A 71058-nucleotide genomic window follows, 5' to 3' on the forward strand; every position below is an offset into this window, starting at 1 on the left:
ACTCTCAGGAAAGCTCCTGATCTTTCCAGCAATCCCAGGCTTACCTTCTTTGGGAAGTGCCCTCCGGAGCTGTGCCCAGGCTGGTCTGGAGCTGGGAGCAGCCCTGCCCCACCCAGCCCCTCTCAGCAGCAGCCCCTGCCCTGCTCAGGGCGGCTCCTTCCCCCCAGAGCTTCTGCCCAGCGCTGGGAGCAGCTGCCAGGGCTGGCTGAGAGCTGTCCCTGGCAGGCAGCAGAGTCCCTGCCCCAGCACAGCGTCCTGGGCTGCAGGACCCTGCTCTGCAGGACAGCCCTGGGCACCCCTGGCTGCAGCCCCGGCTGCTCAGCCCTGCAGCAGAGCCTGGCAACAGAAGCTGCCTTGGGCTGTGCCTGGGCTGGGGCAGCAGGGAAAGCCAGCCCTGCCCTAGGGCCACAGCCCTGCCCTGGAGCAGCCCTGAGAGTCCTCCTGAAAGGTCCTAAAAGCTCTGGGCTGTGCCAGCTCCAGGAGATCCCTGCAGGAACTGCGGTTTCTCTTCCCACAGCCAGGGAATGACTGCTTCAAACCTGGGCTGATTCCTGCTCTAGTGAGCCCTGAGTGAGCTCTGCTCTGTGCTCCCAGCCCTGGCTGAGTTTAACCCCTCTGTGCCTCTGTGCTGTGCCCGGGCTGGCTGCAGGCAGTGCCCCAGCCCTGCTGGGCTGTGCACAGGAGCTGCTCCTGCCCAGAGCTGTCTCTCTGCAGCGCTGCCCTTGCCAGGAGCCGCCTCTGTGCCGGGAGCCTCTCTGCAGGTTTTTCAAAGGATTTCAGGTTTTTCTTTTGTCTTGGAGTCTCTGAGAGGTTTGTGCAATCATGGCCTCCAATTATCTGCTGTAATTAATCCCTGGAGAGGCTTTGTCAGTAACAACACTCAGTGGGGCTCATTAATACTTCAAGGTACTTCAGTTTTTTAAGGTACTTGGTGTTGCCCTTTTGACACAGACTCTGTGAGAGGTTTGTGCAATCATGGCCCCAATTATCTGCTTTAATGAGTCCCTGGAGAGCTTTGTACTGACACTCAGTGGGGCTCATTAATGCCTTGAGATACTCAAGGTTTTTAAGGTACTTTGGATTTTTCTTTCCACACCGAGTCTCTGAGAGGTTTTTCAGCCATCCTAGCCTCCAATTCTGTCCTCCAAGGAGTCCATGAGGAGCCTGTGTTGGGGATGGACCTCAGTGGGACCCATGCATGCCTTGAGACACTTTGAGGGAAACTTGGATGCTCAATATGAGTGTTTAGCAAGCTTCATTTATTGAAGAGAGCATCAAACTTTTATGCACAACAAGCAATAAGCACATACATATTTTGCAAGCTAAGCAATCTATTGGCTATACTACAATATCAGCTCTTCCTCATACCTTAGGGATTACATCTTTCTTTTCTCATGTCTCTCTCACTGCTTGTTATTGTACCACAGCTATGCTCAAGGAAACAGTTTTTTGCAGGTGCAGAGACCCAGATTAGCTGCATCCTCCCGATTCTTGGTCCAGAATGTGGCCCCTGTCACGTAGCCATTCCTCCACAATTCCCCTGTTTTATTTTTGCACAAGCAATGTTTGATTAAATGCAGCAGAAATCATCCTTTGCACTATATTTTGTAAGCATATGCAAAAGCAAGGCAAAACTAATACTACCAATAAAACTATAATGCCTACTATAATGCCAGCCTTAACCAGAGATCGTAGCCATGATCCCAGGCCTAAAGATTTGAGCCATCCATCAATACCAAATCCCAATTCTACCTGTAGGGTTCCGGTTAACCTCTGCAACTCAGAGAGCTGGAAATGGATGGACTGCGAATGGTCAGAAAGATTCATGCAACACATGCCTTCAAATTCTTCATAACCATGGCCTTGTGCAAGCAAAAGAAAATCAATTGCAGCTCTATTTTGAAGCGTTGCATGGCGAATAGAATCAACATCAAGCAAAAGGCTAGAAAGCGCCATAGAAGTGGCATTGGTTTGCTTCGCAGGCCAGCATCCCAACTTATTTAGGGTGGCATGGGTGCCTGCTGCTGCAACCTCTGGAGCCAGAAAGCTACCGACTGAGCTATCCGGGCTGCAGGGCTCCCATACTATGCATCTGATCATCGACGGCACGTAGATCATGCACAAGCCCATATTTGCCAGATTTCCTCTTGATCACAAAAACAGGAATATTCCAAGGACTAACAGATAACCAGAGATGTCCTTGGTCAAACTGCTCCTGCACCAGTGCCTGAATGAGACTTTCCCCTTTTAAAGGCCATTGTTCAACCCACACCGGGTCCTCTGTTTTCCACCGGAGTGGGATCGGGAAAGTCCATGCAATGGCCGTCCCTATAAAGGGAGATCTGTTGTAAGGACCATTCCCAACTGCGCCAACACATCACGGCCCAGCAAGGCATGGACACCCTCAGGGAGTGGTATTACAGAAACTGTACAGGTGACAGTCTTTTCCTCTATAATAATTTTCAGCAGAGGGGATTTCCATGCAAGCGTGAGTCCTCCTACTCCTGCGACTGTGGCATTTGCCGCCTGGGTGGGCCACTGGGGTGGCCATTTCTGCATCCCTATGATGCTGACGTCTGCACCGGTGTCTAGGAGCGCAACCAGGGTGATGGTTTGACCCTGATACTGGACGTCAATATGTTTTTTAGGACGATGCTTTAAGTCCACTGTTAACAATGCCATTGTTCCTGTGGAACCAAAACTACCTTCACCACATTGCTGCTTGCCAAGTGGTACAGTCCCTCCAGTTAATTGAGGCAAGGGGATTAATTGAGCAATTCGCAATCCAGCTGGAATAAACAATGGTGGGAATAGTGTTTGTGCCATTATTTGTATTTCACCTGTATAATCAGCATCAATTAGTCCAACAAGAATAGTAAGTCCCGACATGCTGGCGGACGAGCGTCCAATCAACAAAGCTCCCACGGTTTGTCCACTGGCTGTAACAGGGCCCTTAATCCCTGTTGGGATACGCTGCGGTTTGCAGTCTGTTAAGGTGCAGTCTGTTGAGGTTGCCAGGTCCAACCCAAGGCTTCTGCTGGTTGTGGGGCAGAGGGAGGAGGCGCTTGTGCTGGGAAGGTGCTTGGACTCTGGGCCGCCACTTGTTCATTGATGCTTGCCAGGGGGCAAGGGCAGCCAACACCTGACTCTGCGTCACCTGCACCTGCTCCCTGAAACTACTTCCCAATTCTCTTACTGCTTCCACTAACATAGCCTGCGGCCCCACCAGCACCTGAGCCATTCGTTCTAAAGCCTCCTCAACAGTCCAGGTACCAGGGAGTGTGACAAGTATACTCCTAGTGGTGGGATTGCAATTCTGTAGGGCACATTGCTTTAGTAGTGCTCCGTGCATATATTCAGGGACCCCTGCTGTCTGAATAGCATTCACCATTCTGTCAATAAACAACCCAATTGGCTCTTCTCTTCCTTGTTTAATTCCCATGTATGAGGGAATATCCCCTGGGGATTTCACCCTATTGAGCCCCACACGGGCTAATCTCACAGCCTCTCTCAGCTTTTCGGGCCCGATTAGTGCTTGTGCCTCTGTCCTTAGGTATGCCCCTATCCCCATAAGTTCCTCTAAAGTAACTCCATATAGCGGATCCCCTGGCTGTCTTGGGGTAGCCACAGACTCTTGGCAAGCAGCCTGCCAGTGAGCATTGAACAGCAACTGTTGATGCTGGGTAAGCACTAGCCTCATGAGGCTTTTAATATCCGATGGCAGCAGTATGTTTCCTCCCCACAAATAATTGAGCATTTGACGAGTGGGCTCTCCATGGATACCACACTCACTTACAGTGGCACGGAGCTGTGCCAGCCATTTCCAATCTAAGGTAGTGAAAGTTGCTTGCAAGCCTCCGGCAGGACTTGGTGCATAAACCACCGGACAAGCCACCTCAAGCAAGGCATCAGCAGCTGCTTGGTCGCCTGCAACTATCGCCTGTAATTTCTCGCCATGCCTTACGCCTTTCATTAGCAATTCGCACCGCCTCGGGGTCAAGCATTTCCTTTGTTCTTTCCCCGCAGTTCTCTCCAGCCAGAGGGGGGGCAATCCCTCGCTGCCAGCAGAGGCGCAGAAGGAGCGGCTCGCGCGGCTGGCGCGAAGGCCGTCCCCGCCGGCAGATACACCATGTTAGTTGCTGGGGGCAGAGGATAAGAGAATGTAGACACCGAGGCCCTGCTATTCTCACTAGGAACAGGCATTCCCAATCGGGCGGAGGCTGCCTGAGCAGCCTTCTGCTCTGCCCGGTACTGTTTTAGTGCATTAGCAACTATCCGCCAAGTTTTAGACAACTTTTTTGCAGTTTTACACTCATCTAACACAGCTTCCCACAACTTATCCCCAAACCCACACCACTCTAACTCCTCAAAGACCTGATTGGGATCTGCAAAGCACCCTTTTGCAACTCCATATGCAAGCAATCGAGGGAGTTCTTTTCCCAGGTCAATACCCTGTAATCCCTGCTTTTGTAAAAAGCATTTAAAAAGCTCATACGCCTCTTGTCTCTCCATTACCTTCTAATTTAGTCGTCAGCGCGCTGTTGCAGCCCTTGCAAGACATCGGTGGCGCTTAGTCGGCTGAGACCCTTCTCTAAGGTGGCTCGGGGCACAGAGCCCGCTCTTTGGCCAGCTGAGACCCTTCTCTAAGGTCGCTCGGGGCACGGAGCCTGCTCTTTGGCCAGCTGAGACCCTTCTCTAAGGTCGCTCGGGGCATGGAGCCCGCTCTTTCCCCGGCCGAGACCCTTCTCTAAGGTCGCTCAGGGACACGGACCCCACTCTTTCGCCGGCCGAGACCCTTCTCTAAGGTTGCTCAGGGATGCGGAGCCCGCTCTTTTGCCTCCCGTGCTGTATCGGGACCGACACGGAATACTGCACCGGACCGTGGCTCGCAGGTTCAAGCCCTCTGTAGGGTCCCTGTTCAGGGGCCATTTGTCGCCGTGAGGGAAACTTGGATGCTCAATAGGAGTGTTTAGCAAGCTTCATTTATTGAAGAGAGCATCAGACTTTTATCCACAACAAGTAATAAGCTCATACATATTCTGCAAGCTAAGCAATCTATTGGTATACTACAATATCAGCTCTTCCTCATACCTTAGGGATTACATCTTTCTTTTCTCATGTCTCTCTCACTGCTTGTTATTGTACCACAGCTATGCTCAAGGACACAGTGTTTTGCAGGTGCAGGGACCCAGATTAGCTGCATCCTCCTGATTCTTGGTCCAGAACGTGGCCCCTGTCACGTAGCCATTCCTCCACACCTTATTCTCTTCCCCTCTGATTTTCCCACACCCTCCCCAGGCCCTGCTCCAGAGTAGTGTTGGCCATGCCACCCTGGTTCCTCCTTTCCAAGATGGTGATGGCCACACCACTTGGAACCTGTTCTCCTGCTCTTCACCTTCTCTTCCTGGCCCTGATCTTGCCTCTGGCTCCACCTCTGGAGGTTGTGACCCCTCCATCACAGGACACGTCTGTTCCAGGGAAGATGGAACCAGAAACCCCACTGCAGAAACCTTCTTTTGTTTACTCCCCCAAAATGGTGATGCCCATAACCCTCCTAGCAGAGCCCCAGACAACTTGCTGCAGTTACGCAGCACAAACATCAGGGCTTCCACTCCTTCTCTTGAGAGGATCTCCCACTTCATTGCCTCTGCCGGCACCATAGAGCCCCTCCAAAGCCAGGCCAGTCCATCAAACAGTTTGGGACCTGTGTTTCAGCATCGAGAGCCTCCTTTGAATGCGGCCACTGCCATCCGGACTCCCCAGAGAAACTTTGTGTTCAACCAAATTGTGCCTGTGCCAGTACCCACCGCCATGGATTGCAGCAGCAGGCACCTTCAGCACGCCATGGCAAACTGCACTCAACAAAGTTTGACACCCAGAGCTCCCAAGCACAGCTGGTGGAGAAGGAGAAATCATCGCCAAGCCTGCTCCAGAGAGCAAATTAATGTAACTGTGCAAGTTTTCTGTAGAAACCCTAACACTTCCCTTTTTATTCCCCCTTCCTGGTAAATATATTTTCAGTTGTATTTAGATCATTTTAATTTTAAGCGAGTTCTAGATCATGTTTATATCACAAAAGATATGTTTGTTTGATTAACCTTTTCCAACCCCCCAGTCTTCATTAGAAAGGAGTAGCTTGATTTAATAGTACTAATTTAACTCATGTAAGCTATTAAATACCAGAATTATTATTTCATTTGTTAATGTTAATTTAGTTTTTACAGACTATTATTATCTCTTTTCATTTTAATATATACATAAATGTAAATAGTTCTCAACTAATGTTACAAGAAGTTAATATGACACAAACAATCCTAACTCCCATTACTCATGTTAAGTTTTTAAATCTCTTTATTTTAATTAATTGGAAAAATCAAGTTTCCAGAATACACTCTTTATACCCTATTATCCTTTATGGAAGGAAGCCCTGCAGAAAAACAATATCTCATGATAAATGTGTAAGTCTAATTTGATGCTTGATTTTTCACTGGTTTAAAAAGTTTTTTACAAATGATGAGTTTCATTTTGTGTTTTTATAAATTATGTGTTTTACTTTCGTACTTGATCTTGCAAATGACAATTTTTTGTTAGCAGAAAAATAACAGAAGTTTTAATTAGAGTGAAAAGCAAGTGAAAAGAAGGTGTGCATAAGCTGTTTGATTGTAAGTCAAGAAGTGATAGTATAGAATACTTGAAAGATGTTTAAAGGGAAGAGAAAAAGGGGAAAGAGGAAAAAAGGAAAAAGAGAAAGTAAGAGAGTGAGCAAAAAAAAGAAGGACTAATTTACTAAGAATAAGGGTATTAAGTTGAGAGCAAAGAAATGAAAGAAAAGGCTTAAGTGTTACTTTAATTATTACATTAAACTTACTTTCTTACCTATACCTTTTAATCTTCTTGTGTGTACCCCCTTCATGTTTAGTCTTTCCATTAAGATTGTTTATTGTCTCAAGTTTAGCTAAAATTATCAGTTTTATAATTGTTATTGTCATGTTAATAGTGTTTTACTGTTCATTATTATGTCCCTGGGAATCCCTTTATGAGTTGTCATAATCTATCTATAAGTTACCTCATAAGTATTAACTAATTTAAGGGCTATAACTTTAATTTTTCCCCTGTTTCTAAAAGAAAGAAAAAGGGGGAGGTATGGGGTTCCCCCACCCCAGGAGGTGGGGATTCTACCCAGACAGAGAGCATCAGGCGAAGGGTGTGATTTAAAGAAGATTCCACCCCTCCATCCTGTGGGCTGTGACCCCGGAAGCCCAGGAAGAAACACTCCACTCCATTTTGTCAAATAAGGAATGGCCCCAGAATGTTCTTCTTTTCCTGTACTCCCATTAGTGTAAATTCTACTGCAATGTCCCTGCCTTAGTTTTTTCTATTGATTTTTTTTCCTTAGTTTTTTCCTTGATCCACCCCTTTGCAGTCCCCTGCTCCTCCTGCTATTGGACCCCAACCCTAAACACCACCCCTACCCTTTCATGTAAAATCCATGACCCTCCGCCCCTCGTTTCTTGTCTTGGTCCCTGGCACAATAAAGGATCCTGGGTTTTGCTAAACCCAGACCGGTCCTGTTGCCTTCCTGTCCCTGTTGGTCACCAGTGGCTGCCTGAGGTCTGAGACTCTGGGGCCTGGGGGAGTTGTTACACCACAGGCCCCTGGACCCGAATGCCAGCCCTTTGCCATGGGAAACCAAACTCACCACTCCAGTGTCCTGATGTCAGTTTGCAGGAGGTGCTTGGCACTGCCAGGGCAGCCTGAATTGGAGGTGGTGGCAGGTTGGATCTGGGAGACATCCTGAGCTGTTCGGGATTTCAGGAGGCAGCAGCCCAACTGGGGCCACAGGCCCCTGGGCTGAACGCAGGCCTTTCTCCATGGGAAACAAAACTCACCACCCCAGTTTCCTGATGTCATTTTGCAGAAGGAGCTTGGCACTGCCAGGACAGCCCAAGTTGGAGGTGCTGGCAGCTTGAGTCTGGGAGATGCTGTGCGCCATTCGGAATTTCAGGAGGCGGCAGCGCAGTTGGGGCCATGGGCCCCTGGACACGAATGCCAACCCTTTTCATGGGAATCAAAACTCACCAATCCAGTTTCCTGATGTCAGTTTGCAGGAGGCGCTTGGCACTGCCAGGGCAGCCTGAGTTGGAGGTGGTGGCAGGTTGCCTCTGGGAGACACCCAGTGCTGTTCGGGATTTCAGGAGGCAGCACCCACTCGGGGTCACAGGCCCCTGGACATGAACACTGGTGGAGGAAAGATCCAATGTTAAAAGCATCACCCAGGCAATGCTCTTTTGACAAGTTCTGCCCTGAGCTTTCCTTAAGAAGATCTGAAACGTTCAATGTCACCAGCAAAGGCTCCTGCAATGGCTGCTGGCCAGCAGAGCAGGGCTGTCAGCTGTGAAACAAGTGCTGCCACAAGCAGCAGCTCCCCCAGGGCAGCAAATCAAGAGCTGGGAAGGAGCTGATCTGATGGCCAAACCTCCTTAGCTCCTTCTGAAAGAGCAGGAACAGTTCCTCATTCCAGTGAGGTGGAATGCTGGGCAGCACAGCTCCAGGTGAGGACTGGACACAAGTTTGCTCCCACTGAGTGCTGTGATGGTTTCTGCAGGAGCTCTGGGCCCCTGTGCTTGCCATGCACAATGAGGAGAGAAGGAGCCGAGTGCACTGATGTGGAAAAAGGATATGTAAAAAGTTTTTAGAGCCTAATAGAAGGCCCACACAGTATGAATCTGTATATAAATCTTGAGACAAGAAATGCTGACTTAAAAATGCCATGGAATAGGACAGATATTGTTGAGAGAGAAATGGAGCTAGAAAAAAATTTCGAAAGATGGCCTTGCAAATAAGACTTTGGAAAAATAAAGCTATGAAAGATGCATTGTAGTGGGACCCACAAGGGGTAGTTTGAAATAATTGGCTTTAAGGCATCTACAACATGGCGTGGAAAAAAACAGATAGACCAAGAAACACTTAAAAGGTATTATAATTAGGAAATAGTCAGCTTCTGATTGTGATGGTGTGAATTATAAGATCTGTATTGTCTCACCCTTCTCATGAGACTGAAAATGGAATAAAAGTTTTTAAAACACCTCTCAGTTGTCCCATTTCTAGGTCCTGAAAAGAGTATTATCCAACACACTGACACACCTTTGCCTCGAGCATAACCCAGCCTGCACCAAACACACTGAAAGTTTTCCCTTTTGGCCCGTGTCTTGAAACATCAGGTCTGCTGTTTGACAGCTCAGGTTGGTTTGGTGTCAAGGAGTTTCCCTCAGAAATACTGGGTTTGTCTTCCTCTGTGCCTTCCCCTCAGCAGCCTTGGGCATGCTCCTATGTGAAGCCATCTGTCTCACACAGTTTGAAACAATTTAAAACAGGACATTGTGCAATAAGTCATCTCCTCTATAGTGTTCCAACAATCCCTTTCCAGCAATATGAAGTTATTACTAATAGATGAAAGTGGAAAAACCCCAACAGTTTATTAACAAACAGAATCCCCCCATGACACGTTTTCCAAGAAGGCGCCGGGTTCTCTCTCGGGAAGAACAGGAGCTGTCACGGAGCAGTTCCAGCAGCTGATGGAAGCTCGGTGGCTCGTCCAGCGTCGGCTTTCTCCCGTGGCAGAGCTCCATGGAACGGCCAGGGCAGGGGAAGCAGCTGGGCTGGAGCCCCTCGCTGTCTTTTCTCCCCGGCGTGGCTCAGCTCACAGACTCTCGGGCTGGGAGCGGGGCCGCTCCGCTTCTGCCGGCACCATGTCCCTGGGCTTGGACAAACAGTTTTCTGCCAGGAGAGCCCTGCACACTGCTCCACTGATCCCTCATAAAGGCCCAAACCAACTCCAAACACTCTGTCTGCAGCAGCTTTTCACAAAGGGCTGCAGAAATCCAGGACAGCTGCAAGTGAGTGTCGGAAGGCTCTTGTCTTGTTCCTGACAGCAGAATTCTTGATGATCTTATGCAATTTTATTCAGATTTAACATGAGAGCTGAGGTTTTTTGTTAAAATATTTCATGATGAGTAACAAGCCTTGGGAGCATGAGGTACAGGACTGACATGTGAAAGCATGAGCATATCCTCCAAAGTGGCCAGTTTAATTGTCCATTTTATTATTCTTGTATTTACTCCACACTAATAAGGAAAACCAAGCTTTGCTTGGAGGCAAAACAGGCATGGGATACACTACAGTCCCTCGCAGGCTCACCAGGGCTGGCAGTGACAAAGCAGGCAGTCTGCTTCATTGTGAACACTACAGAGCCACATCCCAATCTGGTTTAAGTAGCGTGGTATTATTAAGAGCTCCTTTTCTGCATGAGATACACAAAGGAGATCCCAAATGGTTTTCATGCAAGCATGCAGTCCAGAACTGGTCCTGCTATCCTAATGAAGGATGGCTTTGGCAATTACACTCTTCCCATTCATCTTTGATGCAGACACTTCAGGTTTTCCCCCACACCCCTGCAGGGCTGGCAGTCACTGGTTCCCATTTCCTGTTCTTCCCTAGAGATGGTGCAGTGGCTGCTTTGAAACAAAAAGCCCTGAGATCTGGACAGCTTGAGGAGCATGAAATGCTAATTAAGTGCTCATATTGGTAATACCCAGGTCTGCACTTCCCAGTCCTCTGAAGCAGCAGCAGGAGGACCATGCATCATTCCTGTTGGTGGATGGTCATGTTTCTGATGTGCAAGAACAATGGCTTTGAGGAGGGACAAAAATGCCCCTATTCAAGCAGTGGGTGTGCAAGGAAATGTGAAGTTTCACAGCCTTTTCTAGGATATTTCAGAAAGATCTAAGAGAATATTGTGGCATGGAGTAGGTCCCTAATTTTGTCTCCAGAGAAATCCCCAAAGGGCACATTCACTCTGCTGCTGATGGCAACCCCATAAGCTCATGGACCCGTTTTCCCTGCAACGTGCCACCCTGCCTGGGCTTTACTAGGCCAGGACTAGACCCAGAGCTAAGCAAACACATGCAGCCAGGTGACATTGTGTGACATCAGAAGCTGGCAACCAAGAGTACAATTTGCACTGGGGCCAGAAGTGTTTTTCCCTAAGACAAAGCAAATTGAAATGTGAAATTTAATACTTCAAATGATTATGAAAGGAAGCTGCAGAATAATTTCTGGAAGGGCAGCATTGTCAATGATCATGCAGCCCACCAAGAGCTGGAGCTGAATCCAGAATTGCTTCTTCCAGCTGTGCAGGAATTCATTACACTGGCAAGCACTGGTCCATGGGAACAAATGATGCCCTAGCTCTGGGCTGAATGGCACCCAGGCTGCAGTACAGATTGGAGGAACCCTTGTCACTTGTTATTGGCCTTCCAGTGCACTCATCCTTCTGCAAACAAGGTGCAAACAACACAGCTGGACTGCTGTCCCAGGTAAATATACATACAGGTGACTTTTCTAAAGCAGTGCATCATTTCCCAGTGAAATACATGACCTCTTCTTACCTATGAAATTGTGATTGAAGACACCTGTGAGCCAGATCTGTGGGAGGTTGCAAAGGAGCAAAGCTTTGGGATTTGGGCACACTTCTCTTTGTTTCTTTGCTCAGGCCTTTGGTGAGCACAGAACACACCTAGGTAGAAAACCTTTGACTATACAGGATCTTTTGGATCCATTGTCCCCAAACAGGTCAATGGTGGCCCCATTGTAATGCCAAGTAACAAAGAGCAGCACAAATGACACAAAGAAAACATGGCCAAAGAGGAAGAGGAGAGGCCCAATGAGGAAAGGATGTGGTGAGACACTGGCACATTGAGTGAGCTGCACTCCCATAATCTCTAGGCTAGCAGGTCCTGGTATCACATTCTCCTCTTGGTTTATTTAAGTTTTATTTGTTTATTTACTTTTTTCATCATCAAAAATATATATAGTTAAAAATATGTCAAAAATTTTAAAGATACAATCAAAACACATTAATTGAAAACTACATCTAAAGATCAGAACATATGTACAGCTGTAACTATGAAGCCTAAGGCATCAATCCTATTCTTCAAACACTCTTCATGCAGGCAGCAGCTTCTTCCTGAGCTTGGAGGAAAGAGAGCTCTTCTGGACGGGAGGCGAGGACTTTGTGGGTGAGGGAACATCGGAAGTGTCTGGAGAAAACTTCTCGGTAAGACTGTAACCAGCCAGATCTGCAAAATGGAGACACAAAGTTTAACAGCGGCCACCATGCAAACCTAAAGCATCTGAAGCTCCATATTTCATGGGACACATTTCCTGCCAACTTCTAAACAGCTGCACAGGGAAACATGCTCCTGCTGGCAGACACTTGAGGCAGGCCAGGGCAAAACCCTGAGCCACTTGCCCAGAGCTAGCACAGGCACAGCCTGGCCTCTGGGCTGCCCTGGGACAGCAGGGAGCCCAGAGCCCTGTGCTCTCCAGGAATGGCTCAGCTGCACCTGCACCCTCCTGCTCCTCTGCCTGCCCCACAGCTCAGCAGCCCTGCAGCTCCAGGGGCACTGGCAGCAGCACAGCTCCTTGCAGGGGCACATGCAGGGCACAGCTGTTCCCTGGCAATGTGCACAGCCTCTCTGGGCTGACACAAGACCCTTCCTCCCAACAGAGACTGGCCCAGCTCCCCCCTCACCTCTGTGTGAGGCTGAGCCATGATTCCCTTCACCTTGTCCTCCATCTGGAGCTGCTCCAGGCCCCCCATGCCATGACTAGGAAGGGCAATGGAGAGAGCGGGGGCAGATGCAAACCCTTCCTTTGGATTTCATCTTTTTTGGCACAGCTAAAAAGGCAAATCCGGAGGTGTCCAACTCAGCGCTTCCTCAGCTTTCTGGAGAACATCTCGCCTTCACCAGCCCAGCATTTTGGAGAGGTTTTCCCGCACGTGTGCAGGCTTGCTGGCAGCACATTTCTTCAGCTGGGTGCCCATCACCTTGTAGAGGGCAGAGGCGAGCTTGGTGGCCACGGTGCGGACACTGGCGCTCCGCACGGGCAGCGCCTTGTTCTCCAGGAAGGACCAGAGCACGGGCAGGGCGTCGCGCTGGACGACTGCAGGGCTCCTGGCATGGACCCACTGCACAAGCACTGCCGGGACAGAGACACAGCTCCTTAGCCACAACCTCAATGCAAACAAGCATCTACCTCTGCTTTTGCTTCTGGCAAGCCTCTCTGGCCAAGATCAGCAAAATAGCACACAGAGCCCCTTGATCCAGAAACGGGCAAAGCAGCTGATCACCCTGGAAACAGAACCACCAACCCCTCAGGACTAATTGCTCCAACCAGAGCCTTGTCCCTGTGGCAGACTTTGCACATTTATTAAATTATTTCACAATCTCTTTCTGCATAAACAATGAATGAAACGTCCAACTGCCTTTTATTTCCATTAAGAACTTGTCTAAATCCACACTGAAGATTTGGAAATGCACCATAGAGAGGAAATGGAGAGATTTCTAATAAAGGGATGATTCCATTTTTGTAACTTTGATGTCAAGTTCCAAATGTCTAATCTGGCTCTTCCCTGTGCTCAGTGGCACACAGCAAAGGGCAGGATTAGAACACACCTCAAAACTCCAGCCCACCAGAGATGGCTGCTCCTTGACAGCTGGATTAGAAACATCAGTGACCAGCTGGTGTCTTTGGCAGAATGCTTTTGGGGCTTCCAAGAAACAGCTGTTTCAAACCTCAGGGTGTCTTAGAGAATTACCCAGATCCCATTGCTGTGGCATTTGAACATCTCCACATTTTATTGCCACTTTCCCCTCCCAATGTTAATGGCATTTTTTCTTTTAATGTCCACTGAAATAGGGGCATAAAGAAAGAAAAATGCTACACAGGGGACTGAAATGCAACCAAAACACGAATGTTTTCTCATATTGTCTCTGAAATGTGCTCTCTGCCCATTTTTTGAACTGAACTATATCAAACACAGACAAAAATTTACTACCAACAGGCTTCTTGCATGGCAGATTTGGCTGAGAGACCAAAACCTGAATGGCTCTGGAGACCATTCTTATTTTCTGATCAGACAAAATGTTATCTAGCAGCCATTTAATATTCTGTGGTGGAAGAGACTTCATTTTCTCTATGCTGTTAATCCACCACCAGTCATCAACATTGAAAGAGTTCCTGCAAGTACCCAAAACCAATTTTGCTAAGCAGGAAAGGGTTATGGTACCCTTTATGGTACCCATTTTAAAATGGGAATTCATTTGAGTTTAAATGCAGTTAAAGACATCGGTGACTACTGAACGTGAGGAACAGCTGTCTGTTTCTACTAAATCTCAGAGACAACATCTGCTCTTTCTAAAGTAATCCTAATTTATGGTTAATTCCTTTATTTGAAAAAGAGATCAAAAGAACTGCTAAACTAAATTCCCTATTGCTGGAGATCTACTTTATTCAAATGCTCTTTAAAGGGCCTTTGACATTCCCAGTCACTGAACATGCCCTTTTGAGATTCCTAATGGAGACACAAAGTGTATTGAACCTTGCATTCAAAGATGTTGGCATAATTAGCAGTGGATTTAGCCCCAGGTAAAGCAAGGTGATCAATTCTCCTCTCTACTATATATTGAGATTATCCTTTTTCCATTCCTTGGCTATTGCTGACATAGCAAGCTCCTCTGAGGAATCAATTATCAGCTGCATTTGTAGCATTTTGGACAGCGCTGGCACAGGCAGACACTGTTTGCACACCCTGAAAGGCTCAGTCCAAGCCACTTTGACAGCACAGGCAGGGAGCCTCAGCCCTCTGCTTCTGTCCCTGTGCCCCAGAGGCTGCCTTGCACTAAACCCCTGCCTCTGATGCCTCTGTTGAGTTTTGACCTGAGCTGTGATCCCCAGGCTCTGCATGGTTCAGCCTCAAAACTTTCCAACAGAAAAACAAGAATTTTGTGAGGACAGAACAAACTGATGCCCTGAAACAGCATTTGTCACCATTTCCCCTCAAAGATCACAGATGTCCCTGAGCTTCCCAGAGAGGAGCCAGCTGGGGTATTTTCAGCCCCTCCCTTTGCTGGAGGTGGTTCTGAGATGCCCCAGTGAGAGCTCAGCCCCGAGGCCGAGCGCTGCCCCCATCTCAGATGCTGCCCAGCTCTGCAGCAGCCAGGGAAATCCTGCCAAATCCACCTGCCTGGGCTATTGGGCAGCAGGGACAAGCTCAGCACCTCCTGATGAGGAGGAGCTGCTCTGCTGTCTGTTCACAGGCATTCCCTGTCAATACTCCCTGGGCAGAGCTCTTGGCTCAGAAGGGGAGGCCATACCTGTGATACACTCGGTGACATCCAGCAGAGCTTGGCCACTCAGGTGATTCCATTGGTAGCTGAACTCTTTCAGCAGTGACACTTGATCTACAAGGGAAACACATGGTTCTGCTCACTTTTCTCAGGTCATAGGAGAAAGGACAGTGAGGAGGGAAAGGGCAGGGCCAACCCCATTTTATAAAATCAAGTACATTTCTGTGGATTTTTGAATCCTTTTCTTCTTTCCTTCCAGCCTGCTTGGCAGGGTTTAAAATTCCAAAAGAAAAGCTCTCCTTTCACATTTGTAAATCCAAACTTGTCTGCTGTAGCAGGAGCTATGTTAAAACATTTCACATCAGGGACCTCAAGAGTTCAGTCACATGGAAGCAGTGAAAAGGTTTTGCATCCCAGAGCAAAAAGGAAGAAGCCCATACTTGGGTCACAGAAAGGCACTGAGTCAGGCAGCTCCTGAGTTCACGGAGCAGCTGGGGAGGAGAAAGTGGAAACTCCTTTTGAAGACCTGCCTCTTCAACACTCCTTTTTTCAGGCATATTTCCCCAGTGAGCATTCTCAGAGCTGACATAAATCTGTGTGGCAGAGGAATTTAGAGCAGCCCTTGCCTATGTAGTTAATTGCTGTGGCCATCTTGCCCCATGCAAAACAACATGTGGAACAAGGCATCATTGACAGCTGGGTTTATACCTGTTTGTTCTAAAGAAATGAACTTGGTGAATCATAAGTTCCCCTTTGAACATGGAAGACAAAGAAGAAAAGTGGAAAATAGGCAGCTGATGCCTCTAATGTAGAGCCTTGCAGGTGGCTGCTCTGCAGAAGCTCTGATGGGCCAGTGTCCCTTCATGCCAACAGCAAAGCTGTTCATTTGGGAAGTCAGACAGGGCCCAAGCACACTCCAAACCCCCTTTGCCTCTGAACTGTAGCAAAGCTGTAGCCCAGGACTTGCTCTTCAGACAAGCAGCACAGAGCCAAGGGAGCCTGGGACTGTTGGGAAATGCTGCTGCACACTCCAGCCTGTTGGGGATGGTGCATAAGGACTGCAGCTGCACAGCTTCTGGTGGGTGTCAGCTGGAGTGTTCCACAGACAAGAGCAGCTGTCAAGGCACTCAGCGCTCTCTTGTGCAGGAGAGACAGAGATGCAGTTGAGGAGAGTCCCTGCCAGGGCTCAGCCTTACCCAAATGAGCAATGGATTCTTCCAGTGCTTTCACAGCTGCAGCACGAACCCTGGGATCCTTTGAGTTCAGGTTCTTTGTTATTCCTTCCACCAAACCAATGATCACTGGGTTCAAGGCATCTTTCAGGGCTCCTGTGATTTCAGCCAGCACGTCCAGCGCCCTCTGCTTCACTTTCTTGTGGCTGTCAGATATCCTCAGGACAAAATAATCAAAAATCTGTGAAGAGAACAAGCAACGTGAAAGCTGGATTCAAATGTCCTTGTTTGAAGAGTGGCTGTAGCAGTCAGCAATGTCAAAGATGAAAGTGATCCTTTCTGTCAGGTCAGCACTCGCTTGCACAATTGCACTGTTTTCCTGTGGGCCACTCACTGGAATAGTGGAGCAACCTCATGATGGTTGAAAGATTTTCTTCTGTTTTTAAGAGATTGGGCTGGGGACAGAGTAGCCCCTATGGTATTTCTCTCCATCTCTAAATCATTAAATCAATTCCATTTATTAATGCTAAAGAGTACCTTTGCTTTGAATGGAAGCAGATGTTTACAATGCCTGGTTTTCTACACAGTTGCCTCAAGTACTGAGGGCAGTTATGATTTTGCCAAAACTATGGCTGGAGAAGATCTAAGTTTTATTTTGTTTGTCTCAGAGCCAGTGTCTGGAGAAGTGCAGGGCTCTGATCAACTCTTCCAGGATCCAGACCATTTCTCTAAGTAACAGGTGGACTTCTGAAATGGAATGTGCTGTACAGCTCTCATTAGAGCACGTTCAGTCCCTTGACAGCCACATTATCAGGCACCTTTTCCTGGAAAAAGGGAAAAAGCAGCTACTGGGAGGAGAAGGCAGAGATGAGTCCTTAGCTGTTTCCATCCTTTTCCAAAGAGAAAAAAAGAGCCCCCCAAGAAGGGTGAGCACTGTCTTTACCAAGAGGAATAGGAACAAGGATGGAAATGAGTAGCCAGAGTTGTGCCTGTGCAAGACAAGATGGAGTATATAGAAGTGTTGTTTTTGAAAAACCAACTGGGTTTAAACCAACTCAGCCTGATACTTCTCTTCCCTATGCAAACCCATTTTTGGTCTAGAGAACAATTGCCATGCTTTCAGGGGCTGGATTTCCTTCACTTAACCCAACTGGGAGTAGGAGACAGCAGCAGTTACACCAGCAGAAAATTCTGCCATCATCTGATGAACAGCATCAATAGGCACCTGCCAGGCAAATACAGCTGGACTGAAATAACTTGTCCTGAAGACTGGACCTGAATTACATTTGTCTGGGTAAGAGGGACCAGCATGTCCCAAACAGCCAGGACGGAGTGCCAAGACACACTGAATTAACTTTGCTGCTACAGGCTTAGGAAAGGAGCTAAAGGAAAGGAGCAGTGAAGATACCCTACGTACTTGGACAATGTTGGTGGAGATGAGCTGGGGGCTGGTTTTGCACAGGTCTTGGAGGAGTTCCACTCCTTCCATCCTTGTCTGAAACCCCTTGGCTTCCAGGAGATGGTAAAGCTTCTGCAGCAGCTCCGTTTCTTCCACAGCTGGAGGTGACGTGACCTGGGCTTTTGCACAGTGTAGGAGGTGTCCATCAGAGAGAGATTTCACCCTGGAAAATAAAACCAAATGAGGACCTGTTGGTGATAATTATCATAGCATGGCATCCCTGTCAAGGAAATAATTAGCATTGACTCCATGATTCCAGAAAGCTGAGGCTGATCAATCACTTTATTACACTATACTATACTATACTATACTATACTATACTATACTATACTATACTATACTATACTGAAACTCATCGCCCTTACAGACAGTCTGATACAGACAGACCAGATTGGTCAATTGAATCCAAAACACCATCACCAGTAGCCAATTAAGAAATTACCCTTTAGTAAACAAATCTCTATAACACATTCCACATGTTCACAACAACAGGCGCAGCAAGGGCAGATAAGAATTGTTTCTGATTCTTTTCTCTGATCTTCTCACAGCCTTCCCCAGAACAATGCCTGGGAAAGTTGTGCCTGCTGCTCTCTATGGAGAGAGCTGCAGCCACAGACAATACCTTCAGTTAATTGTGAGCAAAACATCTTGAGCAGCTTTCCTATTATGTGATTTCAAGCTGGAAAGTCATGAGGGTCTGAAGAACAATGTGGACCTCATGACAATGATTACCGGAGACAATCTGCAAGTAACGTTCTTGCTGGAGCTCACTGAGGAAAACCAAGGATGAGATGCATCTGATCTATCTTCAGATGGCTGCCAGGGCACACAGGTCACATTGCTTTGTGGAGAAAGAGAGACACTGCTTCCAAGTCTAAATGCTTCCTCATAAGGGACATGTGTGTCTTAGAATAAGGAAACTCATCACTCTGGAGAAGTGTCTCTGCACCAGGCATGACAATCTGGAAAAGTAGCTCAGATGCATCTGAACCGATAAACAGGGCTATATTTGAAGGATTCAGAAAATCAGTAAGAGAGATAAAAACGGAAGCCAGACATCCCAGAACTACACTCCACTCACATTTCATTTGCTTCCCTAGAGCCTAGATGCACAGGTTAACAAACCCACTGGGAACAATTCTCCTGGATCAACCTGTCTCTTCCATAAGCACGGGAAGATGCTAGCTGTGCTACTGAGGCATGTGGTCACTTTCCTGCCACTGCTGAGCAGGACAGAGCTAATTCTGTTATCAGAGGAGAAGAGGTACAAGCAGCTCTGCAACTGCCATGAAGAGACAGCAAGGAGCAATTCCTGTCTTAAATGCTGATTGCAGCACAGGGGGAAATAAACCAAACATGCTGTCCATCAAGCAAATTACATGAAGGACAGGAATATCAAGACAAAAAGTCCACATTGAGACACCTGTTGACTGAAGTTGTTCAGGAATTGCCTTGCTCCTTACTACTCAAACTTGATACTGTTTGAGTGTAAGAAAACCATGATTCAGCCAGGCCAAACCACATGGATGAGAACTGCATCTTTGTGGAATGGCATCTTGCTTCCAGACTGAGATTTCTCATCAAAACACCCATTTGAAAGACTCCACTCAGATGAAAACAAAGCCCTGTTTGAATTTACTTGTCCCAAGTCAGGCAGCAGAAACTTGGCCCTCTCCCAGCCTCCACAACACTGCCCTTGCCACTGCACTGCATTGTCTGAGCTGCAACCAATGGGTGTCTTTTTGTCTCTCCATTTTTGTGGAAACCCCTCCAGAGAAGTTGTGTTCAGCACAATACAGAAGTAGACATTTTTTTATCCTAGAGCATTTGTAGGGAAAGGAAACAATCTGTGGCACTGGTCATCTCTGCCAGAAAGTTTTTCCTGAGGAAGAGACATGTAAAGCTTGTCATGTGCTTTGTCTCATCTAACAAAAGTGCTCAGTACCGTTTGCTAGAAGACAACGTGGCCTGGGGCTTCTTTGAGCCACCGTTCCTCTCCTTCACCGGCTCCTTGACAGATGGGCCTTCAGCCTTCTGGTTTGCCATCCCCTACAAAGACATAGAGAAACCCCATCAGTCTTTGGAGTATAAAATTGGAAATTCCCTGTTGAAAACACAAATTAGAACCAGGATCACTGCTACCAAGGCTTAGGGAAACATTTCCTAACTTACAGATGGAAACAGACCAGAGATTCAGTGATGCCAACTCTTTGTTTTCAGTAGCCCAAGGCAGGTTATGGGTGCTACCAGACTGAGCAGCAATATAAAATCCTAAATTCCTTAAGTCTTGAGCATAAATGGAAATAATGCAAACTGGCAGGCAATGAGTGTTTGTGAAGGAAGCAGCAGAACAAACTGGACTCTTTGGGGGTTGGCCCATTGTGTTGGAAGTAGATTTGGTTCAACAGTCACTCTCCCTGTGCCTGCACAAAGGCAGGCTCCCTTCTATAATGTCGATAGAAAAATCCCCTCAAACAAACAAAGGATTTTCCACTGGATGCTGCTGAATTCACCAAGCTTCTTCCAGCTCCACAGGGCTTGACAGCAGGGCAGCATTCCCAAAAGACAGACAGTAATTGAAGTAACTAGGATTGACTTGGACATCTTTTGTGTATTTGCAAATTTTCTTCGTACTACTATTTCCAGTGTCCTTTGCAAAGACTCTGTTATCTTCAGGAGCACAATTCTCACTTAATTCCTTTACAGGGGCAGAGTAGGGAGAGCATGGTGGGGGCTTACGCTTAAATGTAAACCCATTTTCTCCTCTTCCCCTTTCCTCTTTGTGACTGATATTGAAAATATTCAAAACCCCACTTTTTCCCTAATAATATCAATTCCTTTGTGATCTGCAGATGAACAGGCTGAGGATTAACAGCTCATTCCCAGCAGCAAAATGATTCAGCAGAAGAGGAATGAGCTAAAGACAGATTGGGTATGTTTGATCTCATATTAGCAGTGGCAATACTTGCACAAAGGAGACATTTCTCCTGCCAAGCACTTACTTCCTTCTTGATTCTTGTCAGAATATCTTCCAGGTCACGGGTGGAAAGAGATTGTTCCAAAAGCTTTTTAAATTGTTGATGATTGAGCAACATCTTCACCATCTCCTGTCCATAATGCCTAAGGAAGGAAGGAAGGACAGAAGAAAGGAAGGAAGGAGGCAAAAAGGAAGGCAGGAAGGCATGAAGGAAGAAAGGAAACAAAAGAAAAGTGAACAAACACAGGAAGAGTGTTAACAGAAAAGGCTGATACCTTAAACTCATCAGGTGCAATCCTTGCACAAGAAGGCATTACCTGCTCAGCAAAGAGGGAGATTTACCTCACTTGACACTGCACAGTGCTGTCAGCTGAACACAAGAGGCAAGAGGAGAATGTGGGGCAACAGAAAAATACCATTTCACTCTGAAACTGTGGGTGTGCTTCTGTGGCATCAAAGGATCTCAGGGAACAAGCAAAACACATCTGCTTTGTTGTCAGAGCCTATTAGCAGTGTCTTGCTGCCATTGCACAATAATTTGCCTTTCTTTAACTGGCAGGGAAGCCAGAACAAAACACCTCATGCATCCTATTGAGTATTCTATACTATGTGTTTGCACAGGGGCAGCTAGTTGCTCTGGTGTTCTTGGCAGCTATTCATGGGAATTTCATCATCAAAGGAAGGGGATTTTGGTGGTTTGGGTTGATTTTGCCACAGTTTTCTTCAAGAAGAAATGTGGAGTTCACTGAGCCACAGATAACAGCATTCTAGAAATCTGCAGAACAGGTTTAGAAAGACTGAATATGTTGGCTGAAGACCTCTGAAATATTTCTAGGAAAGTCTGAAGTTAATGAGAAATGGATGTTTGGGATCCTTCAGTGATGAACATTAGCCAACACTTTGGCTTTGTGTTGTGCACCTAAGGCCAAACAAAACTGTTGGACTCGCTGATCTGAGCTCTTTTCATCTCACTAAAGAATCCTTCAAGCCACAGGAAAAAGTTGGCAATGCTCCTTTTTGCTGGCCAACCTCAGGTTTCCCAGTACAGCCATTTGCCCAGGCAACACAGAGCAGTGGTCACAGTGCCAAGGCTGACAGAGCTCAAGAAGTGTTTGGACAATGCTCTCAAGCACATAGAGTGACTCTTGGGGTCATTGCACATGGCCAGGGGATGGACTCCATGACCCTGATGGGTCCCTTCCAACTCAGCATATTCCATGATTCACACCATGAGGTAACTTCATATTCCCTTTAGTTTCCACTCTTTTGTGGTTTCATCTTTATAACCAGACACAAAACGGTTTTGCTGTTTTAGGAGGTGAAATGAAGATCATTACCTTGTGTCCTTGTGACAGTCCTGAGCAAGCTTCCCTGCCACGTGTGCCAGCCTCTCAGCCCTGGCTGTGCCTGCGAGCTTGGTGGCTCCAATTCTCTCCATCAGGGACAGGAGGAGTTCGGCCGCACGCTTCCGCACCGGGGCGTGGCGGCTGCTGGGGAGGAGAGAGCAAACCCTGGGCCACAGGGACCAGGAGCAGCAGCAGCACAGGCCTTGGCCAGAGCCTGCTCCCTGCCCTTGCTGGGGGAAGGAGCCTGGGCTCTCCCTGCACCTTCAGACACCTGCAGAAGGTTCTGTCCTCAGGTAAACACAAAGTTAGCATGGTACACAAGGCCTGCCTGCACGGAAGAGGGAGGAATTCAGCCTTCCTGCACGGTCTGATACTCAATTTCTTTCTCAGTATTTATTCTGAGAAAGATTAAAGAAATAGGTGACATATGAATAATTTAGAAATTAAGGACAATTGATGCTGACCCATCAGAGGGCACCCAGTACACAGAGCTGCAGCAGGATTGAGGCTCTTTCCACCCATTTATCCCCAAATCTGCAGAACTTTGGAAAACAACAAATGCAGGGAAAACACATTGTGGGCCATGAAGTTGCAGAATATCCAGCAATGCAGCCTGTTTCTTCTGTGAGGCTTGGCAATGGATCCATCTGAATGTTTTTCCCTATTCCAAAGCTGGGGAAAGGGTGGCAGGCAGTTTAGCCAGGTTGTCCTGTTCTAGAGAGTGTCTCTTGGGAACTATCACCAACATTTAAGGCAGCATTTGCTTCAACTGTCCCATGGCACTCGGCCTGTGAAGGTGCCTTTAGAGTGATTCATCATCTCAAGGCTAACACGAAACATCAGTTTGAATGGAAAGTAGAGCTCTAAGGCCAGGACAGTCATACAAGACTCCTTTGGCAGGAGCTGCCCCTGCTGTGCAGGCTGTGCCACACCCAGCAGATTGTCCCCCATGTGCTCCATGCCCCAGCAAGGACCCTCCTCATTTCTCAAGTTAATGGCATCATGAGGATAGGTGGTTTTCCCCAGGGCCTCTGTGGTTATTGCTGTGAAATACCAAACACTGCTCACAGCTGCAATTGCAATTGTCCCTCTTCCCACAAAAGCACAAGGCTCTATCCTTGGCCCTTGCAGGCACTTTCCCTTCCCCACCAGTCACCATATCTAGGAAAATCTGACGGACTGGGAGAACTCCAGGAAGCAGCAGGAAGCTGAGTCAGAGGAGCTTTAGTTTGGATATCAGGAAAAAGGGTTTTTCACCCAGAGGGTGGCTGGGCACTGGAACAGGCTCCCCAGGGCAGTGGTCACAGTGGTGACAGGGTTGAAGAAGCATTTGGACAACAATCTCAGGCACTTGGTGTGACCCTTGGGCTGTTCTGTGCAAGGCCAGGAGCTGGACTTGATGGTCCTGATGGGCCCCTTCCAACTCCCCATATTCTACAGTTCTGTGATTCTGAGAACTAATAGGCTGCAGGAGGGCAGAAATAGGTGACAAGAGGAAAGAAGTGAGGGTGGTCGGAGAATCAAGTCACTGAGTCCACAGAAGATGCAGGATACAGGACCCTTCCCTCCCACCATTCCCATTCTCTGTCTCATCCCTTCTCCCTCCCACACACACAAAGGTGAAGAACATCACTAAAAGAAGAAGAACCTACTTGACTCCCATGTCCATGAGAGCAGCCATTGCTCGTGCAGGAGTCACATTCTCCACCATGATCCCCAGGGTCTGACTGGCTGCTTTCTGAACAAATTCTGGCGAGTTGGACACCATCTGGAGAAGGACCCGAGCAACCTCATCCACCTCAGAGTCCATGTCCTTCTTCAAGGTCACAAAGAGCTCTCCCAGAGTGACAATGGCAGAGTAGGACACCTTGGAACGGAGGTTGGTCACCTGGGGAAGTCATGAGGGGAAGTATAAGAATCACCTTGAAAAGAAAACCAGTTACCTTCAACAGAAGTCCCAGGAAATGACAACACATCCCACTGTGTCCAGAGGAACATACAAGTACAAGAAGAGCAGGAGAGCACAAGCACAGAAAGGCACTTACTCTGGCACCAATTTCTGGCCTCAGACCTGCTTACTGCAGGCCTAAAAAAAAATTTGACCAAAGTGTTCTACTTAACCCTTCTAAAATGTCCACAGCTTTGATTTTAGGCCCTTTTACTAGAAAATTAAAGCAAGATCTGCTTTCAGATCATAAAGGCACAAGTCATAAAGATTAAAGAGTCAGGTGCTCCTGTTCAAAAAAGCAACACCAGCAGCTGAAGCACTCAGCCAGGAAACGGAAAACACAGGCTCTGGTCTACAGAATAATTTGCAGTGTTGAATTACAGTTTGGGCAGAGATTGGGACTCTGGAAAATAATGTCATTAGTGTCTCAGTTTCTGCCTTTGCACATTGCATTATAAAGGCACCACAATCAAAGATGAGTGTCAGATACCTGACCTGCCAGTAGATACAGCTGCATGTACCCACGGATCCTACAGATAGCTGACAGACATTAGAAATATCAGGTCTAAAACCAGAAATGAAGGCAGACCTTGAGCACACATGGAGATGAGCAAGCACATACCTACTCTACACACCGTGTATGAAGTATGGAGGACAATTCAGAACAATGTTCTCACCTCGCTGGTAACTGCCAAGCAAATGTCACGAAGTCTACAAAGCAGGACCTCTGAATGGGACCCAGCCAGGTGTTTGATGGTGAAGAGTCCCTTCTCCTTCAGCTCCCTGAAAGGCAGAAGATTGATTTTTCTCTCCACCAAGGCAGCACCCTCTGAAATGACCAGGCTGGCAGCTCAGTTGAACAATGGGAGGTGCTTTTCAAGGAGTGCTTATTGAAATCCTGGAACGCGTTGCCCCAGGGTGCTGTGGCTGTCAAAAGCATTCACAAACCCAAGAGGCAAAGAGAGGGGTTTTAGAGTGGCCGTTTAAGAAGACAGCCTTTCTGAAATCTCTGGCACATGAGGCTCCTCTGTCACTGCTTCCTGGAAGCTGTGAGACCGGGCCATGCTGCTGTTTCTTGTCACCTCCCTGTACCTGTCCCTGAGGCACAGTGCCACCGGGCTGTTATTGGGGCATTTTCCTTCTTTGTCAGCCCCAGCAGGCATTCAGCAGGGAGAGTCTGCACTGCCACTCTGGAGCTGAGTTTCCACTCTACAATCTCAGCCTGTCACCCCCTCCACTCCACCTCACACATTCCCCAAAAAAGCAGCAGGATGACCCAGGAGATTCTACCCCTGGGCAAACTCTGGGCAAACTCTGGCTTTTCCCAAAACCCCCTACCTAAAACAACCCCCACAACAGCAACAAGTTATTTAAAAGGTGCAAACAACTCTGTCTCTGAGCACTTGCTTTGTGCAAGCCCTCAGCTACAGGAAGGTCTGTGAGGCATCAGGGCTGCAGCCCAGGGCTGGTGACCGATCCCACAGGCACCCCTGAGGGTCATCCGGACCCCCACACCTGCAGAAGCTCTCTGCACCTCACAGGGCACCAAAGAGAAATGGGGAAGAGAAAGCAGAAGTGAAAGGGCAAAACAAAGGTGATTCCACAAGGAGATGCATCATGGCAGATTTTTCATGCTTATCCCGGTGTGAATGGAGTCCTTACCCCTGTGTGAATGAAGCATCCACCAGGGAGTGATAAAAAAAGACATCAAAAAGAAAACCAGTATCAGCTAAAATTTGTAGGGTTATCACCTCTGGGCCTCCTTCTGCCTGTGTATAATTTTGGGACACATCGGGAGTATTGGCAAAACATCTCAGGTCCATATGAAGCAGTGAGAGGTAAAAAGTTGAATTCCAAAAGTGCAAGATTCCTAGAGGGTTTTCTTTCTTTTTCCTTCTCTTCTGCCATGAGCCCTTCAGGAGTAATGGCAGGCTGAGGGACTTGAAAGCACAACTCGGTCCATTTCTCAGAAAAAGGAACTCCCTGGAGCTGCTTCTGGGACTCCCATGCAGGAGGTCACAGGGAGACCCTGTCACCTGCCATTGCTGTCAGCAGTGGGAGCAGAGAGGAATCTTACTCAGTCCCACTGGGCCAGTGGCCCAAGGCACCCAAATCTCTACACTCAAAATTGCTGCCATCCTGCTTCTGCCTTCAGCCAGCAAATCATCTCCTTCCAGAGCTTTCTCTCTTCCCTCAAGGTTTCCTTTGCAGCTCCATGGAGCAGCAGGCAAAGCGAGGAAACAGCACGGACCTGCTGCAGCTGCAGCACTGCTGCAGAGCAAGGCCAAGAAAAGGCTGCTCTCCAATCTTCATCCTCTCCCTGCTCTGCAGTGGTTTCACCAGTGCCCTTTGGCCCTCTGGGCTCTCGGGGCTCCGAGGCACGAGCAAGACACGCTTCTGACCGACCTTAACGCCGAGAGGGACACAGAGGGAACGGGGCCTTTCTTACCAGTCATCGCTGCCCAGCAAGGAGAGCGCCTCCTGCAAGGACTGCTGTGGGTCTGAAGAGGCTCTGTCCTTCCGCCCACGCCCACGGAGCGGCTCCTCTCGGCGCCTGGCACCAGGGGCCGTCTGCGAGGTCACTGTGAGGAGAGGGTCGGCCATGGGCGCTGCAGCCCCGGGCAAGGCCCCGCCATGGAGCGGCCTCAGCCCCATCTCCCAGCCAGGGCTCCGTGTGCTACAAACTGGCACTGGCTCAGAGGCCTCCCTGCTGTCTGGCTCCTGGGGCTCCTTGCTTGCTCCCAGCCTCCCCCAGCTGGGCCCAGCTCTAGGCTGAAGCTGACAATTGCCCCCGCAGCGCCAGCGCCCAAGTGCCACAGGTGCCCAGATAGTGAGTGAACAACTGATCGTGGTGGTTCTCATACAAGCACAGGGAGCACAGCCTGGCAGACTGCCCTGCAGCTCATCCCTGCAGTCCCAGCTGCCTCCTGGCACCAGTGCTGTAGTTTGGACGATCAGGATGGGCAAAAGCCAGAGATTAGGCCTTTACCACTACTTTATTCAGCTCAACTTTCCAGTGGATCTCTAAGAACCAACTGCTCCAGTACTTCCAAGCTGGAGTCACTCAAAAGTAGATTTGCTGTTCACTCTCAGGACAGACTATGGAGCCAAGATCCCAGCAGTGCTGGCTGAGGCAGGAGGCAGTTTGTGCTCCTTGTGCAAGGACAAACCCGTGTGGAAAAAGCTGCCATGGAGCAGGCTTACCTGAGGAGCTGTGTGGGAAGCTGCCATCCCCATGGATGATGGGTGTATTGGGCAGTAAGGGAACATTGTCCTGCTTCCTCACGACCTCCTTCTTCAAGGCACCACCAGGGTGTGTTCTCTGCACTCTAGAAGCTGTGCCATCAACAGGTGGTAGGCTAAAGGCTGCAGGGACCAAAGAGGAGCTTGTAAGGGGAGAATGCTGGACAGGGCGATGATGGAAAGGGCCAGAAAACTTGCTGGAGCTGCGTAACATCTCTTTGTTATCCCAAAGAACTTCAAGTATAACAATGAAATACCACTTTATACCAAGTATAACACTAACATGGGACAATGAGCACAGAGTCCTAGAAGATTTTGGGTTGGAAGGCACCTTTAAGCACTATCTAGTCCAACCCCTGTGAGCAGGGACATCTTCATCCTGATCAGGTTCCTCAGAGCCCCATGTAAGATGGCCTTGAACACCTTCAAGGATGGACCAACAACAGCTTCTCTGGGAAAACCCTTCCAGCTTTTCATTCCCTTCATTATAAAAAAAATTCTCCCTTATGCCTAATCTAAATCTACCCTATTCTAGCTTAAAGCCAAACTGCAGCGATGCTTTCCCTAAGAAACAATGAAACCCAGCATTGCTTTGCCTTTGTTCTCCTGTTGCAGAGGCTGGCAGGGGCAGTTGCCAAAGCAAAGTGCAGATAACCTTGGGTGCTGGCCTGGGGCTGAGTGCTGCCTCCTCAGGGCCCCGCTGCCGCCCTCGGGCAGCGCTCACAGCCCTGCAGGCAGAGCCCCTCAGCCGGGATTCAGTCGGGAACGCTGCTGCCTCCTGGGGCTACAGCAGAAGCCCTGGCTGGGGCTTCAGCACAGCTCTACAGCACCAGCTCCTCAGCAGGGAGTGGCAGGAGAAGGATCTCTGGTGTCTTCATTAAAAGGAGCTGAATTTTGTTTCTTCCAGGCTGCACCCCGGTTGAAAAGCATTCTTTTGGACTCCCCTTCCCTGGAGGCTGCTCTCCAGGAGAGAGTCTGAAGCCCCAGTGTACTTTGCAAGACAGAGTTTTCTACTCTAAAAGACTTTAGAGATCAAGGGAGGAAGCTGATATTCTGTTACTGACTCAGTGAGGTCATGGGCAAGACACTTCATGCCTCTGTATTTTCCTTTGAGAAACAGAATTCAATCCCAAGCAAGCTTCCACTCAGATGCAAGCAGAACAGCTCCCCAGTCTGATTGCAACGCTGTGCAAAGGGCAAGCAAGTGGTCAAAAAGGACCACCACAAGTGTAGCCACCACTTACTTGCTTCAGCTGCATCCCCAGGCTCGACTGTCTCAGGAATAGGCTGCAAGGATGTTTTCCTTTGTCTCCTTTTCTTCATCTCTCTCTCGAAAAGCTCTGCGTCCTTCCGCTCCAAGTTCTTTTGAGCCAACATGCACAAAGCAGCACGGATCTGGGTGCAATGGAAATACATCATAGACTGCAAGCAGAGACACACAAACCACACACAACATCTCATCAGGAGCACAGAGTCCACACAGTGCCGTAGGCTTCAATGCAGCTCCATCCACATTCCAATAGTTTCAGAGGAATGCCTCCAGTCCTCACCTTGGCAATTACACACAGTGAGGGGGAACACTTCAGTGCCACAACCTTCCACTACTGCAAATGCAACCTATGTCAGGAAGCCCTGCTTGAAGCATCAAAGTCATAGGAGTGCTCCAAGACAGAGGAAGAGCTGCCATGGCCAGTGAGCAGGCAGTTCAGTTCCTACAGGCCATGGCAGGAGAATAAAAACCATGTGCAATACCCAGCAAGGAGGGCTAATGAGCTGTTGCTTAACACTCATGGCCAGGAATTGCAGCTGTTTCTCACTTCCTGGCTTCTGAACAACTCAGCTCTGAAGGGCTCTGAAGGACTTGGTCTCTCAGACCAGGAGACCAAAAGGAGGAGTCATGTGAAAACAAGTTGCAGAAACACTGATGATAATGAGCAGAAAACTTGAGAATGAGAGGGCTGTGAGATACAGCCATAAAGGTGACCAGGAAAAATCAACCTCTCCCATTTTCTTTTGCAGCCTTGCTTAAACCCAACATTAGAATCTTTGCTTCTCTGCTTTCGAGGGTGCACTTTGCCCACGTGCACTGATGTGTAGCTTGCTCTGTCATTCAGAACTTCTCTAAAACAGCCTTTGCACATAAAGAATGCTTCAGGCATGACCTTAGCACCATCTCCAAACCAGGGACCTTGGCACCACTGGAAATAGCCAAGCAATGGTTCTGTAGCTGTCCAATATATTCCCAAGGGAATCCCCATCCCCCAAGTGTGGCAGATGATGATTTTCAGTGACATTTTGGGCCAAGCACTAAACAGCCACTGGAAAGGAAGTCTGCTCATCCCTGTCCTTATCCCTTACCTTTCCAAAGCCATCCCTCAGCTCTTTGTCCCTCGTTAGACCAGGACTGGTGGGATGATCTGTCTCCTTGGCCTGGCTCAGTGGGTGGCCTGGGAATGGAAGCAAAGCTTTGTGTCAATCTCTGGCAGACTTCAAGCCCCCACAAATGCAATGCTGGGCAACAGGCAAGACAGGTTCCAGAGTGCAGAGCTCTCAAGACACAGAGATTGTGACTGAGAGCAGCAAGGTACAATGCCTGGACCCTCTCCCAAGGGAAGGGCTACTGGCAGCAGACATGACATGGCTCTGTTGGCCAGCAGACTGAAACCTGCTGCATGATGAAGGCCTCAGCCCCTGCAGGCTGGAGAGCCTCTGTGTCTGACAGAGAAGGGCAGAGACAGAGATTGCTCTTGACAGAGATTCTTTTCTGCCCTTTTTCACGCTGATTTTAGTAAACATCATCTTTCTGGTTCCTGAAAGAAGCCCCAGGTTCTAATACCTGGATGCATTTAGATCAACATTGTCTTCTTTTTGTTGGAATATTTTAGAGGACATTCAAAGAAAATCTGAGCATTGCAGGAGTGTTACCCAAATGTGAACTGTGTTCTTGACACTAGATATTTCATTTTCCCCAAGGATTTTCATTCTAAACTGTAAGAGCTTGGGCCACTTTTGGGCCAGCCTGACTAAAGGCTGATTTTCTGTCACAGACATCTTTTATGAAAAATCCTTTCCTTAGGATTTTTCCTCCTGAGAAGCTGAGAGGCCTCAGGAACAAAATGTAAACAATGGTTATCTGCTGCTGTGGAATGCAACAGGTGGATCTGTGATTGGTCTCAGAGAGTTGTTTCTAATTAATGGCCAATCACAGTCAGCTGGCTCGGACACAGAGGAAATCCTTCTGAGGAAATCCTTTCTTCTATTCTTTTAGTATAGTTTTTCTTCTATTCTTTTAGTATAGTTTTAATGTACTATATATCATAAAATAATAAATCAAGCCTTCTGAACAATGGAGTCAAATCCCCATCTCTTCCCTCAACCTGAGACCCCTGTGAACACCATCATAATTTTCTAGTTGCAATTCTATACAACAGCTTCACAGAAGATAAATTAAGTGGCAACGCAGTAGAAAAAAAGCAATGTCTTAAATCAGAACTTTTTGCCCCTGCAGAATGGTCAGCATAATAAAAAAAAGGAGACTTAACTAGTGGCTCTTTCAAAGGAGGGCCTTGGAAGGTAAAAGCCTTTGGGATATTGGCAGGGAAACTACAGATCCCAAGGTAACCTCCTTGGGACCACTGCTGTCAGTCAGGCCAGCAAAATGGACACACAAAATATAACAGAGGTGACGACACAATCTAAAGCATCTGAAGCTCCATATTTCATGGGACACATTTCCTGCAAACTTCTAAACAGCTGCACAGGGAAACATGCTCCTGCTGGCAGACACTTGAGGCAGGCCAGGGCAAAACCCTGAGCCACTTGCCCAGAGCTAGCACAGGCACAGCCTGGCCTCTGGGCTGCCCTGGGACAGCAGGGAGCCCAGAGCCCTGTGCTCTCCAGGAATGGCTCAGCTGCACCTGCACCCTCCTGCTCCTCTGCCTGCCCCACAGCTCAGCAGCCCTGCAGCTCCAGGGGCACTGGCAGCAGCACAGCTCCTTGCAGGGCACATGCAGGGCACAGCTGTTCCCTGGCAATGTGCACAGCCTCTCTGTGCTGCCACAGGACCCTTCCTGCTGCCAGCAAGCAGCCCAGCTCCCCCCTCCCCTCTGCCCTTGTCCTCCCTGGCAGTGCCCCTGGGGCCAGCGCGGCTCCGCGGCCTCTGCCGGGGCTCCTGGGCCCAGGCCCCTGAGCCGCCCCGGAGCCCAGACCTCCATTCCCAAGGCCGGGCTGCGGCACAGGAGGCTCCAAGCCCAACAGGTCAGCCAGTTCCCTTGGGAACAGAGCCATCCCAGCTCCTATCTTGCACCAAGAGCTCTTTCCCTTCTTCCTCTGGGTGTTTGCTGTAGGCTCAGAAGAAGCTGACATTCAGGTACAAGAGAAGAAGTGAGTTAATTGAACTCATGCCTTTACAATCAATCCATCTAATGGGTGAGGAATTCAAAGCATATTTTAGTTACTGAAAAGATTGCTTGTTTTTTTTTATTTTTCATGAAATGAGCATCAGTTTAATTTCTCTGAACAATATGGAGCTGGCAAGCCAAGAGAGAAGGGCTCTACTAGTTCATGTGGTGCCCATTGCCTCCCCACTACTACAGGACCCCTTTCCTTCCAAACAGTTGGAAATTCACTGTGCTCTCTAGAATCTGACACTGGCAAGGAAGTAATTGTTTTCAAAAGTAATTTTCAAGGCCTTTGTTTCTGTAGGTCCCACTGAATTCCAGGTCAGGTTTTGCATTTCTGGGATTTTATATTACTCTTTACAACAAAAGAAGTGCTGGGACACGAACAATGGCACCACGTTTTAGATGCAAAAGAAGCTTTGCTTTCTTCATTAGATGTGCCCAGTATTCTGTGAGCCTGGCTTTGTAGGGAACAAAGTGTTCATCCCAAAGTTCCATTTTTGCTCTACTTACTTGTTCCAGGGGTTTATTATCCCCTGCTGTCTTTTCAGCAGAGACACTCAAACACAACATAAACATGACCTGCCTCAAAACATTTCTGATCTTGGCTAATACTGTCAACTCAAAATATTCCTAATGGAAATAGCAGAGGGTAGGTCATTTTGAAATACTCTCCAACAGAGCAGTTAGAATTAAGAGAACTAGTTCTTTACATGGCTACACAGAGAATAAAATCCTATGGCAGCCAAGGAGGATGAGTGTCTTAAACCTGGATTCCTTCACCCTGACCACTGCCGTGGTCAGTAATAAAAGTGAGACAGGTAAGGTTTAATGAGATAGGTCATTTCTAGTCCAGAATTGATCCAGCAAAAATGTCACCTTACTTAGTGAGCATTAAGCATTCCAGCTGCATATCAGCAAGTAAGGAGTCATTCCAAAGGGGCCATAGCCAGGATTTGGCAGAACTAACCCTGATCCCCAAAGGAACCAGGGGATCTGATCCCTTTTTCTGCATCAGCAGAATTATTTCTCCAAGTCTCATCTCTCCTATCATTACACGCCCAGAGATGACACAGGAACAACAACAGTGTCATTGGGGCTTTCAACTTGAAAGCATTGCCTGACCCAGATGCACCAGGGACTGCATTTTGTCTGGCACAATTCCACTTGTCAGGGATCAGGCAAGGCAGGGACAGGGACAAGGCAGAAGGCATCTCCTGCCCCAGCCTCAGCCTGCAACACTGACACAGGCAGAGAGAGCTGGGCAAGAGATTTGTCACTGTGAACCTGCCATGGGTGGCTGTGGGCTTGTGCTGTCACAGCATGACAAACTCACACCCTGCATAGGCTGCATCCATTTGGAAGGCTCTTTCTCCTTCATTGGAAAATTCAACAGGACTTTCTATCATAGGAAATTTCCAGATTTCTGCCAGTGCAAAACCAGGCAATGTCCATGAATCCTCTTCAGATCTCAAAGGGTTCGGCTCAGAAACTGCCCCAAGGAAAGGTTTTCTTCTTCAAAAGCAGGAGGAAGGAGTGGGAACATCTCTCATTTCATGATAAATGCTTTCTTTACCCTAATTGTGACACTAGAAAGGCTGCAGGAGATAAAAGGCATGTGCAGGATGGAGAGGAAGGTATCCTCTTCCAGCTCAGCATTTCAGGGGCCAACAGGTACCACTCAACACTTCACACTGGTGGAATTTTCACTACACCACCAGAGAACACTCCCACTGACAGGGCTCTGGGAGAGTCCACTGAGCCCACAAAAGAATTGAAATGAATTTAAAGAAATTTTTAAAAGAATAGGATTTATCCAAGCTTTCCAAATGTCACCTCTGAGTCAAGACTACAATGGTCATTTTAGGACAGACATGCCCTGTACCTACCTGCAAGTTCAGAGTTCTTCTCTTTGTTTATGCTGCTGGGTCTTGGCCTGGAGAAAATGGAGGACAAAAGAACATGTGAGGAGGTAGAAAGAGAAGGGAGGGAATGGGTGTACCATGAAAGGAGGCAAACCTACTTAGCATGGTCACTCTGATGAAGGAGGAAATGCAACCCATAAACCAACAGGATGCAGAGCTGATTCATTGTCCTTAAAATTTACGTTGCTGGAGTCACAAAGAGCTGGCCAAACACAGCAGTCATTCTTCAACTTGCATCAGATCTCCCAATGTTCTGCTGCCTCTCCTTTTGGAGCCAAGTGGCTCCTACAGCCTCTCTGAAGCAGCAAGAGCTGCTGAGCTGAGACACGAGTCCGTATGGAGGGCAGCTACTTTTGTACAGCTGCCAAAGCTTGACTTTGCTTGCTCGTTCCTTACCCTGGTGACAGCCTCGTGCTACATGGGATCAGAGCACTGCTGTCTCCTGAGAATGATATTACACCTGCTGGCTCTTTCAAGAACAAAAAGGCTGTTTCCAACTCAGCTGCTAGGGGAGGAGATTCAGATTGCACACCTTAAAAGCCCCACCGAAGATTCTCAATTGGCATGATACTTCTGTGACTCCCTCTTTATTGATAACACTTGGATAAGGGTAACAGCGACATTTTCTCTTGCATATCCAAGCCAATATTTTTCCATCAGGTACAGTCCTATGCCTCTTCTCTACCACCTTGACCTCTTTGATATTAAGCCCAGATCAAAATATTAAACATCAATCGGATTATACATCAGATTTTACATCTATACTGAAAAATTTATCTGGCATCTCATTTCACTGTGGACTCACAGGCACAGTCACATTACACCTGACGTTTACAGAAGCAGCACCTGAATTTGCAGACACCTTTCCAGTAGCCAATATTTGCCCAAGCACATTCTCCTGGTTGCAGAATTTGACAGTCAAGGATGACAGCATTCAAACATCTGCAGGATCTGACCCATGCAATTCAGCTCCCAAATGTCACCACAACAATTACAGAGAGATTCAATAGCCAAGCCCAGCAGAGGACCCATCAGGGGGTGCTTTAAAGCCCTGCCTCCTCTTCCCCACCACCACCTCTGCTCTTGGGGCATATGGTGTTGGGTTTGACATTGTGCTGGATCATCATGGATGGGCAAAATATTGAATACACAGAAGTTTGCCAAAATACAGGAGACAGATTGCTGTGAAAAATAACCCAACAAGAAAGGAAGAGTAAGGTGAACAACACACTGCAGCAGCAGACACCTTGGCTCACCTCATCTCCTGGGACTCCTGGAATTCCAGCTGGGGAGAGCTTGGCAGAGACCCTGCAGCGCTGCCCACAGGGGGACTGCCTGCCCTGCGTATGGGGGGGATCAAAGGTGGTGCCAGTGACCCCTTCTTCATATCCCCACCAATGGAATAGAGCAAGGAAGTCTGGAAAGAGTAGAATACAGTGCTCAGATCAAGCATCCAGCCTTGCCCTCATTCATGCCTCAAGACATTTAGATATGCCCTCAATTGGGACCTGGCAGGAAAAGCCAAACTGATGAAGCAGCTTGGACCAGGATAGGGAATGAAAATGGAGGAGGTGAGGGAGAGACCATGTCCCAGATTTGCCACCTCTCCCCTCATGCTCACTTTTCACTAAGGGTTCCTACATTCCCAGCTGGCATCCAGGTTTTGGACATGAAGATGTTCTGAGGTGCCCCTGCCTCCACTGCCCTTTTGGATGGCATGGCAGTGGCTTTAGATCACTGTTCTCTCCCTGCCCCTGAGGTGTCTCACAGCCACTGCTGATCTCCAGCCAAGTCCCCACAAAACCATTCTGCAGGATGTCCAAACCTGCTTTTCTCAAGCCCCTCATTTCTCCTGCTGCTGCCCTTCCCTCCTGCACTTCCCCAGCAGCCTTTGAGCCCAGATGCTGCTGAGCTCTCGGGATGCTGGCTGCTCTCCAGCTCCCACACATCCATCATCTCCGGCTCCCTGGCACTGAGGAAGTTCAGCAGAGCTCCCTGCCCTGCTGCTCTCTGCAAGCTCTCTGCCTGTCCACATTGCTCCAGGGCCCCCATGCCATGGCCAGGAATGGGGCTGGGGGCAGCAGGGGCAGGTGCACACCCTTCCTTCATATCTCATCATTTCTGGCCCAGCTAAAGAGCCAAACCAGGACCTGTTCACCTTCAGTGAGAGGGTCAGTTCCTGTCAGGGAAAAGGTCTCAGAGCTCTGCCCACAGCACATCACCTGAACATTTACCACACTGCACTTACTTTGGTCTCCTTACCTTACATCCTTTTCCCTCTGAAATCAGCTCCTGTTTTTTTACCCTGGACCCATCCCAGCCGGTGCCATTTTCCCCATTCTCCTGCTCTCCGCTGCATGTTGGGCCTGGCTTGGTAGAAGGAGAGCTCTTCTGGATGGGAGGCAACGGCTTGGAGGGAAGGAGCATGGAGGGACTTGCCAGGGAAAACCTCTTGGCAAGAGGGCAGCCAGTCAGGCCTGCAAAGTGGAGACACAAAATAGAACAGAGGCCACCATGCAAACCTAAAGCATCAGAAGCTCCATATTTCATGGGACACATTTCCTGCAAACTTCTAAACAGCTGCACAGGGAAACATGCTCCTGCTGGCAGACACTTGAGGCAGGCCAGGGCAAAACCCTGAGCCACTTGCCCAGAGCTAGCACAGGCACAGCCTGGCCTCTGGGCTGCCCTGGGACAGCAGGGAGCCCAGAGCCCTGTGCTCTCCAGGAATGGCTCAGCTGCACCTGCACCCTCCTGCTCCTCTGCTGCCCCACAGCTCAGCAGCCCTGCAGCTCCAGGGGCACTGGCAGCAGCACAGCTCCTTGCAGGGGCACATGCAGGGCACAGCTGTTCCCTGCCAATGTGCACAGCCTCTCTGGGCTGACACAAGACCCTTCCTCCCAACAGAGAGTGGCCCAGCTCCCCCCTCACCTCTGTGTGAGGCTCAGCCATACTCACAAGGGAAGAAGTGAGTTAGGTGAACTCCCACCCTTACAATCAATCCATCCAAAGATTGATGAGGCGTCCAAGGTGTTTGTACTATTCAGAAGATCACTCTGTTTTTTTATTTCATGAAACTAGCATCACTAGAATTCCTCTAACTGTATGGAGCAGGGAAGCCAAGAGACAAAGCTTCTACTGCTTTGCTTAGGTGTTACTCATTGCCCATCCACTACTTTGAAATCCCTTTCCTTCCAAACAGTTGGCAACCCACAGTGGTCTCCAGAATTTGACAATTACACCTAGGAAATAATTGGTTTCCAAAGCTAGTTTTCATGGCCTTTGTTTCTGTAACTCCCACTCAGTTCTGGGTTGGGTTTGGTTGGTTCCAAAACTCATTCCATTTCTCTTCACAAGGAAGGAAGTGCTGGTACGTGAACAATGGCACCCCATGTCAGAAGTAAAAGAAGCTTTGCATACCCATTTCAAGTCCCCAGTATTCAAGGACCCAAATCTGCAGGGAACAAATTAGCTTTCAAATATTTTGGTTTTGCTCAGCTTCATTGCTCCATGGCTGTATTTCCTGCTTTCTTTGCTGCACAGACCCAAACCCCACATAATCATGACCTGGTTGAAAACATTTCTGATCATGTCAGTTCATAACAATTAAAAAAATTTTAGTGGAGATTACAAAGGGCAGATCATTAAAAAAAGACCATTCTCCAATCTGTATTTTTTTATCCCTCTAGAATGGCCTGATCATTTTTAAAACCACAACAGGTAAGGTTTAATGAAATAGATAATTTCTAGTACAGAATTAATCCAGAAAAATTGTCACCTTACTTAGTGAGCAATACTATTCCCTAGCTGCATTAAGCATTCCAGCTGCATATGAGCGAGTAAAGAGTCATTCCAAAGGGGCCACAGCCAGGATTTGGCAGAACTAACCCTGATCCCCAAAGGAACCAGGGGATCTGATCCCTTTTTCTGCATCAGCAGAATTATTTCTCCAAGTCTCATCTCTCCTATCATTACACACCCAGAGATGACACAGGAACAACAACAGTGTCATTGGGGCTTTCAACTTGAAAGCATTGCCTGACCCAGATGCACCAGGGACTGCATTTTGTCTGGCACAATTCCACTTGTCAGGGATCAGGCAAGGCAGGGACAGGGACAAGGCAGAAGGCATCTCCTGCCCCAGCCTCAGCCTGCAACACTGACACAGGCAGAGAGAGCTGGGCAAGAGATTTGTCACTATGAACCTGCCATGGGTGGCTGTGGGCTTGTGCTGTCACAGCATGACAAACTCACATCCTGCATAGGCTGCATCCATTTGGAAGCCACCTTCTCCTTCATTGGAAAATTCAACAGGACTTTCTATCATAGGAAATTTCCAGATTTCTGCCAGTGCAAAACCAGGCAATGTCCATGAATCCTCTTCAGATCTCAAAGGGTTCAGCTCAGAAACTGCCCCAAGGAAAGGTTTTCTTCTTCAAAAGCAGGAGGAAGGAGTGGGAACATCTCTCATTTCATGATAAATGCTTTCTTTACCCTAATTGTGACACTAGAAAGGCTGCAGGAGATAAAAGGCATGTGCAGGATGGAAAGGAATGTTTCCTTGCCCTGCACTGCATCTCCAGGGCCCCAAGGCACCACTCCAGCTCCTGCCACTCAACACTTCAAACTGGAGGAATTTTCACTGCACCACTGGAGCACAGTCCCAGGGACTGGGCTCTGGGAGAGTCCAGCGAGCCCATCAAGGAATTGAAATGAATTTAAAGAAATTTTTAAAACAATGGGTTTTAACCAGGCTTTCCAAATATCACCTCTGAGTCAAGACTACAATGGTCATTTTAGGACAGACATGCCCTGTACCCACCTGCATGTTCAAAGTTCTCCTTGTTTATGCTGCTGGGTCTTGGCCTGGAGAAAATGGAGGACAAAAGAACATGTGAGGAGGTAGAAAGAGAAGGGAGGGAATGGGTGTACCATGAAAGGAGGCAAAACTTCTTAGCATGGTCACTCTGATGAAGGAGGAAATGCAACTCATAAACCAACAGGATGCAAAGCTGATTCATTGTCCTTAAGCTTTCAGATGCTGGAGTCACACAGAGTTGACCAAGTTCTGTGTGAAACAATAGCCAAGTCCATCAGAGGACCCATCAGGAGGTGCTTTGAAGCCCTGCCTCCTCTTCCCCACCACCACCTCTGCTCTTGGGACATTGCTGTTGCCTTTGACATTGTGCTGGATCATCATAGATGGGCATAATAGTGAATACACAGAGGCTTGCCTAAATACATGGGATACCTGACTGGGCAAAATAACCACACGAGATGGGAAGAGAGAGCTGAACAGCACACTGCAGCAGCAGACACCTTGGCTCACCTCATCTCCTGGGACTCCTGGAATTCCAGCTGGGGAGAGCTTGGCAGAGACCCTGCAGCACTGCCCACAGGGGGACTCACTGCCTTGCCTATGGGGGGGATCAAAGGTGGTGCCAGTGACCCCTTCTTCATATCCCCACCACTGGAATAGAGCAAGGAAGTCTGGAAAGAGGAGAATACAGTGCTCAGATCAAGCATCCAGACTTGCCCCCATTCATGCTTCAAGACATTTAGCCATGCATTTAACTGGGACCTGGCAGAAAAGACAAACTGATGAAGCAGCTTGGCCCAGGATGAGGAAGGGTGACCTAGTAAAGGGAGGAGGTGAGGGTCAGCCCATGTCACACATTTGCCACCTCTCCCCTTCTGCTCAGGTTTCTCCAAGTGTGGCTGCATTCCCAGCTGGCATTCACATGTTTGACATCAAGATGTTCTGAGGTGCCCCTGCCTCCACTGCCCTTTTGGATGGCATGGCAGTGGCTTTAGATCACTGTTCTCTCCCTGCCCCTGAGGTGTCTCACAGCCACTGCTGATCTCCAGCCACATCCCCACAAAACCATTCTGCAGGATGCCAAAACCTGCTTTTCTCAAGCCCCTCATTTCTCCTGCTGCTGCCCTTCCCTCCTGCACTTCCCCAGCAGCCTTTGAGCCCAGATGCTGCTGAGCTCTCGGGATGCTGGCTGCTCTCCAGCTCCCACACATCCATCATCTCCGGCTCCCTGGCACTGAGGAAGTTCAGCAGAGCTCCCTGCCCTGCTGCTCTCTGCAAGCTCTCTGCCTGCCCACATTGCTCCAGGGCCCCCATGCCATGGCCAGGAATGGGCTGGGGGCAGCAGGGGCAGGTGCACACCCTTCCTTCATATCCCATCATTTCTGGCCCAGCTAAAGAGCCAAACCAGGACCTGTTCAAACTTCATTGAAAGGGTCAGTTCCTGTCAGGGATACACTGGGCCCTTTCTCTGCAAGGCTGAAATCAACTACCAGAGTCCTTGATTGCACATTCTGTCTACCAAAGCTGTTGTTCATCTGCCTCCTGCTGCACCCTATGGCAAACCCAAAACAACTGCAGGCCCTGGCCCTGCTGCAAAGGCAGTTGTGGGGCTGGGCTCTGGGCTGCTCTCCCCATGGCCACCTCCCATCCCTTCCCTCTGCACAAAGCCATGCCAGAGCACACAGCTGCCCAGAAGCTGATGAAGTCCTGAAATAGCAGCAGGGACAACTGTGCAGAGGGCATGGCTGTACAAGTCAAAAGCTGAGACAACCTGGAACTGCCTTTGCAGGACTGCCTGTTCCAGCAAACACCTTTTTCCATCCTAACCAGGCACAGCTGACAGAAACCACCACCAAGACACAGAGACGGTTCAAAGAAACCCATTGCTTACTAAATCTAGGAGCACAGCCTGTCCAGAGTGGACAACTTTAGCTGCTCTGACTGCTTGTTGGTGTTTTCTCAGCCATAAGACAGAGGAAGAACCACGGCAGAGCCCAGAAACCATTGTAAGACCTCTCCTGTTATTGATCCACACTGAGGACATGAAGGCTGCACTACACACCCATTGCAGAGACAGCCTGAAGCACAGTGTCCAGCTGAGCTCTTCTTTGGCTCAGCTGCTTCCCTGGGCTCACAGCATAGGAAAAGCTCTCCAAGCTCTGCCTCCAGCACATAAACTGAAAATCTACCTCACAGGACTTAGTTTGGTCTCCTTACCTTAGAATTTTTTCCTTCTGAACTCTGCTCCTGGTATTCTCTACTGTCATTATCATAGCCAGTGCCTGCTTCCTTGTTCTCTCCTTCCATGCTGTCCATTTTATTATTGTTATAAGAAGGAGAGCTGATCCGGATGGGCGGCAATGGCTTTGAGGGAAGGAGCCAAGGCCGGAAAGACTTGGAGAAAATGAACTTAGTCACACCTGCAAAGTGGAGGAATTCTCACTGCACCACCAGAGAACACTCCCAGGGACTGGGCTCTGGGAGAGCCCACTGAGCCCACAAAAGAATTGAAATGAATTTAAAGAATTTTTTAAAAGAATAGGATTTATCCAAGCTTTCCAAATGTCACCTCTGAGTCAAGACTACAATGGTCATTTTAGGACAGACATGCCCTGTACCTACCTGCAAGTTCAGAGTTCTTCTCTTTGTTTATGCTGCTGGGTCTTGGCCTGGAGAAAATGGAGGACAAAAGAACATGTGAGGAGGTAGAAAGAGAAGGGAGGGAATAGGTGTACCATGAAAGGAGGCAAAACTTTTAAACATGGTCACTCTGATGAAGGGAGAAATGCAACCCATAAACCAACAGGATGCAAAGCTAATTCACTGTCCTTAAGCTTTCAGTTTCTGGAGTCACAGAGAGCTGGCCAAGCTCTGGATGAAATAATGGCCAAGTCCATCAGAGGACCCATCTGGAGGTGCTTTGAAGCCCTGCCTCCTCTTCCCCACCACCAGCAGCAGTCATTCTTCAACTTGCATCAGAACTCCCCATTTCTGCTGTCTCTCCTTTTGCAGCCAAGTGGCTCCTACAGCCTCTCTGAAGCAGCAAGAGCTGCTGAGCTGAGACACGAGTCCATATCAAGGGCAGCTACTTTTGTACAGCTGCCAAAGCTTGACTTGGCCTGCCCGTGCCTTACCCTGGTGATAGCCTCGTGCTACATGGGATCAGAGCACTGCTGTCTCCTGAGAATGATATTACACCTGCTGGCTCTTTCAAGAACAAAAAGGCTGTTTCCAACTCAGCTGCTAGGGGAGGATATTCAGATTGCACACCTTAAAAGCCCCACTGAAGATTCTCAATTAGAATGATACTTCTGTATCTCCTTCCTTATTGTTATCACTCAGATAAGCTTGACAGCTACATTTTCTTACGCATATCCAAGCCAATATCTTTCCATCAGGTACAGTCCTAGAACTTTTCTCTAGCACCTTGCCCTCTTTGATCTTAAACCCAGATCAAAAAAATAAACATCGATTGGATTATGCATTTATACCCCAAAACATATCTGGAATCTCATTTCACAGCGGAGGCCCAGGCACAGTGAAGTTACACCTGATGTTTACAGAAGCAGCACCTGAATTTGCAGACACCTCTCCAGTAGCCAATATTTGCCCACAGATAATCTCCTGGTTGCAGAAGTTGACAGTCAAGGATCACAGCATTCAAAGATCTGCAGGATCCAGACCCATGCAATTCAGTTCCCAAATGACACCACAAACATTGCAGAGGGAATCAATAGCCAAGTCCAGCAGAGGACCCATCAGGAGGTGCTTTGAAGCCCTGCCTCCTCTTCCCCACCACCACCTCTGCTCTTGGGACATTGCTGTTGCCTTTGACATTGTGCTGGATCATCATGGATGGGCAAAATAGTGAATACACAGAGGCTTGCCTAAATACATGGGACACCTGACTGGGCAAAAAACCCACACGAGATGGGAAGAGAGAACTGAACAGCACACTGCAGCAGCAGACACCTTGGCTCACCTCATCTCCTGGGACTCCTGGAATTCCAGCTGGGGAGAGCTTTCCAGAGACCCTGCAGCACTGCCCACAGGGGGACTCACTGCCTTGCCTATGGGGGGGATCAAAGGTGGTGCCAGTGACCCCTTCTTCATATCCCCACCACTGGAATAGAGCAAGGAAGTCTGGAAAGAGTAGAACACAGTGCTCAGATCAAGCATCCAGACTTGCCCCCATTCATGCTTCAAGACATTTAGCCATGCATTTAAGTGGGACCTGGCAGGAAAAGCCAAACTGATGAAGCAGCTTGGCCCAGGATGGGGAAAGGTGACCTAGGAAAGGAAGGTGGTGAGGGACAGATCATGTCACACATTTGCCACCTCTCCCCTCATGCTCACTCCTCTGTAAGTGGCTGCATTCCCAGCTGGCATTCACATGGTTGACATGAAGATGCTCTGAGGTGCCCCTGCCTCCACTGCCCTTTTGGATGGCATGGCAGTGGCTTTAGATCACTGTTCTCTCCCTGCCCCTGAGGTGTCTCACAGCCACTGCTGATCTCCAGCCACGTCCCCACAAAACCATTCTGCAGGATGCCAAAACCTGCTTTTCTCAAGCCCCTCATTTCTCCTGCTGCTGCCCTTCCCTCCTGCACTTCCCCAGCAGCCTTTGAGCCCAGATGCTGCTGAGCTCTCGGGATGCTGGCTGCTCTCCAGCTCCCACACATCCATCATCTCCGGCTCCCTGGCACTGAGGAAGTTCAGCAGAGCTCCCTGCCCTGCTGCTCTCTGCAAGCTCTCTGCCTGTCCACATTGCTCCAGGGCCCCCATGCCATGGCCAGGAATGGGGCTGGGGGCAGCAGGGGCAGGTGCACACCCTTCCTTCATATCCCATCATTTCTGGCCCAGCTAAAGAGCCAAACCAGGACCTGTTCAAACTTCAGTGAGAGGGTCAGTTCCTGTCAGGGAAAAGGTCTCAGAGCTCTGCCCACAGCACATCACCTGAACATTTACCACACTGCACTTACTTTGGTCTCCTTACCTTACATCCTTTTCCCTCTGAAATCAGCTCCTGTTTTTTTACCCTGGACCCATCCCAGCCGGTGCCATTTTCCCCATTCTCCTGCTCTCCGCTGCATGTTGGGCCTGGCTTGGTAGAAGGAGAGCTCTTCTGGATGGGAGGCAATGGCTTGGAGGGAAGGAGCATGGAGGGACTTGCCAGGGAAAACCTCTTGGCAAGAGGGCAGCCAGTCAGGCCTGCAAAGTGGAGACACAAAATAGAACAGAGGCCACCATGCAAACCTAAAGCATCTGAAGCTCCGTATTTCGTGGGACACATTTCCTGCAAACTTCTAAACAGCTGCACAGGGAAACATGCTCCTGCTGGCAGACACTTGAGGCAGGCCAGGGCAAAACCCTGAGCCACTTGCCCAGAGCTAGCACAGGCACAGCCTGGCCTCTGGGCTGCCCTGGGACAGCAGGGAGCCCAGAGCCCTGTGCTCTCCAGGAATGGCTCAGCTGCACCTGCACCCTCCTGCTCCTCTGCCTGCCCCACAGCTCAGCAGCCCTGCAGCTCCAGGGGCACTGGCAGCAGCACAGCTCCTTGCAGGGGCACATGCAGGGCACAGCTGTTCCCTGGCAATGTGCACAGCCTCTCTGCGCTGCCACAAGACCCTTCCTCCCAACAGAGACTGGCCCAGCTCCCCCCTCACCTCTGTGTGAAGCTGAGCCATACTCACAAGGGAAGAAGTGAGTTAGGTGAACTCCCACCTTTATCATCAGCAAATCTAATGGGTGTGGCACTCGAGGGGAATAATTTCTAATTATTGAGAAAATTTATTTGGTTTTATTTCTCATGGAACTGGCCTGCATTTAATTTTTCTGAAGAGTATTGAGTTAGCAAGTCTGAAGGTAAAGGTGGAAAGCTCCAATGATAAGAGGGGAAAAAAGAAAAAAAGATTCTTTCTTAAGGCTGGCCTGTGAATCCACTGGAAAAACCCACACTAGCTGTGACTGCTAGTTCTGCAAACCACAAAAACCTTCCCACAAGCAGGCAGGCCTTATTGGGGTTTCTAGTGCACCATAATACCATCCTCAGGGTTGGGCCCAACTAGCAAGCAGAGGAAGAACAGGAAATTTATCTGTCATGAGACCTAACGTTGATGGGATTGATGGCAAAGAAAGCAACGGGACTTGCATCTCATGACCGTGTCCAATCTGTGGTCAGCTGTGGCCACAGTCCCTGTCCTGGCTGACAGTATGAGTGATTTGGCCACTGTCAAAAAGGAGAAAGCAGAGTAAACTAATGACAGAATGTTGTGATGCCTCAGGGCATCCTTGCAGGATCATCTGTAGCTGTCAGCCACCTACTCTGACACAGAGACAGCACTGACCACCACAGACCAGTTTTCTCTGAAATCTGGTGGGATTTGTTTTCCATTTGGCTTCAGCCTTTCAGCTCCTTTCTATCCTCACCTTTTCCTTCAGGGGTCTTTCCTTTTCCAGTGAAATCCATGTTTGAACCCGTGCCTCTGCCTGGCAGAAGTGCCTGGGTTGGAATTTGGGAACGCTCTCAGAGCAGTCAGCACCGGGAGCTTGGTGCCAGCCTTTGAACAAGGCCGGGTGACTCCAATCGCCAGCGCTCAGCACAGAGAGGCAGAGCCGGATGCGTCTGCTGCCACTGGGGCTGTGTCAACACAACCTGCACCAGCCCAGCCTGGGGCTGCCCCTTTGTGACACGCTCACCAGGGTTCTCTCGTTTCCATGGCTGCAAAACCCCACCCCGACTCCATCCCCTTCCATTCCCTTGCCAAGGGCAGCCAGCCCTAAGCCCAGCCTGGCCAGGCCTGAGGCTTTCACACTGTCTAGGATATAGACCCTTTCCAAAGCTACTTTTCAAGGCCTTTATTTCTGTAATTCCCACTCACTTCTGGGTTGCAGCTTGTTGGTGTGGGATTTTGTTTATTTGTCTTCACATCAAACCAAGTGCTGGGACACAAACAATGGCACCAGGAGGTGGAAGTTAAAGAAGCTTTGCACTTCCCAGTAGATGACCCCATAATTCAGCTGGCCAATAGCTGTAGGGAACAAATTGACCATCCAAACGTTCCACTTTTGCTCTGCTTCATTGTTCCATGGCTTTATTCCCTGCTTTCTTTATTGCAGAGACACCCAAGCCCAACATAGACATGATCTGCTTCAAAATATTTCTGATCTTGGCGGTTCCTGACAATTCCAAATTTCTTAGCAGTAATATCACAATAGGCAGGTCATTCTGAAATACACTCCAACAGAAAAGATAAAACTGATCATGCTTGATTTGGCAGAAGTAAGCCTGAGCCATGGGACCCGTGGGTCTGATCCCCTTTTCTGCATCTGCAAAATCATTTCTTCAAGTCTTATCTCTCCTATCTATTCAAAGAAGCTTTGCTCTCTGCATTAGATGCCCCCAGTATTCAGTGGGCTGATACGATCAGTGTATCTGTAGGATGTAAATTTGCCATGAAAAGTTCTCCTTTGTTGCTCAAGGGTTTTTTTCCTGCTTTCTTTCCTGCAGACAGACCCAAAATCAACATTACAACACCTGCCTCAAAGCAATTCTCATTTGGACTGTCCCTGAAAATTCAAACCTACCCTCAGAGCGTTTCCCTGTCCCCAGGGACAGGCTCCAAGGCTGGGCTCTCACCTGCACGGAATGAAGAAGAGCTGCTGCCCTTGCCAGCGGCTCCGGGCTCTCGCCATCAGCGCTTTGAATGCAGCTTTTGCACACACTCTGCCTCTCTGAGCCCAGCAGCATTCCCGGGCATCAGCAGAGCTGCTGCAGGCCAACATCCTCCAGGCACAGCTGCAGCAAGGAGATTGCAACAAGGCCTGGCTGCAGGAGTCTCCAGCCTGCAGCAGCCCTTCCCCTGCGGGGAATCATCTTGTGCTGCCATGGGGGAGCAAAGGGGGTGAGGGGCTCTTTGCAGATGAGGGTCTCCTCCATGTGCTGCTGCTCGCTGGGCTGATACAGCTGCTGGTGCCCTCCCCCACAGCTGTACCAGGAGCCTGCTTGGGAAAATAACACTGCCAGTGCCAGTGCCAGTGCCAGCCACCCATCCCTGCCATGGCCCTGCCCTCAGGGCGTCCTGCCCACCAAACTGCTCCAGTCAGGAGATGTCAGACACCATCAAAATACATTCAAACAATGCATTTTCCACACTCTGGCAAAATCGTGGCCATACAGGCCACATGCTGGAGGCAGACTGCTGTTGGCAGAATGGGGGAAGCCCCAGCAGCTGCTCTCCCCAGGCTGGATGGCCATGGCAGCAGAGGCAAGTCTCTCACCGTGCCCACTGCTGTGGGACCCAGTGCTTTGGACATGTTCCCACTGAACTCAGGCTGCTGCTACAGCAGCACCATGCCTTCACACATTTGATAACAAAGAGTTGGAATGGCACACAGGATTCCCCATGAGCTACAAAAAAAAAAAAAAAAAAAAAAGAGGAGCACATGGAGGAGACCCTCATCTGCAAAGAGCCCCTCACCCCCTTTGCTCCCCCATGGCAGCGCAAGTGAGGAGGCAAGTGAGTTAGAATAGTTTGCTCCTTTTTAATACAAGCATACCTGGATTTAGGCAGGGACACTGGGCTAATCATACTGGGGCCTGGTTTGTAAGCTTTGTTGTTGCAGTGTGATGCCATTTCCTGTTTCAGCTCCCAGGTGTGGCAATACCTTCTCCCTTCCCCTCCCCCTTGCCTCCTTGCTAAGTGCTGTCAGTCGATCTTAACATTCCAGCAAGGCCGTCCTCTGGTTGGTGCAGTTCAGAAGATGCCCCTCAGCCCTGGGTCATTGGCTGGTCCAAGTGTCATTGTCCCCTGAGCCTTCCCCCCCTCCCTCCTGGTTGGTGGCTCACCTACCCCTTCCCCTCCCCCTTTCCCCAGGCTTAAAAAGAGACGGGACCATGCGGTTGGGATTCTGTAGAGCTGTTACCAAGATTCAGACATCTGTGACCCTGGAATAAAACTCTGGATTAAAACCTCTGCAGAATCCATCTCCTTTTCCTCTTCACCTAGCCTGGAGCCTTTCCATCAGAGGTAAACTGAGTTTTACCATGCCTGGACTTGTTCCGAGTGCCTGACTGCAACTTGCAGCCAGCCAAAGGCGTCTCTGAGGTGAAACACCACAGCTGCTGCCTTTGGCCCAGCAGCCAGGCTCAGACGAGCCCAGGCACATTCCACCTGGTAATATTGGGATAATATTCCAATACTTTGTCTCTAGCAATTCCCACCAGTCTGCAAGCATGTTTCAGCAGAAAGGGGTAGAGAAGACTTTACAGCACATGCAGGAGCAAGTCTGAGCAGGAACTCAAAGTACAAGACAAATACTCCCAAATCAGCCACCCATGGGGAAAGGAAGAAGAAAAGCAGATGAAACAAGTGCCATTGTGGCTGAATTGCCTGCATTTATCCCATGGTCAGAGCTTTCTGTACAAAAGCACCTCAATTCAAACACACAGCTTAAGATCAAGGAATTCAAGTGTTTCGAGAGCATTTAAAGCCTGATTCCTATTACTTTCAAGGAAAGGTAGATGCTAAATTCCTTAAAAACACAAATGTGGGTCTATTTGGGAGTGCATCCTTCAAAAGCAGGAATGGAAGTTTAGAATTGCAGAACTATTTCCACTGGAAAAGACCTTCAAGATCATAGAGTCCTCCCAATAACCTGAGACCACTAACACTGCCAAGGTCACCACCAAAGCATATCTCAGGAAATGTTGTGGGATGGGACATCCTTCTTGTCTCCTTTGTCTCCCCAGGAGCCCCTAGGAAAGAGAAATGCCTACACAGGCTTTATCTGATTCCTTCCCAGCCAGCCCTTCCCTCACTCCTGGGTCTCATTTGCTCCACAGGCTTCACCAGCTCGCTCAGCTCAGAGGAGCTGTCAGAGGAGAAAATGCTGCCTGGTGTGGGGCTGTCTGATCCCTGTCTCATCTTGATTCCATCTGCCCCGCTCCCTCCCCCATCAAAGAGACCGAAGGATCCCCCCAACCCCACGGTTCTGCACCAGATCCCGGGCACGTTCCCTCCTGTGCTCCTTGGTGGCCCCGGGGAGGCTCCAGAGCCCTCCCTGTGTGCGGTATGGAATATTAATCCCAATATTTCCGGGTGTGGGGTGCCTGGCCTCGTCTGGCCTCGCTGCTGGACCAAAGGCGGCAGCTGTGGTGTTTTACCCCAGAGATACCTTTGGCCGGCTGGATGCTGCAGCTGGGCACTTGGAACAAATCCAGGCATAGTAGGAACTCAGTTTACCTCTGGTGGAAAAGGTTCAGGTGTTGGTGAAGAGAAAGGAGAGGATTCTATCGTAGAGTTTTAATCCAGAGTTTTATTCCAGGATGGTAGACCTCTGAATCTTGTAACAGCTCCCAATAGAATCCAGACCGCATGGTCTCGTGTCCTTTTAAGCCCCAGGGACAGGGGGAGGGGAAGGGACAGGTGAGGGCCAACCAGGTGGGAGGAGGAGAAGGCTCAAAGGATATAGATGCTTGGACAGGCCAATGAGCCCAGACCTGAGGGGCATCTTTTGAACTTCTGCCAACCACACGACGCCCTTGCTGGAATGTTAAGATTGATGGACAGCTCTTAGCAGGAGGGCAAAGGGGAAAGGAAAGGTTGGCACACCTGGGGGGTTGGGATAGGTGAAACAGGAAATGGCATCACACTGCAACAGTGCGGGACAGCTGCTGCAGCACTGCCGCGCCTGCGTGTGAGCAGCGCCCAAGGAGCAGCTGCGCCAGTTCAGAGTCTGAAACGGAATCCTCAGTGCACACAAATGACAACTGGCATTTCAGGGCTGGCAGGAGAAGCTAAATCCATCTGCTCCCTGCCCTTTCTAGCCATGGCCACGCTGATGCAATTGGAAGAATTGCCCCTGCCCAGGAAGATCTCAGGTGCAAGAGAGGAGCAAAACCAGGTGTTTCTGAGGTGCTAGCTGCCAGTGCCTCAGGTTTTCCTTCCAAGTTCTAAGGGGTTTGGACTATTTTTACCATTTCATATTTTCTGTGAGTCCCTGTGAGCGAGTAAGCACCACAAACCCTCTCCCTCAAAGCCCTGAGGTACTGCCAAAACAGAACTTGTTCATGCTCTTTCCTCCTGATGATTTTATAATCCCATGCAGACTCTGATAGCAAACCCGTGCTGTAGAGAAAAGATTGACCTTGGCATCCTGGGGCACTTTCTGGGTGGGTGTTTGAATCTGCTTTTCCAGGCCTTGGGCTGAGCAGGGTGAGGCCGAGGCCTGGGCCCCTCCAGCCGGCTCCGGGAGCGCCCGGGGCAGCGGCGAGGGGCGGCCCTGAGGGGCGGCACAGGGGGCATTTCCCCTGAGCGGGCGGGCGGGCGGGCGGCGGGGAAAGGCGCCCTGGCCACAAGGGCCGGCACAAGGGCCCCGGCTCTCTGCAGTGCGGGCGGCCCAGCGCCAATCGCTGCTCCCGGAGCCGCTGCCAGGGCCGGGTCTCCTCCCCGCCGCTGACCCTGCACCTGCAGCGCTGCCTCCGCCTCTGCCGGGCTCCCCGGCATGGACGGCAAGGACGTGGACACGCTGCAGCAGGGGCCCAGCAGGGACACCCAGATGGTGCCAGGGCTGCAGCTCCTCTCCTGCAAGGAAAGGCTGACACAGCTCGGCTTCTTCAGCCTGGGAAAGAGACCCAGCCTTGATCCAGCTGTGGCCTTCCAGTACCTGAGGGCAACCTACAAGAAAGCTGGACAGGGACTTTGTATGAGGGCAGGCAAAGACAGGACAAGGGAGAATGGACTCAAATGGAGAGAGATTAGGTTCAGGTAAGGGATTCAGAAAAAAGACTCTCCTGGAACAGGTTGCCCAGAGATGGTGTGCGTGTCCCATCCCTGACAGTGTTCAAGGCCAGGCTGCATGGAGCTCTAGAGAAGTCGGTCTAGTGCAAGGGGTCCCCAGCCCACAGCAGGGGGGTTGCAGCCATGGGATTTTTCAGATCGCTTCCAAGCCAAACCATGCCACAAGTCCATGATTCTGGGATTCTTCCCCTCCTCATCCTCGGGCAGAAAAAGAAACTTGGCCCCAAGTTCCACACTGCAGACCATGTCTTTTGGCAGCCTGCAACTGTGTCAACAGAGGATGAAAAGAGATGACATTACTGACACAATTTCCCTTTCCTACTTGAAAATTAAATGCTCTGCTCCTGTCCACTCTGGCAAAATTGTCAGAAGAGGAAATTCTTCCCCATGAAATGCTTCGTCTCACACAAAGAAGAAAGAAGCCACAAGCCAACACTCTTCTTTATTGCTACATTGTTTTATTTGGTTACCTTTCTAATAGGAATTACTTTGGGGTGTGATTTGTTTGTTTCTCTCTCTCCTTCCTTGGGGCGCGCGGTGGCTCCTCCATCGGGTTCGTGGGGGCAACGGAGGAACAGCCGCGAGCTCCGGCGGCTCAGCAGCGGCAGCGGCAGCAGCAGCAGCAGTGGCAGCAGCAGCATTAGCAGCGCTTCTCTCGATCGATTTCCCCCTCGACTTTTCACTCGCTCCTCATCCCCTTCTCCCTCTCACACTCACTCTACTCCCATCTCGTGCTGTCCCGTCCCATCCTGTGCCGTCCGTGTTCCGCCTCTCCCAGCCCGGCTGATGCCGCGTCCCGCAAGGCGCCCCTCGGTGGGGCCACCCCGTGCCCGCCCCCGCCCGGCCCGCTGTTGTTCCGCCTCGGCCGGGGTCTCTCCGTCCTGGCTGTGGCGCCGCTGGAAGAGCCACTTGCTCTGGTGCTGGCGGAGCAGCGCGGTCTTTTGGCTGCGCCTGGCACGGGCTCTGGCCCAGCCCCAGCCAAGGCCCCAGCTCCAAACGAAGCCCCTGCCGCGGTGCCGCCCGCAGCCGCCCTGCTGCCGCCCGGCTCCCGCCCTGTGGCCAACAGCGTGGCCGGCAGCTGCCCCGCTCCGAGCTCCGCCGCTCGCCAGCTCGGCCGCCGGCCCCGAGCCGCCGCAGCCTGGGGCGGCTCGGCAAGCAGCAGCGCGCCGGGCGGGCGGGTGCCCCGGGCAGAAGAGCGGGATCGCGGTGCCGCCCGCACGGGCGGAGAGGCCTCCCCTAGAGCAGCTCTACCGGCAGGGCCCGCTGCTGGGCAGTGGTGGCTGCAGCAGCGTTTACTCCGGGACCCAGCTCGCCGACGGCGCCCCAGTAAGAGACAGGGCCAGGTCAGAGGGTGGCAGCCAGCAAGCGAGTGTCCCAGGAGTGCATCTCGGAGTGGGCGCGGCTGGTGAGTGAGCGGGGCCAGCGGGAGGAGCTGGCGGGGCGTTCCGGGCAGGGCTGAGGCAAGGCCCGGCAGGGCAGCAGCTGGAACGCAGTGAGGGGAGCGAGCGTGGAGTGAGTGGGGGCCGCGCAGCGCCCCGGGCCGGGCCATGGCGAGCCGCGGCAGGGCAGGGCAGGGGCTGCCCGAGGCATGGCGCAACATCGGCCCCACTGGTGGCATTGCAGTCCCCCCGCAGCGCAAGGGCGCCTTTGTGCCCCTGGAGCTGGTGCTGCTGTGGATGGTGTCACGGCCTGGCTTCCACGGCGCGGTGTGGCTCCTGGACTGGTTCGAGGTGCCCAAGGGCTTCGTGCTTCGTGCCTGAGGACGTCACAGAGCGTCCGCAGCGCTGTCAGGACCTCTGGTACTTCCTGCACGAGCGACGGTTCCTGACGGAGCCCATGGCACGGGGGCTGTTCCACCAGGTGCTGGAGGCCGTGCGGCCCTGCAGCAGCCTCAGTGTCCTGCACAGCCACATCAAGGCCGAGAATGTCCTCGTCGACCTGGCCATGGGCAAGGCGAAGCTCATCGACTTCGGCTGCGGCACGATCCTCCAGGACACATTCTACACCCGGATGTCAGGTGAGCCCGAAGCTGGTGCCCAGACAGGCAGCAGAGGTTCCCCTTTTGGCTGGCAGAGGGGCAAAAGGGAGGGAAGGAAGGAGGGGGAATCCTTCTCAGCCAGCTGCAGCCAAGTTGCTTTTTGGCAGGGCAGGGGCTGGCTGTTGTGCAACGGGAGCTGGCTGGGAGGGAGGGAGCAGCATGCGCCTGATGAGCTGCACCCATGTCCCATAGGAACACTGGAGTACAGCCCAGCAGAGTGGATCCTCTTTGGCTGCTACCATTGTGAGATGCAAAGCTGTGTTTTGTGTCAGGTACAAACAGGTGATGTGTGTACTTGCGAATGCAAAATGTGTGGACCCCAACAATGGGAGAGCTGTGAATTCTAATAATAACTGAGGAAAATAAAGCATGGAAAAAGGCCTTTGAACCTATCTTTTGTTTGCAATTAATTCTGGTTGATTTAGGAGCATTGGAACTAAGGTGTTAAGGATGTTGCTTTTTGCTTGCATTTAATCCATAAAAAAGCTCTGCAATAATAACCTTTTGAAGTAGAATTTTAGAATATTACTTGTATCCTTGAAACTATAGCTTTGGAATATATACATAGGAAATATGCTTATCTCAGGCCTTATTGAAGCAGAGAAAAACATTTTGAGAAAGGAAGATGACCATCACCTCAAGGATTTATGCTTTCGACCAAAGGGAAGCTGGACATCACTGTTATGAGATTTATAGTCTCTGCAATTAAAAGGTGGGCACATCTGGAGAGCTGGACTCCACCAGATGGAATTCGTCTTTCTTCTTTTGGAAACTGGACCATCACCATCTGGGGATACTCCTTTGAAAATACATCCTGAGAAATTCAAATCACAATACTGTATAGAATTGTGATGTAATAATTTGGAATAAAAATTGCTGATGAGTAAAAAAATTGGAAATAGAAACTGCTGAAAAAGCTGATGAGTGTAATGAGTTAATGTCTTAGTTTGTTCATCAAGTTGCTAAAAAGACTATAAGAGGGGGAAAAGCCAGTAATAGAGAAAACCGCAAGGATAGATGTAACCAACTAATATGTTGAAAGATGAATATAACGGGCTAATATATTGCAAAATAACTGTCATAAGGCTTAAACCACAAACTGTCAGAAGCTAATATGTTGAAAGGCTAAATAAGCAAATGTGTAACTATATGTAGCTATGTGCCTATATATGGTCAAAGCTATTGTAAGACCTCGAGGAAGAGGACGGGAGCCTTCGTCCAGACGACCACCAGAAGGCAGAATAAGACCCCCTAGCAACTCCTGGTGCAGACGCAGAGAACGCCGGAAGGACACCCAACAACAACAGATAAAAAGGAGGACTGAACTGCGGAGTGGCGTGGGCCGATGGTGGAGCGGTGACTCCCCGGCTACACCCAGCGCTCCCGGGTGGGTGCAAGCCTTTTGTTGGCTGCACCCAGTGCTCTAATTTGCCTATTATTGCTTGCTCTATCAATTAATAAATTACATTTTATTTGGACTCACTTGTCGGTGGTTGGTTCCTCACCACAACTTGTAACAATGAGTACCCCTATAAATACCTGTAACCCTCAATTATCGGTGTGCAGTTGGAGGGAAAACTTCCCCCATGGCAGCCAGTGCTGTATTGCTCATACTTTACCATATTAAATAATAAATTGATTGCTGCTTGAATATTGGCCTAGTCAAGCTTCTTATTCATAACAAAACTTTGTTCCTTTAGCCTGGCTGCAGAGACCCCCAGGGCCTTTTCTGCACCCAGTCCCAGCCCCCAGCACTTGCTGAAGGCACTCCCTGCAAATGTCCTGGAGCTGCCAGGGCCCTGTCCTTGCTGTCACCTGCTGGGGCTGGCCATGGACAGAGTTCCTGGACTTGCATTTCCAGCTGCTGTGCAGCCAAAGCTGAGGGATCTGCAGCTGCCTGCAATAGGAGCCTCTCTCCAGGGGAAATCTCCCCTCCTGTGCCAGCCCATGGCAATGCTGAATATTCCCCCATTTTTTAGATCTTTTTAAATATTTACCTCAAATAGAAGAAGAAAGGCTCTAGAATAGACACCAAATGTTTAAAAAACATTAATAATTCTCGTTTTTTCTGTTTCTCCAGTCTCCATACTTTCTCTCTACTATCCTTCATTTTCCTAGGAATTTCTCAGCACTTCTGTCTCCTTTTTCTATCCAACACGCCTTTAAACTTTAAACAGCAGCATTTGAAGTCTCCCGGTTGTTATGTTTGCTCAATTATCCCTTCATAAAAAAACCCCAAACAATATTTCAGATAGCAGCAATTTTAATTGAATAGTTTAGAAGATATATACTGACAATTAATTTGATTAAAAATAAGGGATAATTTGGTTCCAATAATAGCGCATAAGCAAAAGATAACCGCGGGGTGCGGAGCGCAGGGCTCTTGGACCCTTGCCACCTCACCTACGAGCTTGCCAAGTGAAGATCCCCCCCTTATATGCCATGTGTCAATGCCATCTCCTCCCATTTCTGATTCATCACACTTCTACCTCCGCCCTCACCACCACCTTTACCGCGCATGCTCCACCACTCGTTTTGGTGGTCGCACAAGTCTTTGGGGGTCGTCACTGATGAAGGCTCTACTCTTCCTCTTTGTCCTTTAATTCACCTTTGGGTTACACATGCGCACCAAGCCAGTACAATGTAAGCCAAAACTAACATATTACTACATTTTACATCAAAGCAATAAATCTCTTATAGTGGGCATTTTCCTGGGAAAATGCCAACCAGATTTTCCCTTCTTTCTGTTAATTTTTAGTAACTGTTATCTCTTGCTTTTCCTCCTGTCCTTGAACATCGGCAGGGAAGGGGGGTGGAGTCCCTCCTCTCCCTTTCTTTCTTGACATTATAACTTTTAACTGTTTTATTATTCCCAAATATTAATTACTGTATCAATATTGATTACTGTTTCAATTTTATCAGCATGAATCATACCTATTTACCACACAGTCCTGGTGTAACATGTGTTTTGGGTTTGGATGTCCCAGGACATGCACTCCTGAAGATTCCAAATTACTTTGTGCTGTTCCTGCTGTCTCCTGGAATGATTTCACCCCAGCCATAGCTGGAACAGTTAATGTAAAAACATTTATTATCCATTTACCACTGTCACTCTGCTCTTGGCACGACTCTTTCTTCATCCTTATGGATGGAGAAAATGTGCTCTCTCCAAGGGATAGGAGGGAATAAAAACTGCTCTGGAACTCCAGCCAGAATGTACCTATGAGGAGGAAAAAATGCCTTCAATATGTTTTTTATCTTTCTAATCTTAGCCAGGCCTGGTGTCTTCTCCCAACCAGTCATTTCAGTCCATGAAGACATAACAGAGGAATATTGACCTCATTTTCTTTACTGTTGAATATGTTGATATTTTTATTTATCCTTACAAGGTAAAAATTAATTAAATTATTCCTGTGGAGAAAATGAGGCACAGGACAAGACTGGGATTCATCTGCATAATTTGGGGTGTCTGTTATTTATTCATCTTGATTTAATTATCATCAATTAAAGACAATCTAATCAACAAACTGAATAGAGTTTAGAGTGTGAATCACCTGACAAAGTGCACGTCTGGTTTAGGGTGAAATAAATCACAGAATGGGTTGGGTTGGAAAAACCCTTCAAGATCATCCAGTTCTCTACAGCCTGAGTGTGATCCAGCTGCCTTGGCACTGAATTTATTGAAACTTTAGTCGACCAATCTATGCATTTACATATTGCTGGTCAACAGGACAGGGAGCCAAGAGGAGCCCCATTCCCTCCTACAGCCCATTGGACACTTTGGGACACCTAAAATAGCTCCAGGAACCAAAGACCAGGCCAACGAGGTGACTCCACACATCACTTCTGCAGCTAGGGCGGAGGGACCTGGGAGATCCCCCAAATCATGGAATTGCAGAATTGCAAAGGTTGGAAAAGGGCTCCAAGTTCATCCAGTCCAGCTGTCAACACCATTAAACCCTGTCCTCATCCACACCCCCTCTGAACACTTCCAGGGATGGTGACTCCACCACTACTCTGGGAAGCCTGTTCCAATGCTTGATAATGTAAATTTAAATTCCCAGATTTTAGTGCCTGGAATAATTTTCCCAAGGTTAACTCTGGTGCCTAAAGATACTGAAATCACATCATCCAGCACTGGGGGTCACGAGCTGTTCACTGTGCCCTGGGATACTTGATGGGGCTCTGGAAAGAGAGGAAAACAGCTGGAAAAGGAATTGTCCAGCCCTTGGTCACTCATTACAGTAATGGCTTGAGGAAGACCCTAAAAAGGAGAAAATGAGGCTCAGGGGAGACCTTATTGCTCTCTACAGCCACTGAAAGGAGGCTGAGTGAGGTCAGGGTTGGTTTCTTCTCCCAGGAAAGAAAAGCACATGGAGAAAGGGCCTCAAGCTGTGACACAGCAGGTCCAGGTTGGATCTTATGAAAAATTTCTACACTGAAATGATGGTTAAGCATTGGAATGGACTGCCCAGGAAAATGGTGGAGATATCATCCCTCAAGTGCTCAAAAATGAGTAGGAATTGCACTTGGTTTGGTGGATGTGGTGGAACTCATTCAAAAATTGGACCCAATGATCTTGAAGGTCTTTTCCAACCTGAAGGATTCCATGAAAGCAGAACTGCTGCAAAGCCTCCAGCTCCCTGGCAGGCTGTGCCTCTGTGTGTGGCTGTCTGGGCTGCGAGCACGAGGCGTTGGATGTCTGTTTATTTGTATTATTTATTAAGCAAATTATTTCTGTGCCCAGCATCTGGAAACATGCCATAAATAAAAAACAGCAGAGTCTTAAATTTTGCTGCTATTAACAGGCAAATGTCCCTCAGCCCTCCCTGCACTGCCACAATAAACCTCTGTAAATAACATGCCCAGCTTGCTGTCAGTGCCAAAAGACATTGCAGAGCAAATCCAGCCTCCTGCCGTCTTCTGGAGGAGAATTGGCAGGAGCCACAGACACCAAAAATGCAGCTGTGCACCTCCAGGAGAAACTGCCTAATGAGGAGAGTGGAGCACAGGAAGAGCAGATCCTCTCACATTTGGGGGTTGCCACATGATCTCTAAAGACAATTCTATCTCCAGCTGTCTTCCAAATGGCTTTGAGCATGGCTCCAAGAGGGAATTTTTTAGGTAGGGGCATTTCCCTGAGGAACTAAAATCTGTCATGACATGCAGCACAAAATATAAATCCACACACTGGGTCAGGCTGGGCTCCAAGTTCAGCCTAAAGTCTAGACCCTTCCACTCTTCACCAGCATTGAAGATTCGATTATGGAGAGATGGCTCTGATTGAATTAAGGTGCCAAGGAGATCATCTACCAAAGTCAAACCCAGGGATTTTATTTAACAATAAATGTGGGGTAGAGAAATTGAAGCAGATTGGAAACAGGAGAGTGAGAAGGAAAGAGAGGGAAAAGTGAGGGTGGGGTGGATTGGGGAAGAGATCAAACAGTGGACAGTACAAGACTCTTTGTCTCCAGCAGTGTCCCATCAGTCCCTCTTCGCCCTGTGCTTCTCTGCACTGGGGTCCCGGTGGTTCTTGTGGAGGTGAGGACCCCAGGCCATCCATCCAGGGTTTACACCTTTCTCCACTCTATTTTAAGGGTACCCAGGGAGGCACTTTCCTAGTTGCCCTGTGAAAGGAGAATGGGTTTGCCTTCATTTACCTGCAATGCTGAGGCCCAAGGAGCATTTCCCAGCTCCCAAACCCCCCTCCCTGGGGGCAGGGTGGGGATGCACCCCCACAATGCAGCCCAGGCCTAAAGTCAGCTTCTGTGGAGTGCACGAGGCAGCGCTGTCATCCTTCCTCAGCCGGCTCTGCCTGACCAGGCTGCCTTGCTGTTGGCTTGGGGCTGAGGGGCTGGGGCCGGCAGCAGGACCTACCTTTGGCAAGTGTTTGCCTTGGCCACCACCCACCCATCCATGGCTGTGTGCCCAGGGTTGGTCTGTCCCTGCTGCCGGCGGCTCTGGGACCGGCCGCTGCCCCCGGGAGCTGGGCGTGCTCAGGGGAGCCGGCGTCTCTGGGCATCGTCCTGGTGCGGGCCCCGGGCTCACTGCTCTGGCTGCCCCCTGAGGCAGCTGAAGGAGAAAAGGCGGCGCAGCGCCCGCCGGGCCGTCCTGGCCATGGAGCGCCGTGGCCGCGGGGCCGGGGGCTGCGGGGCGGCTGCGCTGCCAGCGGGGCGGGCAGGAACGCTGCGTGCCAGGGGCTGGGCAGGCTCCGGGCAAGCTCCTGCCGGCGGCTCCTGCCCGCAGGGCTTTGCCTGGGCAGGGGCGGCCTGGGCACGGCCGGCCTCCATGCCTGCTTCTTCTGCCACCTCCGCAGGGTCAGCAGGCAGGGCACAACCCACAGACACATTCGGGTCTTTGAGCAAAGCCCTGCGGAGAGGCTCGCCGTGCCCCTGGTCGCTGAGGTCACTGTCTGGAGACGTAGGCACTGGCTCTAACTCTCGGTCTCGCAGTGGGAGTGACAATGGGCTCTCTACCTCTCTGTCCCTCTCTCTTGCCACTTCTTGCTCCCCTTTCTCCAGGAGCTCTTTCAGCAGAGTTTCCAGGCACGGCGAGTCCTCAGAGTCAGAGCCCAAGTCTGCAAACAGCTCAGGAGACACAAGCTCTGAGCAGTTTTGTGTCTCTGCTGTGACATCTCTGGTCACACAGCAAGAGCTGAGTGGCACCAAGGGGTCTGCAGCTGGTTCCAAGGTGACAGCTGATGGATCCCTGAGGCTGTAGCTGGATGTCATGGGGCTTTCTTCATTGCTCATGGAGGAGGAGATATCTCCAAAGAGCTCTGCATGCATTTTCTCTTCCTCCAGCTTCTCCAGCCCCTCTCTCTTTTTGCTCGGAAGTTGTAGCAAATCCTCAGGCCCCATGCACAGCTGCTTGTGAAGTGCAGCATGCTTCGCTGGCCGACGAGTTGCCCTTTGCTCACAGGGGACTCCAGAGAAAAGAGAAGCTGAGAAGCCTGAGCTTTCCTCAGGTGCTGATGTGAGGAGGAGCTTGCTGTGGCCCTCATCCCAGGGATCTCCAGCCAGGGCAGAAGCTTCTGCCTCTACCTCATCATCCTTCAAGAGTAGGGCAAGCCACAAACTCTGCAGGTTGCTGTCCCAGTGTCCTGCAGCCTGTGCTTCTGGGAGCTCTTCCTCCTCTCGCTTTTCCTCCAGCCCCTTGACAGGAGTGTCCCACGGCTGTGAGTTTCCAGAGACAGAGCTCTGCTCTGCCAACTGGGCAGGGGAAGGGAGCTCAGAGCACTTTGCTGCCTCTTCTGTGGAGCCTTTGGTTGAGCTGGAAGCACTGGGCAGCTCCTGGGGCTCTGCATCCACCTCTTGGTGGGCACTTGACTGTTTGTGACTGCAGGTGGACACAATGGACCTGTCTTCTGACAGGTGTGGGCTGAGGCCTCCAAAAAGGTCTTTGTAGGTGTGGCCACCATGCCCTTCCTGCACCTCAATGCCCCCCTCTTGCCCAGAGCGTCCCAGGTGCTTCCAGGCCGGCCGGGCCCCAGTGCGGAGCGGCGCGCCACGTGCAGGTGTCACGGGGGGCAGGCGGTGGCCCTGCCTTGCCACTGACCCCTGCCAGAGCCCTTCCGTTCTGCTCCCCAGGGAAGGCGTTCCCTGGGCTCTGCCTGCAGCCAGAGTGCCCCATGGAGAAGGTGGCACACGCTCTGGCTGGGCCCGGGCCATGGGGCCCACAGCACGGGCTGTGCCTCTGGGAGAGGATCCAGAGGCGGCTGCTGCAGGTGCTGCTGGCAGAGGGGGCAGCTTGGCACTGCCAGTGGACACGCTGGACATTTGACCACTGAGCTGGCCTGGAGGTGCCAGTGTCACCTTAGGGCCGTGGAGAGGTGGCAAGTCCGACACGGACAATCTCTGTGGCCCTGTGACACGGCTGTGGGGCACTGAGCGCCTGCCCTCCTGGCTGCCCCTGCGTGTGCAGGACCAGGTGGGGCTCCGTGACCGGATGGGTTTGGGGAACAGAGTGGGCCTGTCCCCAGGGATGGGCATGATGGTCGTCCAGGTGACCTGAGGTGCCTCCTGTGGCTGCCTGTGGGTCACCTGTGGGAAGCAGGAGGAGGCACAGGATGGAGCTGGCTGTGTGGGCACAGTGTCCCTCATCAAGCCCAGGCCTGGCCCCAAGGCAGGTGCTGGCCACAGCAGCCAGGCCGGGCCGGGTTCCCAGCTGGGCTCGCTGCCTCTGGGCATTGCTGTGCCTGGGCCATCCCAGTGCTGTCCCCTCCGCAGAGCATGGCCTGGTGCCAGGCCTGGCTGTCTCTGCCCCAGGGCTTCCCCCAGGTCCCACTGCAGGCTCTCCCTCCATCCCTGTCCCTCACCTGTCGCCGCTGGTACAGCAGTGGCTGCCCCTCACGGGGCTGGCCGTGGGCATTCACCTCCTCCTTCTTCCACATTGTGGTGAACACTGGCCACAACTGCCCGGGTGAGCTGCTGCCTCCAGAGAAGCTGCTGCCTCCTCAGAGAGCTGCTCTCCTGGGAGTGGCTGCTGCAGGGATTGGCAGCCCCAAGGCCCATGACATGCACCCGGGTCACAATGGCCTCTGGGCCCGATGTCACCGCAGGTCACAAAGGCCTGGTGGGCATGGCCGCCCTTTCTCCCAGAGGCCTGGTGGTTTCCATGCTGATGCCCCTGGGCACAAAGGCCTTTTTAATGCCTTTGCCCCACAGCTTTGCCTGCTCTTGTTCCTCTCTCAATGTTCTGCAGCTCTCTCTTGTTCCACCTTGTGTTCCTCCCTTAAACATCCCCTGAGGATGCCCTGAGCCAAAGTGCCAAAGGGCTTTTCCCATCCAGCCCACCCTGGGTCCCAGCCCTCAGGCCTGACCTCTCATAGATCATCAAAAGCTCCATTTGAACTCAATCTGATGGCTACTGTGAAAGGCTATAGAAAGTGTGTTTAAAAAAAAATATTAATAACAAAGGAGGGCCAAGGAAAATGTCCATTCATTATTTCATAGGGTGGGTGGGGAAGGATGGAATTATGGTCAGGCATATGCCAGGGGCATCCTGGTGTTCTGTGTCAGCCATAGTGTGGCCAGCAGGACCAGGGCTCTGATTGTCCCTCTGTGCTGGGCAGTGGTGAGCTCACACCTCATATCCTGTGCCCAGCTTTGAGTCTCTTTACCCTGTGCCTACATTTAATAAACATTACCATCTCCTTGAGTGGTAAGAATCTCTTGTGTCTTTGTCATAACTATATGGCCTATTGCAGATTAGAGGTAAGGTTACAATTAATTGATAGGTTTTCTCATTTATGGGTCAGAAATAGTGAAATTATGTAACATTACATGTGCTGAGTTCATTGTAGGTGGTTTACATGTTTGATGGATATAATTTGGTTTATCTTCTGACAGGGTATACAGGATGATTATAAGCAGTGAACACAATAAAGCCAAAACTAACAAAACTACAGTTGGATGCAACATTAAATTCAAAATTCCAGTTGCTCTGGGTGGCCATCCAAAAATAGTCTCCCACCAACAATGCTCTCTATCTTTCTTCCCTCTTTCCAGGACATGGTGCATCTTCTCTGCCTGACGATGGGTGGTAATGCGGGTTCTTGGACTCAGATCATCATATTGCAACAGTTTCTTGCCAATGCCAGATTCACTCCAGGCAATGAAACTTGACACAGTGTGCAGTTGGATTGTAGCAATTGCTGAGTTGTGAGGGAGCTGCATCCCATCATTTTGCTAAAACTACAGATATCGCTATTAGAGCGATCAGATGTCTCTCAGGTGGTGTTTTCTGTAAACATAGAATCACACCAAGTTCTCATACAGATACATCCATTTCCAGCATATGCAAGTACAGTCACTGGGGTTTCAACAGAATATTGACGTTTTCTTAAGAGTCAAGGCAAATCTCTTAGTTGTTAATAGTATTATTTTCACAAATAAATCCTTGCTGTTCCTGTCCGTCAGGCATCAACATCCACAGCTGGCCATTTGCTCCCATTTGGGGCTCACACTTGTATGTTCTAACAGATAGAGGACAGTTCCATTGGGATTTAATCAGCACTATAATTGGGTATAAGGCATAGAGTATTGTTAAAAGAAAAGCTGTGACTTTACCATCAATGGGATAATAAGTGTCATTAACAAGATGCCACCAAGATTGGAAACACTTTCAAAGAGAGTGTGATAATCCCAAATTACCTTTTGTTTATCAGTGGTCAAGGTGCCCTCATTGCCTTTCCTTTTAATTGCTATTACAGCAGATTGCAACCACATCTGAGGAAAACATGTGGTGCATGGTGTAGAATTTAACTAAAGTTCTATTTATTATGATTTATGCTTATCAGTTGGCATAAATAAAGTGAGGCTCTTTAGCATGTGGGTCAAGCTGTGTCGATGTGTATTTTGGGTTCTCCTTTGAGAACAATGAGCAATCCAGGACATCATGTAAAAAGTCAGCAACAGGGAATTTATTGAACAATAAATGGGCAGTAGACAGATAGAAAGGGATAGGAAACAGGAGAGTGAGAAGGAAAAAGGGGGAAGATGGAGGACGGGGTGGGGAAGGAAAGAGTAGGGGTGCACGGGTGTGGGGAAGATCAGGACTGGGGTGGGAAAGAGACCAAACAGAGTACAAGACTCTTGGCTCCAGCAGTGTCCCATCTGTCCTTGGTGACCCTGGGCTTCTCTGCAATGGGGTCCCGGTGGTTCTTGTGGAGGTGGGGAAACAAGGTCATTCACCTGGGGTTAACATCTTTCTCTGGTCCATGCTGTGAGTATCCAGGGAATTGTTTTCCTCTTTGCCATGTGAAGAGAGAATGGGTTTCATTTACCTGCAATGCTGAGGCCCAAGGAGCATTTCTAAGCTCCTAAACCCCCCTCCCTGGGGGCAGGATGGGGCTGCATCCCCATAGTGTCACTTAGCAGGTGGGTTGTGCTGTGCTTGTTAGTCCACACAGGTGCTCAGAGGGGTTTTTCTTGGCTGCAGCATGAGGTGGGGGTTTTAAAAAAGGCCTCTGGGGAGCAGGGTGACCTGGAGTGGGCAAACAGGGGTGTATCACGGCAGTTTTTTGGGCAAACAGGGGCCTGGCACGGCTCTGAGGGCGTGGCAGGGCAGTTTGTGGGCAAACAGGGGCATGGCACGGCTCTGCGGGCGTGGCAGGGCAGTTTGTGGGCAAACAGGGGCGTGGCACGGCTTTGAGGGTGTGGCACAGCAGTTTGTGGGCAAACAGGGGCCTGGCACGGCTCTGATGGCGTGGCACAGCAGTTTGTGGGCAAACAGGGGCATGGCACGGCTTTGAGGGCGTGGCATGGTTGTTTGCGCAGCAGTTCACACCGGCAGGGTTGCAGGTTTCCAGGAGTCCCCTGTTCAAAAGGTTTGCTGTGTGTTGCTGTTGGTGTTTTTGTTGTTCCAGGGTTTCTGTTAGTAATGGTCCTCACATGATCAAAACCCCTAGTTAGTGCAAATCTGTGTAACCAAATGGAACCCTCCAAAAAGGATGTGTCTGCACAGACTCATTCCTGTGCGGAGAGTTTGAGCTTCTCTGTGGTTTCAGGGAGGTTGAGGACAGAACTTGCCTGAGGTGTGAATAGGTGGATGATCTTCTCACATTGGTGGCTGACCTTAGAGAGGAAGTTGAAAGAATAAGGAGTATCAGGGAAAGTGAAAGGGAAATAGATCAGTGGATTGCCCTTCCATCCTTGAGGGAGGCCCACCAAGGGTCAGAGGACTCCTCTGCCTTCCACTGTCAGGCAATAGAAGAACGCTTGGTAGATGAAGGGGACTGGAACTGGGTCCCTGCTTGAGGAAAGAGGCCCTTAATAATTATAGTATTAACAAAAAACTCCTTTTATCAATAAGTATTAATAAAAACTCCTCCCAACCCCCATTCCCTAGCCAGGTCCACTTCAGAATAGGTATGAGCCCCTGGATCTGGAGCATCAGCCAAATTATTTAGAAGAAAAGTATCTGCCCATTGAGCATCCCAATTATGATTGATCTGTGAGAGGGACTGCCACCTCTAACATCCAAAAGGAAAGAAGGGTAATCATGGTGGGTGACTCCCTTCTGAGGGGAACAGAGGGCCCCATATGTCGACCAGACCCACCCCACAGAGAGGTCTGCTGCCTCCCTGGGGCCTGGATATGGGATATTACTGAGAGACTGCCTGGGCTGATTCAGCCCTCTGATTATTACCCACTGCTGATATTCCAGGCTGGCAGTCATGAGATTGAAAAGAGGAATGTGAGGACAATTAAAAGGGACTTTAGGGTGCTAGGACAAGTGGTTGATAGGACAGGGACACAGGTAGTCTTTTCCTCAGGCCCTTTGGTGGCTGAGAAAAACGGTGAAAGGAATAGGAGAGCTCACATTATTAACAAGTGGCTCAATGGTTGGTGTCATCAGCAGAATTTTGGATTCATTGATCATGGGGCAACTTTTCCACCACCTGCTCTACTGGAACCAGATGGGATACATCTCTCTGTTAAGGGCAGAAGATTTTTTGCTCATGAACTGGCAGAACTTCTTGAGAGGGCTTTAAATTAGGTTTGAAGGGGGAAGGGGATGCATCTGGCAGTCTGGAAGCAGGCCCAAGGGTGGCAAGCCTGAGTTAGGGTGAAATCAGCAGCCCAGCTGAGGTGCATGTATACCAGTGCACACAGCATGGGTAACAAACAAGAAGAGCTGGAGGCCATGGTGCAGCAGCAAAGCTGTGATGTAATTGGCATCAGGGAAACGTGGTGGGATGACTCACATGGCTGGAGCGCTGCACTGGATGGCTACAAGCTCTTCAGGAGAGACAGGAAAGGGAGAAGAGGTGGAGGGGTGGCCCTTTATATTAGGGAGGCTTTGGACACCATAGGTATTGAAACTAATGATGATGAAGTTGAATGCCTGTGGGTGAGAATTAGGGGGAAGGCCAACAAGGCTGACATCCTACTGGGAGTCTGTTATTGTCCACCCAACCAGGAAGAAGAGATGGACAACTTATTCTATAAACAGCTAGAGAAAGTTTCTGGATCATCAGCTCTTGTTCTTGTTGGTGATTTCAACCTGCCAGACATTTGTTGGGAAATCAATACAGCTGAAAAGAGGCAGTCCAAAAAATTTTTAGAGTTTGTTGAGGACAACTTTTTGTTGCAGCTGATGGGTAAGCCCACCACAGAAGGGACTGTGTTAGATCTGTTGTTTGCAACAGATGGGATGTAGAGATGGGCTGGTGGGAGATGTGGTGGTGGGAGACTGCTTGGGGGATAGTGATCATGAAATCATAAGAGTTCTCAATATTCGGTGAAGTCAGGAGGAACATCAATAAGGCTTTTACATTGGACTTCTGGAGGGCAGACTTTGGCCTGTTTAGGAGACTTATTCAGAGAGTTCCTTAAAAACAAAGGAGTTCAGGAAGGGTGGGCATGCCTCAAAACAGTGATCTTGAGGGCACAGGAACAGACTCTCCTTGTGTGCTGAAAGACAAGTCGATGAGGCAAATGCCCAGCCTGGATGGGCAAGGAGGTTTTGGAGGAACTTAAGAATAAAAAGAGGATGTATCATCTTTGGAAGGAGGGTCAGGTCTCTCAGGAAGTATTTAAGGGGGTGGCTAGAGCATGTAGGAAAAAAAAAATAGGGAGGCCAAACTCAGTTAGAACTTAAAATGGCAACTTTTGTAAATGTCTTAAGTTGAAAGACGTAGCTGGGGTTGTATTCAATTCCTATCTGTAAGAGGTGAGGCAGTTATCTTCTGTTAATTGGGCAGTTTTTCTTTATCTTTCCCTCAACCAATCCTCCCTCTGGGGAGACATCTTCTGTTAATGGGCCATTGAGTGTCACTGCATGACTGATAACAATTACATCATCACATTGTGAGATGCTCCACCCAGAGGGAGGAGTCAAGCATTCCTACCTGGATATAATCTGAGATTTTGGGACACCAGTACAGCCTTTTCCCCACTGGATTCCCAGAGGAGCAGCTTTCAGCCCCACTGGATGCCCAGAGGAGCAGCTTTCTTCCCCACTGGATTCCCAGAGGAAGATCAGGCCCATCTACACTACCACTGGACCTTCAGAGGAAAACTACACCCTTCTACAGGATCCCTGCTCCAACAGAGCCATACCTGTCACTTCAGGAGCACTGCAGCTGCCATTCAATGGGACTGCTACCAACACCTGACCAACAGGTATTCTGACTGTCAGTAGGGGGTTTTTTGTTTGTACTCCTACATTTGTATTTTTAGTTTTCCTAGTAAAGAACTCTTATTCATATTCCAGTATCTTTGACTAAGAGCCTCTTAATTTCAAAATTATAATAATTCAGAGGCAGCGAGTTTGCATTTTCCATTTCAAGGGAGGCTCCTGCCTTCCTTAGTGGACACCTGTCTTTTCAAACCAAGACATTAACCCTTAGAGGGAAATTGAAAATATATACCCCATACTCATTTTAGAAGTATCCTAAGCCAAAAGGCTGAGAAATGGCTCACTGATTCCCGAGTGCTAAAGTATGAACCCATCTTAATAGATAATGGTTTAGAGCTAATTCTGAGTAACCAACTCAACCCTGCCCAGTTTTTGTATGGAGAACCAGATGAGGATCTAATACATAATTGCCTAGAGGTTATAAACTATCAAACTAAAGAAAGGATCTAACAGATCAAGCACTCCAAGGTGGAAAACAATTGTACATTGATGGATCTTCACGGGTAATAAAGGGGCACAAGGTGTCAGGGTACGCTATAGTGCATGAAGGGTTGGTGGCCACAGAAAAGGGAAAGTTACCTTCCAACTGGTCAGCCCAAGGTGTGAGTTGTACGCCCTAAAGCAAACTCTGGAAATATTGGCACAGAAAAGGGGAAAAATATATACAGACTGAAAATATGCTTTTGCAAAAGTTCATATCTTTGGAAAAAATTTGGGAAGAGAGGGGGCTATAAAATTTGAAGGGAAAGGGACTGAGTAATGAAAAACTTATTTTAGAAGAGTTAGAAACCTTGCAATTGCCAGAGGAAGTAGCAGCAGTATATGTTAAAGGACATCAAAAAAAGATAACTCAGGAGGCACATGGGAGCAATTTAGCCAATTTAGAATATAAAAATGCAACTGAATCAGAGACAGGAAAACTAATAATATTAGTATTAGCCCCCATGAGAGAAATGCATAATGTCCCCATATTCAGTGGGACAAAAAAGGAAGAACTCCTTAAAATAGGAGCCGAGAAAGATAACGAAAAAATGTGGAGACTAGCAGATGGGAGACAAATGTTGAATAAACCCCTTGCCAAGAAAATGCTAGAAGGTGTACATGGAACAACACATTGGGGTACACAAGTGCTAAGTGATCAATTTCTGAGGGATTGGGGATGCAAAGGAATTTTTGGGATAGCTAAGCAGGTGACTGAATGATGTGTGATATATCAACAACTGAATAAGAAAATCATGAGGAAAACACCCAGAGGAGGGCGAGAACTGGCCTTATGGCCCTTTCATAACATCCCAGTAGACTTTACTGAGCTTCCCCAGGTACAATGGTGGATGTTTTTGCCAGTGATAGCAGATCACGTGACTCATTGGGTACAGGTGGTACCCACTGTGAAAGCCAATGCCAGTGTTGTGAGTAAAACACTTCTAGAATCAATCATTCCCCAATATGGGATGGTAAACAGGATTGGTTCAGACCGGGGAACTCATTCACATCGAAGATATTGCAGAAAGTTGTTCAAGCCTTGGAAATGAAATGGGAATTACACACTCCATGGCATCCACAGAGTTCTGAAATTTTGGTGTCACAGAAGAAGAACAAGAACCAGTGACACAGGCTGAAGAGGCTCCTCCATATAACCAACTGCCCCCAGAGGAAACGCGCTACGCTCTTTTCACTGACGGTTCCTGTCGCATCGTAGGGATGAACCGGAAGTGGAAAGCAGCCGTATGGAGCCCCACACGACAGGTCGCACAAGCTACCGAAGGAGAAGGTGGATCAAGCCAACTTGTGGAACTCAAAGCCATTCAGCTGGCCCTGGACATTGCAGAAAGAGAGAAGTGGCCGAAGCTCTACCTCTACACTGATTCATGGATGGTAGCCAATGCTCTGTGGGGATGGCTGGAGAGGTGGAATGAGTCCAACTGGCAGCGTAGAGGAAAACCAATTTGGGCTGCTGAAGAGTGGAAAGACATTGCTACCAGGGTAGGGAGGCTACCTGTGAAGGTCCACCATGTAGATGCTCATGTCCCCAAGAGTTGGGCCAATGAGGAACACCAAAACAACAAACAGGTAGATCAGGCTGCAAAAATAGAGGTGTCGAAGATAGACTTAGATTGGCAACAGAAGGGGGAGTTATTCCTAGCTTGATGGGCCCATGATGCCTCAGGCCATCAGGGCAGAGATGCCACCTAGAAGTGGGCACGAGACCGAGGGGTGGATTTAAGCATGGACAGTATTTCTCAGGTCATCCATGACTGTGAGACGTGTGCTGCCATCAAGCAGGCCAAGCGAGTGAAGCCCCTATGGTATGGTGGGCAGGGGTCCAAGTACAAGTATGGGCAGGCCTGGCAGATTGACTCCATCACACTGCCCCAGACACGCCAGGGTAAGCACCACGTGCTGACCATGGTGGAAGCCACCACTGGATGGTTGGAAACCTACCCTGTGTCTCATGCTACTGCCCGGAACACCATCCTGGGCCTTGAAAAGCAAATCCTGTGGAGACATGGTACCCCTGAGAGAATTGAGTCAGACAATGGGACTCATTTCAAGGACAGCCTTATCAACACCTGGGCTAGGGAACATGGCATTGAGTGGGTGTACCATATCCCCTACCATGCACCAGCTGCAGGCAAAGTGGAGAGGTACAATGGACTACTAAAAACACAGCTAAAAGCTTTGGGTGGGGGATCTTTCAAAAATTGAGAGCAGCATTTAGCAAAGGCCACCTGGTTAGTTAACACCCGAGGTTCCACCAGCCAAGCAGGTCTTGCCCAGTCTGAGTCCCTGAATGTAACAGATGGAGATAAAGTCCCAGTGGTGCATGTCAGAAGTTTGTTAGGGAAGACCGTGTGGATCAATTCTGCCTCGAGTACAGACAAACCCATTCGTGGGGTTGTCTTTGCTCAGGGAGCAGGTTGCACATGGTGGATAATGCAAAGAGATGGAACAACATGATGTGTACCTCAGGGAGATCTGATTGTGGGGTGAGAATGATATGCAATATCACTGTTTGTTGGATGTTACTGCCATTGTCTGTACATTAAACCATGCAGACATGAGATAAAAGGAAACGTGCAAGTGTTGAAGGTCTGAGCAAGTGAAAGATGGAGCTTTGAGTGAGTAAGATGAAAGGGGTGAAATCCTGCAGCTCTGTAGTATAGGGCCTGGATTCAGTGGTCCAGTGTGGGGATGTGATGAGGGCATGATGGGTATTGCTTGTAAATTTTGGGGGAACAGATGGAAATTTTGTGTGAATAACTGCATGATGTGTGGTAGCATGTTGATGATATGGGGATAAGGGGTGGAATGTCCCAGGGTGACGTTATGATTCTTGTATCCCCATTCATGTGTTCTGTTTAAGCTGGATATTATGTTCTATGCCTTTAAGACTGGCTCTGAAGAGGGAAAGTTTTGTTTGGGTTTTCTTATCAGCCTGGCGGGACACAGAGACAGGGCAGTACATAGTGCTGCTTTTGCTTTTTGCCTTCGCTTTTTGCGTTGCTCTCTCACTCTTGCTTCTGCTTCACTTCTGCTTGCTCTTGCTTCTGCTCATTAGTTAGTTTATCTAAACTGTCCAAATTTCTTCCTGGACTGTTTCTCCTTTCCTTTTTGAACCATCTTGAACCTGCTCCAGACTGGGACCTGGGAATACCAAGCATTTGCACCTTGTGGCCTGCAGCAGCTGCCCCAGCGCCAGAGGGACTGATAACAGAGCGACCACCCCCAAGAGAGAGTTTCTGAATTTGCCATCTTTTTCAGAGTGGTGTCATCTGGTATTGTTCATTTTGTGTGCTGGGGGTGCTGTGCCTGTTAAATAAACAGATTCTTTCCACTTCTCTCGAAGGAATCCTTCCCAAATTGGCTGCGGGGAGGGGCCATGTGGGTTTGCTTTCTGGAGGGGCCCTCCTTTGGAGATTCTCTCCCAAATTTGCCCTAAACCAGGACACCCCAATATGGGATGGCAGACAGGATTGATTCAGACCGGGGAACTCATTTCACATCAAAGATATGGCAGAAAGTTGTTCAGGCCCTGGGAGTAAAATGGGAATTACACACTCCATGGCAACCATAGAGTTCTGGTCAGGTTAAGAGAATGAATCAAACTCTTAAAAGAGCTCTAGTTGAGATAATGATTGAAACCCAAATGTCATGGATAAAATGTCTCCCTTTGGCCTTATTAAGAACTAGAACCCAACCCCAGTCAGATCTGGGGGTGTCACCTATGAAATGATGTTTGGGTTCCCCTTCCTGACCTCACCCCAGAAGGTTGCCACCTATGAGGAAGGGGAAGCCAATGCCAAGAAATAAGTGATGTCTATAGCACAAACCTTAGAAGGGCTAAGACATAAAGGGGCAATTCCTCAAACTACCACCCTGGATTTCAGAATCCATAATATTAATCCTGGGGATTGGGTGATGATCAAGTCAAGGAGAGATCAGCCTCTAACTCCTCAGTGGGAAGGTCCCTTTCAGGCACTGCTCACCACCGAATCGGCCGTGCGAGCTGCAGAGCGGGGATGGACTCATGGCAACAGAGTCAAAGGCCCAGGAGAAGAACCCAAAGAGTGGACTGTAACATCCAGGCTGGGTG

General features: G+C 49.4%; 1 protein-coding gene across 1 annotated transcript; it reads right to left on the reverse strand.

Annotated features, from left to right (window-relative positions):
* Positions 1-12805: 12805 nt before the first annotated feature.
* Positions 12806-46175, reverse strand: LOC143692718 (TOG array regulator of axonemal microtubules protein 2-like). Its single transcript, XM_077172960.1, has 15 exons — positions 46120-46175; positions 41103-41149; positions 40698-40900; positions 28581-28758; positions 27298-27459; positions 26543-26675; positions 24771-24876; positions 23798-24033; positions 22137-22289; positions 20825-20942; positions 19768-19871; positions 17781-17985; positions 16388-16604; positions 15219-15305; positions 12806-13005 (listed from the first exon to the last, which is right to left on the reverse strand). Exons 1-15 carry the CDS (start codon positions 46173-46175, stop codon positions 12806-12808), a joined length of 2205 nt encoding a protein of 734 aa, XP_077029075.1.
* Between the last annotated feature and the right edge of the window lie 24883 nt (positions 46176-71058).

Source organism: Agelaius phoeniceus (assembly GCF_051311805.1).
Source record: "Agelaius phoeniceus isolate bAgePho1 chromosome W unlocalized genomic scaffold, bAgePho1.hap1 SUPER_W_unloc_2, whole genome shotgun sequence".
In the NCBI taxonomy this organism is placed as follows: Eukaryota; Metazoa; Chordata; class Aves; order Passeriformes; family Icteridae; genus Agelaius; species Agelaius phoeniceus.

What these genes read in the sequence shown, in the direction of transcription:
- LOC143692718 (XM_077172960.1), bottom strand. Translation starts at nt 46,175, where the DNA reads ATGGCGAGAGCCCGGAGCCGCTGGCAAGGGCAGCAGCTCTTCTTCATT. An exon ending in TCTCCACCAACATTGTCCAA is followed by an intron (nt 16,605 to 17,780) that starts GTACGTAGGGTA and finishes TTCTCTTCACAG; the next exon opens with ATTTTTGATTATTTTGTCCT. An exon ending in AGAATCCATTGCTCATTTGG is followed by an intron (nt 15,306 to 16,387) that starts GTAAGGCTGAGC and finishes TTTCCCTTGTAG; the next exon opens with ATCAAGTGTCACTGCTGAAA.